The sequence below is a fragment of the Ursus maritimus genome (assembly GCF_017311325.1).
Source record: "Ursus maritimus isolate PB19 chromosome X unlocalized genomic scaffold, ASM1731132v1 scaffold_X1, whole genome shotgun sequence".
Classification (NCBI taxonomy): domain Eukaryota; kingdom Metazoa; phylum Chordata; class Mammalia; order Carnivora; family Ursidae; genus Ursus; species Ursus maritimus.
The window spans coordinates 73,251,282-73,311,952 of NW_024423319.1; the positions used below are offsets into that span (position 1 = coordinate 73,251,282).

Consider the following 60,671-nt stretch of genomic DNA (forward strand, 5'->3'; position numbering starts at 1 on the left):
GAGAGAGAGAGAGAGAGAGAGAGAGAGAGAGAGAGTACACAGAAGGCGTAAGGCAGTGCAGAGACGGAACAGGAAACCCACGGGAAGATGGGAAGATGTGGCTGGGGCTGAGGTCGGGCGGCAGGGATTACTTTAGAAGAGGGGAGTATGGGAGGTAGAAGGAAGGCCAGCAGGGGTCTCAGAGAAGAGGGCTTTGCACCTACCAGCGAGCCCTGCCTGCTTCACTTTGTAAGAGGTGGTACAGCACAGGGAACAGAACAGGCTGGTCTTGCCATTACGATCCACATGTGATAGCATCTCAAAGTTCTTACACAGGGTCTTGCACCAGACACAGGGGTACACACGTGTGTTTTTCTGTGAGGATGGGGAAGGAGAGGCTGAGGCTGGATTTGTCCCTTCACTTTTATTTGTTAAATTTTTTAAAACATGAAAGATTTCAGGCAATACAAAAAAAGTATAGATGATGATATAACAAAGACCTGTGTATCCACCAGCCAGCTTCAAAAATAAAACATAACAGATACAATTGAAACCCCCTTTATTCGTTTTATTCCTCCCAACCCTCGACCCCGTCAGGCACCTTTATTCGTCACCCGGGAACCGCACCCCCTTCCACAGCCCTCTAACGCACTACTCCCTCGGCCCCACCTTCTTGTATGCCCCCAAGCAGGTTGTGTTGCAGAACCGCTTTTGTTGGCCCTCGTGGAAGAGGAGCTCAGGGCCAGGGCTCCCGGTCTTGGTGTAGATGTAAGCCCCGCACTGGTCACAACAGTTGGTTTTCAGTCCCTTGTTGGCCCGGAATTTGGAGAAGCAAGAATCACTGCAGAGCCGGTGCACCACGCTGCCGTTGCTGACCTCGTGCAGGACCTGCCGTGTACGCACACACACACCCTGAGCCAGGGCCTGGGCACCACCACCCACCCCGGAGCAAGGGCAGCCCGCCCCGCCTCACCCTAGACCTTCACAGCGGACAGTGGGCCCAGGGACCCCCCAACCTGCACATCGGGCTGCCGACTTGATGGTGAGGTCCCGGGAGGCAAGGAAGGCCGGCTGCATACATCCTGGAGAAGCTCTATCCTTGAATACGCTCCCTCACGATGGCTGCCTCTCCTCCCCACTCCCCTCTTCCACAGGGCCTGGCCCCTGCAGCCCCAGGAGTGCAGGGGCAGCTCAGGGCTGGCCAGGCTCTGCCAATCTGGCCCCCCTCGAGCTTCCTCACCTCTCCGGTCTTCTGGCATATGCTGCAGCGAGTGGCATCGGCGGGATCCCCGGACTGGGGGATTGGGCGCTGCTGCTGGGCCTCGTACAGGGAGAGACAGACGGATGTGCAGAACTCATGGAAGGAGCCTCCTGAACCAGTCTGGGCCACAACCGAGTCCTTGGTGTTCCAGATCTCCCTGGAGGGGGAGAACGGGTTTGGATATTCACTTGGCACCACCCTCTCCTTTCACCAGCTCCCACCCCTCTTTGGGGACCAATGACCACGCCCCCCCACTACTCTTACTCTCCTCGGGCCCCCTCCCTCACCTGCCTCACTCCCAGTTCTGCTCCGCTAGGTTCTTGCCAACATAGTCTCTGTCTCAGCTCTTGTTCCCAGCCTGCTCCCTGCCCTCCCCGCACCTGGGGACCACGTACTTCTTGCAGAAGGTACAGGTCTTTTTGCCGGAAGGCTTCTTAGAGAAAGTGGTGAGACAGGATGAAGAGCAGAAGAGCTGAGGCAGCCCCTTGCGCTGGTAGGCAGTCTGCCCCTTCTGCAGTGGTGTCCGGCAATGTGCACAGGTCATCTTGGTGCCTACCGCAGAGCGCCCAGCCCTTTGGGCCACGCTTGAGCGTAGGGACATGCGAGGGGACCGCCGGGGCCGGAATGGCACAAAGTCCTCATCGTTGGGGTCATCTACCATGGCATCAGAATCTTCATCTGACACTGGAACTGAGGAAGTGGGGAGGGGGCAGTGAGCAGAGGCTACGGGACTGGGTCTTTAGCCCTCCTCTGAACTGAGAGTTAGCTCAGCTGGACCCCCAGGGGCTCCCCATCCCCCTAGTTCCTGCCTTTCCACCCCCACCCCCATTACACTGGCATCTTAAGCCACTGGTGTCACTCTCCCTTAAGTCACTCCATAATCTCCAAGGGAGGGCGCGGGAGGGCTCCAAGTGAGAAGACTCAGGACAGGGATGGCACAGCTGAAACAGGAAACTCCATTCTCACTGCTGTTGTTTTCAATTTCCCCTACTGCCCCTGGTTCCCATGCCAACCCACAGCACAGACAGGCATTTTGCACTCTGCGGGGCGCAGCGCTCCGGGAGCCAGGAGATCCAAGGTCCCCCACGTCCCACTCGGTCACACTTCCTCAAGCCCTACTCACTGCTCTCAGTGGAGTCCACAACCTCAGGTTTGGGAGGCTCTACTCTTCTAACACGCTCGCTTCTCTTCTGTACCTTGGAAACATGGGAGGGGAGGAAAGCTGACACCAGGGGCAGGCTAAAGGGCCTGCTGCACTAGTGCAGGGTGGGGGGGCATACAGTGATGGGAGGGGGAAGGGAGAATAGGGACCCTCGGCCCAGCCCTTAGGAGGAGAGAAGAAAAGGAGGCTGGACTTTCTCCTTAAGAAGCAGGAGACACAAGAGCTCCCTCCCTCCTCCTAACTCTCCTCACACACACCCTCCACAGAACAACATCTGGGAGGGAAAATGAAGGGTCTGTCCTTCCCAGAGCTATAGGGGGAACCAGACTCCCTCCGATCCCCTCCCCCCCTCACCCTCTCAGGCGGCTTCTCACTCGCCTTCCCAGTCAGGCCATCTCCTGCAAAGGAAGCAGAAAACAGCCTAAATCTTGAGCTTGCCCTCACCGCCCCCTCCCTGGCCCAACCTCCGCCTCCATTCCTGGGGAAGGACTTACTCAAAACTGAAAGGGAAAACTCAAGTGCCTGTGGCTTCTTGGGGCCCCTCTCAGGGTNACCTCGAGCTCTGCTCTAAGGGGGGGCAGCTATTCTCCTTTAAAAAAAAAATCCTGGCCTTCCCACCAGCCTTCTGTCCCAATCACTGGGAGTTCAGGGAACGCAGGTAACACACGCCTTTCATCAGAAGACCTACAGTTCACTAACAAAACCAAATGCAACCACCCAAAGGTAGCAAGGGGAAAAGGAAGCATTAACATGTGGATAGGTTCCCCTGGACTCAGGTGGTTATATAAGCCCCAAGACCCTGGTCACAACCTGGGAGAGGCAGAACAGGGGAGAAAGGAGAGCCTCTCAAGCCCAGGCTGTCCCTCCCCTATCAGAGACACAATTCCAGGCCCTGCGTATCTACCATTCCTCCGAAATCACTATGCTGTTGGTGGCTCCAGGACCCAGTTATCATTCATCAACCCCAGAAACCCCACTCTCTTCTGGAACAAAACAGCTGGAAAGATCTTAGTGCCAAGAAGCCTGGCGTCCTCTCCAAATTCTGAAGGAAGGACCCTGGCACCAAGAGCCCACTGGGGTAAGAAAAAGGGAACCTCTCCCAACAAATCCACTCTTCCCAACCCACCCCCTGAAACCTTACCCTATTCCTCTCCCGCAGCCACTGAGCTGCCTCCCTACCCCTACTTTCCTTCATCTTCGCCACACCCCCCCAACTCCTCCCTTCCAAACTCCCAACTCCTTCTCTATACATCTCCCTACTCTCATCTCTCCACCCTCCTCCTCCTCCCCCCCCCACATCTTCCCCAAACACACAACCACCCCTCCTTACCCCTACCCTCTCGCCATCCTGGATTCTCTAGCTTATTAGGCAACCTACCTGGCAAGGAAGGGTGTGCAGGAGGGCTAGGGCCCCCAGGTTTGGTCTGAGAACTGTTGATTCCATCCCCCAGAGTCTCTCCCACTGAAGGGCTGGGGGGACCATTTGGGCTCTGTGGCTGCCCTTGGGGAAGCTCCTCCTCCTGCCCAGGGGAGCCCCTTCTCCCTGTAGCTATGTTGGTGGTCTCCTCCTCTTCAATATGGGGGGACTGCAGTGTTATCGGTGAATCTGGAGCCAACGGCTCTAGTAGCCCCTCCGGTGAAGAGGGATTTGCCCCAGCCCCTGGCTCAGGAGGTACCACCTCAGGGGTCTGGCCCCCTGGTCCAGGCTCTAGGGTCTGATCGCCTGCATCCCATGCAAGGGTCCCCTCAGGACCATGGTCCACCTCTGGGGGGGAGGGGGCTTTATAGAGCAGCCCCCCCAGCCCCAGCAGCTCAGTGGCTCCATCCAGGACTCCAGGGTCTTTTTCCAGGCCAGCAGGGGTATCAAGCAGGTCCAGGGCTCCTGAGGATGGAGAAGGGCCAGGGGGTGCCCATCCTCGAGTTGGGGCAGTCTGGGATTCCAGTAGGTCCTCTCCAAATTCCATGTCTACTGGAAGGTCTCCAGCCAGGGGCTTCTCTGGCAGGGTCAATGGGTCAAACGGACTGGGGAAATCACTGGGGTCCATGAGGATGACTGGATATGGGCTGTAGATTAGGGGTAGAAGAGGGGGCAGAAGAGGTGGTCTTCGCCAGAATTCCTTCTTATATAGGTTCTGGGACACACCCCATCATCCACTTGGATTTCTCTTGAACAGCCCCCACCACAACCGACAAGCATTTCCACGGGCTTTAGTCCGAATGACCACTCCCCCCCCCAGTACAGCGCCCCCTGTGGGGAGAGGCGTTCCCCGCCCTGGCCCTGTGCCCACACTCGCCAGGCAGTCCGTCGTTCCACCCTCCCGCCTGCCCCCGCCACCCCACTGCAACTCCCAGTTCCCCTCCCCCCTTACCTTTCACTCCCCCCCAACTCGAGCTGAACGCCCCCTTAGAGTCTCCCAGGGCCGTTGCCACCAAGAGCCTTTCCCACCCCCGCGGTCTCAGTTCCTATCCCCTCCCCTCTCTCCTGGAGCCCCCCAGCTCCCCAGTCTTTACCCACCCTGTCTGGCCCCACCCCCCCTCCCCGCGTTGCAAGGTCCTCCCTCAGCCCTTCCTTCGCCCCCACAAACTGCCCTTCCTAACCCCTCCCCCCAGTTACCTTTCAGGGTCGCCCACTTCCTCAGCCCCGTCCCCCCTTCCTATTGCTCCCCTAGTCCTCCTTCTCCTGTTGCCCACCCCCCACCTCAGGCATTTACAGGAAGACATTTTGGAGCTACGATCTCTCCTTAGACCCCCCCCCCCTCCTGGCTACTGCGAGATCCCGCCTGCAGGTTCGGTTCGGCTTGATCAGGCCCGACCCCTACCTGCGGCAGGGTTAGTGTAACGGCTACAAGCCTAGAACTGCAGACAGCGACGGCCCCGCGCTCCTTCTCCACCTCCCTCCCTAGCAGCCGGGACAGGGGTCGCGGCCCCTTTAAATGGCAGCGCCGCTCACAGCGCCCAGCGCTCTGCAGCAGGCGGGCGGGCGGCGCCAGCAACCAACCCCATTGGCTGGCTCGTGGAGGGGGCTCGCGAGACAGCGCCGGCCCCCGGCGCGAGACTCCCAGCCCAGTGGCCGCCTGGAAATTGCGGAGTGGAGCGTAGTCGTTGGAGATGGAGCTTGAGCCCCCGCCCGGGGCCCCGTTAGTTGAGGAGGAAAAGATAGCCTCTGGAGCTTTGAAGCCCGCCCTCGGGAAAGGCGGCACCCCCTCTCCACGGAATGGCCGAGTACACTAACCCACAAAAAATAGATCTACGCACCTGCTTCTCTTACCTGGCTCAAGAGTCTTCTCCCCCTTCCCCCCGCCCCCCGTCACACCCGTGCCCGCCCTACCTCCTGGAGCCCACTCTACCCGTGATCCCCTCCTCTCATTCAAATGGTTCCCGGTCCCCTCCCCCTCCCCGTGTCTCTCTTCGCTTCCCACTCGTGTTCAACCCCCCAGCGTCCGCCCCCCCCTCAACAGTCCCTACCTACGCCATGCAGCAGGCGCCTGCCAAGATTACCCTCCCCCAACCCCACCTCTCCGGGGCCCGCCCCCTGGGCGACTGTTGGGGTAATGAGTGACAGCGGGGGGGGGGGGAGCTGGGACCCAGCCCTCACGTGCCCCTCCTTCCCTTGTCTGCAGCCTTGGGCTCCCCTAACCATTCTGAATGTCATAGTTGTGGGGTGTCTTAAGCTTGGTCTCCAGCCACCCGGGGCGGGTTAAATGGCTCTGGCTCAGTGACAACGCCTATGCAGTAACCGTTACTGCCTGATGACCCCAAAACCAGGCCCTGCAAAGACACTCCCCTACTCCCTCAACGGTCTTAGGGTAAGTTGTGGGATCTTCTCCCTGAGTCTTCCTGCAGGAGCTCCCTGCGTTATCTCTTCAGTAGTTTTCCTCACCAAGGCCGACAGCTCTGTTTCCTCCTTTCTCTCTCTGTGCCTCTCTCTTCCTCCCTCCCTCCCTTTTTCTGTCCTTGTATCTTTCCTTCTTCTCTCTCTCTCTCCCTGGCGCGCACTTTCTCTCTGCCGGTCTCTTTTTGTCTCAGTCTCTGTCTCTGTCTCTGCCTCTCGTACGCACGAGCACGCACGCGCGCGCACACACACGCTTCGCCTCCCCGCCCCCCCGCCCCGATGGTCCTTAGCATGTGGGTGTGGCTGAGGTTGAAGCTTGAGAAGTGGGGTAGGGGGAGGGTGCACCAGCGTTAGGCCTACTAGTTTTAAAAAAATGTATGTGCCAGGATCCTTTCTCAGTCCCCATTATAGTTAGAGCACTTTGCAGTCCCCGCCCCCTACTTTCCTCCTCCAACCCCTAAGGGCTGGAGAGCTTTTAGTATCTGAGATACTGGAGGAGGCTCAGGCCGGAGGGGAGTCCTGCCACAGATTTAAGAACGTGCAGGTTTGGTGTCCAGTGCCTGCTCTAGCTTGCCTCTTTGCTCTGGGCCTCCCTTCCCACACTAAGCCTCTCCTAGCCTCATAGTCCTAGGGAGTTTTATCCTCCCTTGTCTCATTCACTTTCCCAGAAACCTTAATCCTTCCTGGCTCCCCACATGGCCTTGAGATTATTTTTGCTCTCTCCTATATACAGAGATAAAAGCAAGAGTTTTCCCCTTCAGGTTTCCCAAACCCAGCTTCCTTTCGATCTTAACCGGTATTCTGTGTACCTATCTCCCACCTTCTGCTTATTTCTATGTCCCTGTACCTCCCTTTGCATTTTCAATTTGTTCCATCTCAGTTAGTCGACCTCGTTCTTTTGTATTGCCTGCCCTTCTCAGCACATGCTTGGATCCTTGACTGGTCTGGTTGTGGAGAATGCCTGGTTTCAAGTTGAAGGGAGACAGTCTGAGGAGGGATTAATGGCCTAGTACTCATTCAGAGGCAATGTGGTGGCATAGAAGTGTGTGGGCTCTGGAGACAGACCCGGATTCTAATCTCAACTCCGCTCACTTTTAGCCAGTGGACTTTGGACAAGTCACTTGTCAAGTCACCAGGTCTTAGTTTTCTCATCTTTAACACAGAGATAAGAAAGCCATCTAAATGTCCAATAGTAGGGGATTGGTTAAATCAGTTTTGTCTATATTCATAGGATGGATGTACTCATTAAAATGTGGTTACATTAAAAAAAGAACCGATGACCACATAGCACAGACCATTTTCAGGGCAGTGGAAGCATGTCACACATTATCAAACGCATAGAATGTACAACACCGAAAGTGAACTCTTAATGTAAACTATGGGCTTTGAGTGATAACAACGTGTCATCGATTGTTACAAATGTACCATTCTGGTAAGGGATGTTGATCAAGGGAGGCAATACCAGGAGGGTGGCTATGGGGTACGCAGAGACTATATGGGAACTCTCTGTACTTTCAGCTCACTTGTGCTGTAAACCTAAAACTGTTCTTAAAATAGACTTTAGTCTATTAAAAGAACTAATGACACACAAAAATGTTCCTGATATGTTACATTTTTTACTTTTGTTTTTAAGAAATCTCTATACCCAGTGTGGGGCTTGAACTTACAGCCCTGAGATCAAGAGACCCATGCCCTACTGACTGAGCCAGCCAGATGCCCCCATGTTACATTTTCTAAAAAGGAGTGAAAATATGATACTAACTTCGTAGAGAAATTCTATATACAGTTGACCTTTGAACAACATGGGTTTGAACTGTGTGGGTCCACTTATATGTGGATTTTTTCAATACAGTACAGTACTGTAGGCGTATTTTCTTTTCCTTATGATTTTCCTAATAACATTTTCTTTTCTCTAGCTTACCTTATTGTAAGCGTACAGTAGTATACGATATATGTAACATACAGAATATGTGTTAATCAACAATTTATGTTATTGGTAAGGCTTCCTGGTCAATAGTAGTAGTTAAGTTCGGGGGGAGTCAAACTTGGATTTTCAACTCTGCCCCTGTCCCCATGTTGTTCAAGGGTCAACTGTACATGTATACATAGAAAAAGACTGGAAGGAAATACTGGAGATTATACCTCATAGGGTTGCTATTAAGTGAGATGTACACCTGTCTGACATATAGCAGGTGTTGAATAGATACTGCTTCAGAGGTTACTATTATCATTATAAAAGAAATATATCCAACTTCAGTCATGGTCTGGGACTTTGCACCCTGAAACCTTCATGTCCTTAAAATGAATACTTTTTTTGGGGGGGGGGTCTTTGACTAAGCCAAGAGTGCCCACAGTTGATAGGTTTGAATATGTATGTATTACGGATGAAAGGCTGTAATACAGAATAGGGTAGGGGAGTTGGTTAAGAGTGTGGCCGGCAAGTCAACTCTCTCATTTTAAGCCTTGCTGGTTATCACATAGTACTCAATTCTGTTACTTGTTATTCACCATTTATAAAGCACTCAAGTGCTGTAAGCACTATAAGACAGGTAAAAACTCAATCCCTGTCCTCATGAGCACTCTTCATCTTAATTATGTTTTCTGATTACAAAAATATAATAAATGTTCACCGTAAAAATTTTGTAAAAACATAGTCTGAAGAAAAAAGCATTAATCACTTATATCCTACCTATTAAACCTGGAGATGACCACTGCTCTTTTTGATGTATATCTTTCTAGTCCTTTTTTTGCATACATATTTTTTTTACAAAATTGGAATTCTCTTGTACATGTTCTACAACATAATTGTAATGACTGTGTATTATTTCATCATTTGGATGTACCATGCTTTATTTAATTAATTACTGCTGGATGTCAAACTTTTATTTTTGCACCACGGGCAACCCTGCATATGACTTGGTCAAAGAAATGGAGGTACTATTTGGCAATCATTTGATTAGAGTGAGGTTCACTCTTTAGAATCAACTGTGGAAACACATGGATTCTTATTTAATGTCTTATACAATTCTGAAGTACCCTGGAATGAAGAAAAGGAAATGGGTATTTAGGGAGACATTGGGGAAATGCTAGACTGTGAGCTTCTCAACTACAGAGACTGGTTTTTACTCGTCCCTATCTCCAGCATCTAGCATGGTCCTTGATAGATATTCAATAAATGTTTATTGGATGAATTGATGAATGCAGGAATAAAGGACAGAGAGGGGGAAAAAAGCCCCAACGAACTCAAATTATAGCAATACTTCTATGATGTAAGGCTTAACAAGGGCAAAGATAAAAGTGAAACAAGAGAGGAGAAAAGGCAGGAAGGCAAAAATAAGGAATCTTCATCTTTCTCTTTAAAAAGGATGAGTATAAACCTACAACTATATGGTCAATTATTCTTCAATAAAGCAGGAAAGAATATCCAATGAGAAAAGGACAGTAGCTTCAACAAATGGTGTTGGGGAAACTGGACCACTTTCTTAAAGCATACACAAAAATAAATTCAAAATGGATGAAAGACCTAAACATGAGACCTAAAACCATAAAAATCCTGAAGAAGCATGGGCAGCAACCTCTTTGACATAGGCTGAGGCAACTTTTTTCTAGATATGTCTCCTGAGGCAAGGGAAACAAAAGCAAAAATAAACTATTGGAACCACAGCAAAACAAAAAGCTTCTGCACAGCAAAGGAAACAATCAACAAAACTAACGGGCAACCTACAGAATGAGAGAAGATAATTGCAAATGACATATCTGATAAAGGACTAGTATCCAAAATATATAAAGAACTTCTAAAACTCAACACCCAAAAAACATCAATTTAAAAATAGGCAGAAGACATGAGAGGCATTTTTCCAAAGAAGACACTTGAAAAGATGGTCAGGGAAATACAAATCAAAACTACAATGAGATATCACCTCACACCTGTCAGAATGGCTAAAATCAACAACACGAGAAACAACAAGTGTTGACGAGGACATGGAGAAAAAGGAGCCCTCGTGCAGCGTTGGTGGTTTCCCAAACTGGTGCAGCCACCGTGCATAAGCAGTATAGAGGTTCCTTAGGAAGTTAAAAATAGAACTACCCTAGCATGTGACTCTTGATCTTGGGGTTGTGAGTTCAAGCCCCACGTTGGGGGTAGAACTTGCTTAAAAAAATAGAACTACCCTATGATCTGGTAATCTCACTACTGGGTATTTACCCAAAGAATACAAAAACATTAATTCAAAGGGACACACATACCCTCTGTTTATAGCAGCATTACTTACAGTAGCCAAGATATGGAAGCAGCCCAAGTGTCCATCATTGATGAATGGGTAAAGAAGATGTGGTATATATACATACAGTGGAATAGTATTCAGCCATACAAAAGACTGAAATCTTGTCATTTGCCCGGACATGGAAGGAGCTATGTTAAGCAAAATAAGTTAGAGAAAGACAAATACCTTATCATTCCCCTCATATGTGGAATTTAAGAAACAAAACAAATGAGCAAAGGGAAAAAGAGAGAGACAAACCAAGAAACAGACTTTTGGTTATAGAAAACAAACTGGTGATTACCAGAGGGGTCGTGGGTGGGGGTTGGGTGAAATAGGTGATGGGGATTAAGGAGTCATTTGTGCTGATGAGCACCGGATGATGTATGGAGTCATTGAATCACCATACTGTACCCCTGAAACTAATAAAACACTGTATGTTAACTAACTGGAATTAAAAGTTAAAAAAGAGAGGAATTAATGAAATATAGTGAAAAGGCACCTATTCCTCCATATCAGCAAGTCTAATTGTGGCACTCTGACCTACTAGTGTGCTTCTGACTGTACTCTCCTCTTCAACATTCCCTCTGTCCTGTCCAAACATCTCTCCCAGCTTTGGAGGCAACATATCCCAATTTCCTCCACATAAGGTCAACTGACTTTATGAGACACACCCTAGGATCTATGTGGGTCCCAAGGTCCCTACAGACTTTCTGCTATGGCACTATCCCTCGGGAAATCAACTTAGGTTAATAATACTTCTTTGAGTTCCACTTAACACTTTTTTTTTAAATAAGAGCTTTATTGAGGTAGAATTCATACATCATACAATTTGCCCATTTAAAGTGTATAATTCAATGGATTTTAGCATATTCATGGATCTGTGCAACAATTACCACAATTTTACAACATTGTCATCATTTTATTTTTTTTATTATTTTAATTCCAGTGTAATCAACATGAAGTGTTGTATTCGTTTCAGGTATACAGTATAGTGATTCAACAATTCTATACATTATACATTACTCAGTGCTCATCATGATAAGTGCACTCTTTTTTTCATAGAGAGAGGAAGAAAGAGCGAGTGAGTGGGGGAGGGGCAGGAGGAGAGAGAAAAAATATTTTTAAAAGATTTTATTTATATTGAGGGGGGGAGGGGCAGAGGGATAGGGAGAGAGAGAACCCCAAGCAGACGCCATACTGAGTGTAAAGCCTGATGTGGGACTCGATCCCAGGACCCGGAATCATGACCTGAGATGAAGGCAGACGCTTAACCAACTGAGTCATTTTTTGATGGCTGCATAATATTCCATTGTGTGTGTGTGTGTATATACATATACATATATAATATGTGGTAGATACATATACCACATCGTCTTAATCCATTCATCTGTTGATGGACAGCCATTCATCTTCCCATAGTTTGGCTATTGTGGATGTTGCTGCTACAAACATTCGGGTGCAGGTGCCCGTTCAGATCACTACCTTTGTATCTTTGGGGTATATACCCAGTAGTGTGATTACTAGGTCATAGGGTAGTTCTATTTTTAATTTTTGAGGAACCTCCATACTATTTTCCACAGTGGCTGCACTGGTTTGCATTCCCACCCATTTTCATCATTTTAAAAAAAGAAAGTCTGTATTCTTGTTTTTTTAAGATTTTATTTATTTTGAGAGAGAGAGAGAGCATGAGCAGGGAGGGAGGGGCAAAGGCAGAAGTAGACTTGCCGCTGAGCAGGGAGCCCAATGCGGGGCTTGATCCCAGGACCTGGGGATCATGACCTGAGCCGAAGGCAGATGCCCAACCAACTGAGCCACGCAGGCACCCAGGAAAGTCTATATTCTTAAGCTATATTCTCCCATCCCCCCACCTCCTGTAGCTTTATGTAAGCACCATTCTACTTTCTGTCTCCATAGATTCACCTGTTCTGGACATTTCATATAAGTGGAATCATATAATATGTGGACTTTTGTGGCTGGCTTTTTCACTTAGCATAATGTTTTCAAGGTCCATCCATGTACCATGTATCACAATGTATTCCTTTTATGGCTGAATAATATTCCACTGTATGGATAGACCATATTTTGCTTATCTATTTATCAGTTGATGTACCTTTTGGCTATTATGAACAATACTGCTATAAACATTTGTATACAAGAATTGGAGTGATGTGGCAACAAGCCAAGGAATGCTGGCAGCCACCAAGAACTGGAAGAGACAAGACTCAGGCTCTCCTAGAAGAGAGAATCGCAGCCCTGCCCACACTTTGATTTCATCCCAGTGATATTGATTTCAGACTCTGGCTTCCAGAACTGTGAGAGAGTACATTTCTATTATTTTAAGCCATCAACTCTGTAGTAATTTTTTACAACAGCTTCAGGACAGTACTACAGTGATCTTTCTGAAGTTCAAACCTATTATACATAGAAAAAATTTATTCTCTTTGTCTCTCAGTCTCTTTGTCTCTCTTGCTCTCTATAAATACATAAATACACACACAGAGGCACTCACACACGCGTGTCTATCTGTGAAAGTCTGGAAGAAAATATACTAAAATGTTAACAGCAATTTCTCCATAATGGGATTATGATGATTTTTAAATACTTTTGTTTTTGAGTTTTGCCTTCAATAAGCATATATTACTTTTATAACCAGAAAAAAAAACCAACATAGGGACACCTGGGTGGCTCAATTGGTTAAGCATCTGCCTTCGGCTCAGGTCATGATCCCAGGGTCCTGGGATCGAGTCCCACATAGGACTCCTTGCACAGCACGGAGCCTGCTGCTCTCTCTGCTTGTGATCTCTCTCTGACATAAATAAATAAGAATCTTTAAAAAAAAAACAAATTATTGGGGCACCTGGGTGGCTCAGTCAGTAAAGCATCTGCCTACAGCTCAGGTCATGATCTCGGGGTCCTGGGATCGAGCCCCACATCAGGCTCCCTGCTCAGCAGGGAGTCTGCTTCTCCCTCTGCCCTTGACCCCACTCATGTTCTCTCTCAAATAAATAAATAAAATCTTTAAAAAAACCATACATTATTTAAAAAAATTCTTCAATGTCTCCTCATCACTTACAGAGTAAAGTGTAAACTTCTAAGCACAGCACAGGCCCTCAATTATTTGGCCTATGCCTATCTCTCTAGTCTAATTTCCTATCACTTAGCCTCCCCATTTTTCTTCAGCCAGGCCAAATTACCCAAAACATAGGTCATTCTGCCTCTGATCCATTGCAAATTGGTCTGACTACAACCTCTTGGTTAAGACCCAATTAAAAAGTGTTCTTTCTTGTGAAGCCATTCCGGATCCACTCATGCAGAACCCTGCTACCTTTGAGTTACCACTTTACCTCTAATATGGTGCTATTATTTTTTTTAAGATTTTATTTATTTGACAGAGTGAGAGCACAAGCAGGCTCCCCACTGAGCAGAGAGCCCCACCCAGGTGCCCCTGGTGCTATTATTTTATTTGCCTAGAGTATTGCAATTACTTGTTTACATCAACATTTCTCTGTTTATGTTGTGATTGTCTTGAGATACATGCAAGTACAACAATCTTCCTTTTGTTACCAAATATTTTCCAATATAAACAGCTGTTGTGATTTTAAACAAAGTATACATTCATTAAAATGTTACTGAATCCAGGGGCACATCCAGTCCCGCATTGGTCTCCTTGCTCAGCGGGGAGCCTGCTTCTCCCTCTCCCTCTCCCTTTCCCCTTGCTTGTGTGCTCTCTCTGTGTGTGAAATAAATAAAAATCTTTAAAAAAATGTTACTGTAACTCTTCTATAATTTGTATTTTCACTCAAGAGACGCTAAAAACCATCATGTGGGTGTCTATAAAATATTTGATTTTAAAAAGTCCTCATAGATCTTTATGCATTTATATGGAAAGAGAGCGAAAGTATTTTTTAAAGTGAGAAAGTCATGACTCAGAAAAGTATGTATAGCTTACCTTAATCCTATGTGTATAAAACAGTATAAACATTTCTTTTTGACTGGGTGAGTACATAGAAAATAGAAATGCAAGAAAGTGGTTATAATTGTAACCAGAGGGAGAGACTTTTCTCTTTATACTCTTGGGTATTGTTTATTTTTTTTTCCATGAGCAGGGAAAAAATTTTTTTCAGAATAGAGGTAATATTTCTTTTTTTTTTTAAAGATTTTATTTATTTATTTGACAGAGAGACAGCCAGTGAGAGAGGGAACACAAGCAGGGGGAGTGGGAGAGGAAAAAGCAGGCTCCCAGCGGAGGAGCCTGATGTGGGGCTTGATCCCAGAACGCCAGGATCACGCCCTGAGCCGAAGGCAGACGCTTAAGGACTGAGCCACCCAGGCGCCCCCAGAATAGAGATAATATTTCTGTTGTCATAATAGAGGTGTTACTTATTCTCAAAATGTTTGGGAACAATTGGTCTAGAAATGTCCAATATGGTAGCCACTAGCCATACGTGACTATTTAAATTTTAGCTAATTAAAATTAAATAGAATTAACAATTCAGTTCCTCAGTTGCACTAATCGTATTTCAAGCCCTCATCAGCCACATATGTATAGCTAGCAGTTACTGTACTGAACAGAGCAAATAAAGAACATTTTAATCCTTACAGAAGTTCCTACTGGACAGTGCAGGTCTAGATCACCGTGTCCCCACATAATGAGGCGCCAGTTGGGACACCCTGAAACCCCGAGTGTGAATTAATTAGTGGGAACGAACTACAAACGCCTATCAGTTGAGCCTTGTAGCTCTTGATTAACCACAGGACTAATTTGGCATTACTGAAAAATGAAGGCGCCTACCTGATTGGCATCCTACAGAATACAGAATCTGTCTGATCTGGAGGCCTACAATGTATCCATGGCAATAATGACACCTGTTGAATCTCTTTGTGAATCACAGAAACAATAGTGGTGTTTGGACTGCGGGGGTTCCCTGGTTACCATGGAAATAGGTGGTTACAATTGTGTTCAATCACAGAAACTAAGTTATCAATCCCGGTCCTCTCCCCCACCCCTTTCCATAACCATAACCATAGCCATAGTGATTACTGTTTCAGTCGGGCTTCATGAGTAGACCTGGTAGCAGAAGCAACTAGAAATCTAAGTATGGAGTGTCAGAGGGCAAGCCCTAATGAGGAAGTGTGAAAAAAGGAACATGGCGGGGCATTTTTTCAGAAGGAAAAGCTAGAGCTACCACACGGAATACAATGACATTGTTACTCTTGCTTCTCGCACAGGCGCAGTACAGTTCTCAGAGCACGCCTACGCGCACGTTTTCTCCCCTTCTCTTTCCACTTTCCGCGCTATCCTTTTTTGCCCTCTCCTTTGCCTCTCCCATTACTTGGTTTTTCAGTCTTTCCGATAGCCCGCTACTGCCTCTCCTTCCGACCCTCCATCCTCCTCCCTACCTCTTTATCCCCCTCCCCCTTCCTTTTCCGTCTCGAGAGGACCGGCAACTTGCGCATGCGCATTAAGTAGAAAGCCTCGCTCTTTGTCCCCATCTGTCGTTCACACGAACTCAGATCTTTCGCGTTCGGTAGCCAATAGGATCGAAGAAATGGCGGAAAAACGATTCCGCCTCTGGAGATAAACCTTGACTGGCAAGTCAGATAACCAATCAAGATCGCAGTTTGTACCCCTTGGGAGGCACCGAGCTCCGTCGTCTCGTTTCCGGCGGTCGCGCGCTCTTTTCTCGGGACGGTAGAGGCCGTGTAGCGTCGCCGTTACTCTGAGGAGAGAACAGTCGGTAGAGGGTGAGTTTGGGGACGACTTAGTTCTTGTTTGAGAAGGGAGTAGGATTTTTTGCGGCAAGAGGCTAGGGCGAGGCTAGGTTTGGAGGGAGGTTGGCCGTTCGTTCCAGGGCCCTTTGAGGCCTTGTCCCCGCCGCCACACGGCCTCCTCAGCCCACCCGCGGGGGCCCATCGCTCTCAGCTCGCCTTGCTTTCTGCATTAACCTGGCTCCCGTTGCCTTTCCCGCCCCATTTCTTTGTGCGACTCATCTTCGATTCTGATCCGTGTCAGTAAGTTCCCCGGTCCTTTAGCCGCCCTGGGCCTGAGGGTGTGGAGTCTATTATCCGAGAGCCCTGAAGTCGCGGCTGGAGGAGGAGGCGCTTTGTCGGCGCTCCTCCTCTCAGCCTCGCGAGGCCATTAATTCAGAATGAGAAATGCGCCCCCCCCCCCAGCGATGTTTCTTTGTCAAAACTCTAAGCTGAGAAGTTCATCTGCTAGTCCAGACCCCGCGGCTTCCCTAGTAAGGTTCCTGTATGTTTTTTTTTTTTTTTTAAGTCTTGTTGCCTAGTTACTCGACCCATTTACAGCATCACTTTTTAAAATGAAAGTTTATTTTATGGGTTTCCTATTGGGTATTTTTCACTCGGTGAAACTCTTGTTGTCATCTGAAACCTTTCTTTGTGTTCTTAACGGAGAAGTTGAGGTTAGAGACGACTTGGAGGTACTTTGCTATCTTCAACCGAAGTTGAGGTAGGTGTAGGGGGTAGGATTGGCAGGTAAAATACCGGACTCCCCGTTAAATTTGGATCTCACATAGATAGCAAAATTATTTTTAGTTTACGTTGCATGGGACTTAAATACTAAAAGATCATTTTTAAAGTCTGACGTTGTGTATTTTTATTTGATAAATCTGGCAACTCTCGTGGGGGCACTGGCTAGATTTATGCTGTGCCTTTGTCCAGCTTCCTTGTTACTAAATGAAAGGTCTTAAGAAACTCCTGGAAAAGTACCTTACCATATCACTGCATTCTACTACAGCTTTCAGACAGGTCCATATCCATGCAACCATCTGGGTTGGTAGATTTTTACCAGATTTCCCCTCAACGGCTTCCACTTAAGTTGATCTTTTCCTGAAAACTGATTTCAAATATGTGTGATGTAGTGTTTGGTCTTGTACCTAAACCACATTTGTGCAGTCGTGCTGTGTCCAGTAGCCCCAGTCTTTCTAAACCAGCAGTGCATAGTTTCTCTAAAGAAAAGTCCTTCATCAGGGTTAGTCTTTGGGACAGATAAATAGACAAATCCTTGATGCTGATCTTTGTGTTTAGTTCTTAGAGGCCCAGTGGTTAGGAGACAGTGAATTTATTGCTCACAAGAGATTTCTGCATGTATTTCCAAATTCTGTTGGTGGTCATCATCAGAAATAAGTGATAAGAACAGTACTTCCTGAGTACTTGCTACTTTGTGGGCAAGTGATTTATACAATATTATTTAGTCTTCACTTCACCATTGAATACCTTTCTTGGGAAAGAGTAAACTGGAAGGAAGGATTGGAAGGATTAGCATCGTGGAGACATTTATTCAAAAACACAACTGTAGGCAATTTGGTTGTAAAAAATGACTTTTGCTCCAATCTGAAACAGAGGAGGAAGAATGTAATTGATGATATTTGTCTAACTACAGCACCAACTGAATGTAGAAATACGGATAGTGGTTGCCAGCAGGGACAAGTGCTGTGTACACAATCTCTTTTAGTCCTTAAAATAACCAGCCCTGTGAAGTTGCCGTTGTTACCCTCTCCTTACAGGTGAGGAAACTGAGGCTCAGAAGTTAGGTGACATGGCTAGTCAGTTTGTTGGACTCTAAACTTTGAATTCAAGGTGAGTTTGATTACTAAGCTTGTAGCATAGTGATGAGAATGAGCTTTAGAGTTAAATAGATGTGAGTTCCACTCCTTGCTCCCATCACATTTGGGTAACCTTAGATGGGCATCAGTTTTCTTATCCAGGAGAGTAATAGTTTTGAGCTCAAAGTGAGATCATACAGACTTGGCACAGTGCCTGGCATATAATGGTTGGTAAATATCTGATATTATCATCTTAACCACCAAGCTGCACTTTCTAAAACCGAAAATAACCTCCCTTGAAGTTATCTTATATGGTTTAGAACATCCTAGCACTTTTTCTTCAAGGAGGTAGATCATTTCTACTAAGAAGTTGTAAAATGGCCTTTTTGAAAAGGAGTGGTGAAGTTTGGTTAAGATGTAAATACAGAGTTTTTAATATTTCAGTTTTGAATGGATCTCTGTAAGGATTTTTATTAATGTGTAAATATAAATTGTGAATTCCTGAATGGGATGCAAGATACTGAGGCTGGGGCCACTGACTCCCATATTAAAGCCTGGAGAAAAAAAGAGGTTTCTTGGATTCTAGCCAGGGGTGAGAAGGTAAGAAGACCTAGTTGGAGAAATGGCTGTGAAGATAACTCAAGTTTCTGGTATAGGCCAATTTGGAGTTGGGAAGGGAGGTGTTTAATAGCTGGGACTCAAAAAGTTAAAGATCTGATTCTAATGCCAACCTAACCCCATCCCCAACTTGCTGGGGTAGACTTCATAAATTTTGTATGTTATAATAATTTCCTGTTTTTATGTCTCATTTTTAGAAACATGATTTCCTTTTTTTTTAGAGGAAAAAATGCTGCACTCTGGGTAAGAGTAACAAAGATAGATTGAATTATTGTAATTTTAAGAATTTATTATAAGGAAATAGTTTAAAAGAGCTATAAGCAAGAAGATACTTACTGCAGCATTCTAATAGGAAGAAGGTGTAAACAACCTTAATGTCTCATAGTAGGGGGGTAGTTTAGTAAGTTAGTATATATCCACATGGACCTTGTGTACCTGATAAAAATTATAATTATGTTTACATAGAAGTGAAGAAAAACTGAACATACAATGGTGCAGTATAACTGCATTATGTTGAAATGATAATATGTGTTTTGGAAGGTAAATAAGTAAAAATAGAAATTGTGGAAGGTATATTTACTCATGGATGTGCCTAAGATTTAGCTATGAACATTTTTTATAAATAGTGGTGAAAAAACAGGAATAACCCAAATGTCCAACACAATAGGTGCTTGGTTTACAGCTGAATACTTTGTGCATTAAAAATTAATGTAGAAGAAAAAATAATACAGAATATTGACATAGAAGCTCTTCATCATGTAATAAAGTAGAAAAGGCAGGTTGCAAAGTGGTTTTTATATTTCACTTAAAGTACATGCAAATAAATCAGTGACTGGAAGGGTAAATGTTAACTGACTTTTCTGGTGGTGGATTTTTGTTTTAATATTTTTGTTTCTAAGTTTTCTATATTAAAGATACATTTTGCAATAGGTACCTTGTTAATGAGAAACATAAGATTGATGAAATGATACAAATGAGATTCAAGTCTTGGCTAAAGTGTCAACTTTCCAGTGAGGCTTACCTCTGCTCTGTTTAGAATTGCAGTCTTACCAGGCGCCTGGGTGGCTCAGTTGATTAAGCCTCTGCCTTCAGCTCAGGTCATGATCCCAGGAGTCCTGGAGTCCTGCACTGCGTCCTGCATCGGGCTCCCTGCTCAGCCGGGAGTCTGCTTCTCCCTCTACCCCCTTGCTCGAGATCTCTCTCTCTCTCATATTCTCTCTCTCAAATAAATAAAATCTTTTAAAAAATTGCAGTCTTACCCCTTTCACTCCCTATCCACTTTGCCCCATTTTTTTCTTTATTTTCTAGTAGCACTTACCTCTCATTAAGTACTGTGTAATTTAATTATTATGTATATTTTTGTCTTACTAGAAGTTAAGCACAACTGAAGGCAAGAATCTTTGCTTTGTTCATTGATGCATTCCCAAGCACCTATAATAGTGCCTAGCAAATAGTAATAAGCATTCAGTGAATATTTGTTGGGTGAATTAGTAAAAAAATTAAAATTAGTAAATAATGATCAATAACTTATAAACAGGGCAGTTTTCATTTTTGCCTGCCTTCTGGTCCTAGTCTACATTCATACATTTTTTGGGGAAAAAAACCCTTTTCCTCTTTCTTAAAACTTTCCCTTTTAAAACATCAAACATTTTTCTTTTTTTAAAGATTTTATTTATTTGAGAGAGAGAGAGCATGAGTTGGGGGAGGGACAAAGGGGGAAGTAGATGCCTCGCTGAGCGGGGAGCCTGACGCAGGGCTAAGATCCCAGGACTCTGGGATCATGACCTGAGCCAAAGGCAGACGCTTAACTGACTGAGCCACCCAGGTGCCCTAAAACATCAAACATTTTTCACATTTACATGGTCTTCATAATTTTTAATGCTGTGTAACACTCCACTGAATAGATGTATCATAATTTATTAAAAACTATACCTCTAATTTGGGGTATTTTAAGTCATTATTTTGTTACCGTAAAGGTCATCACAGTGACTATTTCATGGATGTGGTTTTTAAAATCACATTCTTTGGGGCGGGGGCAGAGGGAGAGGGAGAGAGAAATCCTAAGGAGGCTCCACGCCTAGCCCAGAGCCTGACACGGGGCTGGATCTCACAACCCTGAGATCATGACCTGAGCCAAAATCAAGAGTCAGATGCTTAACCTACTGAGCTACCCAGGCGCTCCTAAAATTATACTCTTATGGTAAATTTCTAGGAGTAGAATTTCCTGAGTTACAGAATATGAACATTTTGATAGCTCTTGTTATTACTTGTTTTATGAAACAGTTTGGATATAGAATTTGATAATTATGTTGTTTTAGTTTTGGAGGGATATGATAAGAAATGTATTAGGAAAGCTTTTATATACATAAAAGTGTTCTCATGTACCCATCATCCAGAATCAGTAGTTATCAAGTCGTTGTCACATTTTCTTCATCTGAGAATCCAGTTTTCTCTATTTTAGAGGAATCATAAAATGTTAACAATAAGTATTCATAAAAAGGTCCCTCGTTGCATTTTTCCTTCAGCTAAATTCTGACTAGAAGATCTTGTGTTTAGGGGAAAGATTTAGGATTGCTTTGCCCTTTTATTCCTGGAGAACTGTCCTTAAATGAGGAAGAGGGTCCTCAGCTTGTTGACCAGATCAATTAGAAAATTTCCATTTTAAAGCCATCAACTTTTGAGTTCACTCTAGATTATACTAGGAATTTTCATTTTGTTTCTTTTAATCTTATGTTAATTTTTAGATGAGATTTAACATTGTGATTGTATATTCATCTTTTTTATTTGATGCTTTCAATGCTTTGGTAGCCACTTATCTTTATTGTGATTAATAACCATATTTACTGAATGCTTACTGTATTTCAGTACTGAGCTAGTGTTTTCACATATTTATGAATCCTCGTAGCCATCTTGAGAGGTAGGTATTTTTATTATCCCCTTTATAACAGCTTAAGTTTGTGCAGAAGTGATTTATTAAGTAGTACATAGCTAGTAAGTGAGTACCAGGACCATGCTTCAAATCTAAGTATGTCTAACTCCACAGCCCATACTTTTTCTACTGTTCATTCCACAGTATCTACTGTAGGCTAGGACTGCAAAGTGCCAGATAACAAGATTTAGTAGTCCTTGTTCTTGTGATAAGTAGAATCTCTTTCCCTCGTTATGTTTTAATATTATGATAGGGCTAATTTTTAGGCGATAGCTTCTTTGGGGAAAGTAGTTTCCAGTTAATGTACAGAATTAGTGAACTGGAGGTTTCTTCAAACTACTCTCATGCAAGCTGTTCTTGTTTAGTACTTGTCTAGTTTCTGTGTGCAACATAACTGCTAGTGTCTGGTTTTGTTAGGTTTTTGAGTAGTGTACAACTTTGCCATACTTGTTCACAACAACCAGTTGTTTGAATCTGGCTAAAGCCAGGATATCAGAGATGATTAGTGACATATAAATCATCAGGAAGGTGCCTGATTAGCCCTGAATGTATTTGACGGTCCACATTTTCCTTTTAGGGTGCAAAAATGCAGAGCAATAAAACCTTTAACTTGGAGAAGCAAAACCATACTCCAAGGAAGCATCATCAGCATCACCACCAGCAGCACCACCAGCAGCAACAGCAGCAGCCACCACCGCCACCAATACCTGCAAATGGGCAACAAGCCAGCAGCCAAAGTGAGTACATGCTTGTAGGGGGGTAAGAATGGGTTCCCTCTTGGGAAAGGTTTCTTGGTTTTTAGATTAGTCTCTTGGTCTTATAAATGAATAAGCCTTTGTAGCACATCTTTTTCTCTTTTTCCCCCTATTTACCTCTTAATACTTCTTAGGATAGAAAAAGGGTGATTCACTGAAACAAGGAGCAGACATGTTGGGTAGCAGATGAGTACAAGTTGCTGTGCTGTGTTGGCATATTCTGCTAAACAGATGTCTGTGTGTTTTACCTCAGAGCTTGGTTCTTAGAGGTAATCATCAGATGACTGGTAGTTAGAAAATATAGAACAAGTCTTGAAGGGAAAAGAAGTCTAGTACTGAGTGTTATACTTTCAGCCTGGGGTCTGTCCCAACCCGTTTTTAATCAGAGTAAACATTCTTTAAAGGCACATTCCATTCATTCATCAAACTTTGAACATCTATTGTATGCCTCTAAAACTAGAACCAACCTCAACCCTCTTTTATTTCCAGAGATCCCTACAAAGAATACTGTTTCCTAACTTATTTCCTTTCATTCCATTAGCCCAAGCATGAAAGAATGGGAAGTGTTAAGGTTATGAAGATTGGTGAGAGATTGGGAAATGGAGTGATTATGTTTCAGTCTTATTTTTTAAAAGATTTTATTTGTTTGAGAGAGACCGAGTGAGCGAGAGCACATGAGTATGGGGAGGGGCAGAGGGAGAGGGAGAAGGAGACTGCTCACCGAGCAGGGAAGCCCGATGCTGGCCTCAATCCCAAGGACCCTGGGATCATGACCTGAGCCAAAGGCAGCCACTTAACCAACTGAGCCACCCAGGTGCCCCTAGTTTCGTATTTAAAAAACTGATCTCTTCTAACATAAGTCACCTTGACTTTTGACCCCAATAGCTTCTGTATTGTCTTTCTGTCTCTTAGTCCGGGTGGCTTCTGGCCCATAGTAGAGCTATTGAGAAGTATTCCCAGATGTCTGCATACTGCTTTTACATTTTAAGGTGCAATTTACTGATAAGTGGTTAGTGGGTAGATTATATTGGGAAAGGGTGTTTGACTTCTGTACAGCAGTTAAGTTTCCTAATCTGGGAGCATTTATAGTTCTTTGAGAATGTGACTGTAGATCTCTTTGCCCAATCCTTTGAGTGACTGTGTGTATTCTCTCAGATGAAGGCTTGACTATTGACCTGAAGAATTTTAGGAAACCAGGAGAGAAGACCTTCACCCAACGTAGCCGGCTCTTTGTGGGCAATCTTCCTCCTGACATCACTGAGGAGGAGATGAGGAAACTATTTGAGAAATATGGGAAGGCAGGCGAAGTCTTCATTCATAAGGATAAGGGCTTTGGCTTTATCCGCTTGGTGAGCAACCACGGGCTTTTAGAGTATGTGCTCCAAAAGGTGGGGAAGTTGGGGAATGATGGATGTGGAAAATTAGGCAGTGGAAATAATTCTCAGGTGGTCTGTTTGTTAAATGTTTAATAGTTACAGTTGGTAGAACAGGACAGAAAATACAGGTTTTATTTTTATTTTTCCTCATAGGTTTTTGTTTTGTTTCAAGGATAACATAGGTTTATTTGTCTAGGACACTGAGGCTAAAATATGCCCTTTGGAACTTTTGTTTTAATTGGTAAATTTCAAACATACAGAGGTAGACAGAATAGTATAATGAACCTATATATGCTCGATGCCCAGCTTCAATAACTATCAACTCAATTTTATTTTATTTTAGTAATGATTAAAGTTTATAGAATTCATTTCCTAAGTTCTTGCCTATGTATTTTCTCACTTAAGACTTTTAAAACCATTAGGGGACAGTTTTATTCATATCTATTTAAAAAAATTTTTTTTAAAGATTTTATTTATTTATTTATTTGGGGGGGGGGGAGAGCACAGAGGGAGAGGGAGAAGCAGACTCCCCGCTGAGCAAGGAGCCCGATGGGGGTTTGATCCCAGGACCCTGGGATCATGACCTGAGCCGAAGACAGCTGCTTAACCAAGTGAGCCACCCAGGAGCCTCTATTTTTTAAAAATTTTTGAGTTGTGCTAAGATACACATAAAATTTATTATTTAACCATTTTTAAGTGTAGATTTTTTTCGTAAAAACTGATTTGATCAGGAAACATTTAAGTATATGGGGGAGGAACATTTCTGGGCATTACGTATATAAACAAGGAACAGAAATGTGTTAGCAAGTTCACTAGATGTGGTGGTCAGAACTAGTTTTCATTGTAGATCTACCACAACTCAAGATTACATGGGCAAGTTATTTTTTCTGGGGTTCGAGGTTCCTCTTTAGTAGTATGAGAGGCGGTTCCCATTAGGGTCTGTGGTTCTAAAGAGGTCTCATGGAGGGCATACATGATTTCTCATTAAACTTGTATGTAGCTAGCTAAAATTAAAATATTCTGGCCACTGTATTGTAAGGGTAGGTTTAGGCTGGTCATTGTCCCAATGAACTGTTACCACTTGGGAGAATAACTTATGATACTGATGACCATGTAAGTGGTATTAACTTCTAGAATTTCCAGTTGATTTATTGCAAGGCCGTCAGAGCAGTTAGACTATCCAAAAGAGCTACCTGAAACATGTAATTTGTATTCTTTCAGTACTATTAAGATTTCTTTGTGTGTTGTCAGGGATTGGGGGCAGGCAGGCATTTTATATTGGGCTATGCTACTTTAGACTCTTGATGGCTGCACATGTGGTCTTTGTCAAACTTATTCTAACTTTCTTACTGCTTCCTAGGAAACACGAACCCTAGCAGAGATTGCCAAAGTAGAACTGGACAACATGCCACTCCGTGGAAAGCAGCTGCGTGTGCGCTTTGCCTGCCATAGTGCATCCCTTACAGTCCGAAACCTTCCTCAGTATGTTTCCAATGAACTGCTGGAGGAAGCCTTTTCGGTGTTTGGCCAGGTGGAAAGGGCTGTAGTCATTGTTGATGATCGAGGAAGGCCCTCAGGAAAAGGCATTGTTGAATTCTCAGGGAAGCCAGCTGCTCGGAAAGCTCTGGACAGGTGCAGTGAAGGCTCCTTCCTGCTAACCACGTAAGTGAGGGTTGCTTTTAGAAATAGACTTTAGAGTACTACTTCCTTCAGTGGTGTGGGAAGGTAGCCTCTAGGAACCATGTTTTTGTGTTCACTTAAAGACTTTGGTTACTAATTCAGCTTTCTAGTAGGGTTTTCAGTGTAATCTTAAATTAATGGAAATAGTATGAAGATTAAGAAACAAACCTTTCAGTCATCTAGTAGGTTGTCGTTTAATCAGTGTTAAATCTCCCCTTTGTTTTTTTTGTTTTTTTTTTTTAAAGATTTTATTTATTTATTTGACAGAGATAGAGACAGCCAATGAGAAAGGGAACACAAGCAGGGGGAGTGGGAGAGGAAGAAGCAGGCTCATAGCAGAGGAGCCTGATGTGGGGCTCGATCCCGTAACGCCGGGATCACGCCCTGAGCCGAAGGCAGACGCTTAACCGCTGTGCCACCCAGGCGCCCCTAAATCTCCCCTTTGAAGTCTTAGAACTCTGAAAAGTTGTTTTGTGCATGCAGCATCTCTGTGTTTATTTCAAGTCATTGTCTGGAGTTTTATAGGTATTGGATTATTTAAATTGTACTTAGTATCCTATTTACTTACTTTGAACACCTTTAAGGCTGTATTCTGAGATTTAAAGCCTCAGTTCATCCTATCAACCCCAGATTCCACATAATGCCATTGAAAGAACTTGGTTACTGGGGGCTGGGTGTAAAAACTCCTTCAGAAATATGTTTAATTGTACAGTCCTGATCCCTAACTACTTTATTGTGCCAGTGGCAGGTATAGAGAGGAAGCCTGGTGTAGGGTATAGTTTGATTAACACTGAGCTTCTTTCTTTCTCCCAGATTTCCTCGGCCTGTGACCGTGGAGCCCATGGACCAGTTGGATGATGAAGAGGGACTTCCAGAGAAGCTGGTTATAAAGAACCAGCAATTTCACAAGTATGTGGTTCTGACAGATTCCTTGTTAGGTGCTTATCTATTCTTAAACTTATAAAGGGATGTGTCAAAGAGGCAGGATTTTCCTATAGGTATTCACTGGCAGCCATAATCTAGGCCCTCAGTAGGAATGCGGTGCTTAGTTGGGGGAGTGGACAAAGTTTTAATAACCCAGGAACCTTGTCTATAGGGAGCGAGAGCAGCCACCCAGATTTGCACAGCCTGGCTCCTTCGAGTATGAGTATGCCATGCGCTGGAAGGCGCTCATTGAGATGGAGAAGCAGCAGCAGGACCAAGTGGACCGCAACATCAAGGAAGCTCGTGAGAAGCTGGAGATGGAGATGGAGGCTGCTCGCCATGAGCACCAGGTCATGCTAATGAGACAGGGTGAGTGTAGGCCTGTAGGTCTTAAACCTAGAACAAGAACAAAATGACTTTTTTCAGGATTTTTTTGTATCGGTTGGTCTTGGTGGGCAAATGAGCTTGGAGATAGAATACTGGATTCTGTGGAGAAGGAAATGATAGGTTTGACTTCATTTTTGGAATCTAGATAGCTCAGATGGCCACTCAAAGATTATATATCCCCTTTGCTTTCTGGATCTTTATTTATGGAAAATTATTGGGTCTATATGAGGAGAATGAAGACTACTGTGAATCAGTCTATTGTTTTTTTAGATTTGATGAGGCGTCAAGAAGAACTTCGGAGGATGGAAGAGCTGCACAACCAAGAAGTGCAAAAACGAAAGCAACTGGAGCTCAGGTAACTAACTCTCAAACCCTTTTTCTCTGACAACTCCAATAGGTAATGTCTCACTCCGGTTTCCTAGTACCGTGCTACCTCATGCATTTGTAAGTATTTCCTGGATGCTTCTCAAGTTCTCCCTTTGGATGGAAAGTGTTTCAGCTACCCATGATTCTAGGAATTAATCCAGGGCTGCACTAAAGGGAAAGCAGCTGAGTGCTGGTGTCACGAGGCTCCTTTCCAAAAGGAGAACTTTTTTCTCCTGAATGATACGTTTGGGTTGCTTTAGGGCTGGACACATTTAACAGCGAGTTTCTTGGAAGGCTATGGTAGTTTTCAATAGGCTCTTGATCTCCCCTGTGAAGATACCCTGCTCAAGTTCTGGAGTGTCTCTGCTAAATACCTTGGTGACTCTCTGTAGGCAGGAGGAGGAGCGCAGGCGCCGTGAGGAGGAGATGCGGCGGCAACAGGAAGAAATGATGCGGCGACAGCAGGAAGGATTCAAGGGAACATTCCCTGATGCGGTATATCTCCCATGTGCCCATGATGTACCAGGCCAGTCATGATACGACAAACCCACCATGAGTTGTCCACTAGGACTGTAAAACATACCAGGTTATGACCAGTTTTTGTATTCTGTGAAACTCCTTTTAGAAAGAAGAATTCATAGGAAGGAAAGGTAAGGTTTGAAGGGGAGTTCTTGCTTCACAGGCAATTTAGGATGAAGAACTAGGGCCAGTGTTAACACAGTTCAGACTCAGTGACTGCATGATGGGGTATATCCAGTCCCATAGCAGCCTTAAATAGTTCTCTGATGTCCTTAGAGTTGTTGCACAGATTGAGGTTCTAGAAGAAGTCAGCTACGTCACCCCTTGCCATTTACCTCTTCTGTCCTAATAGCAGACTCTGACTTGTGTCCTTGTAGTTCTAATCTTGAACTCAACTGCACAACTAGCAAGGAGATGTTTGTTTTCCTCAGCTTGGCCTCAGTGTACTTGGAATGTGTTGTCTTCCCTTGGTGTGTGGTCCTCAATGTATTGTGAATGGTAGAATGCAGTGCTGTCTTGGACTGTCTTGAGTATTTCTTATTTTTCAGAGGGAACAGGAGATACGGATGGGCCAGATGGCTATGGGAGGTAAGGACTTGGGAGGTTAATGGCTCTGATTCCCTTTTTTGTATAATTTCTGGTGAACTATGTGGCTTCTCAGACATAGTACAGATTTAAGGGGCTGACATTTCTGTGAGCATCGTTGTTTTGCAGGGGAGGGGGGTAACATGTCCTCAGCTCAGAGGTCTTGTTGAATTGTTTTCTCTTGCACAGAAAGAGACTGACAGTTTCTGTCTCCTGTACTGATCACACTACTCTGCTTTAGGTGCTATGGGCATAAACAACAGAGGCGCCATGCCCCCTGCTCCAGTGCCAGCTGGTACTCCAGCTCCTCCAGGACCTGCCACTATGATGCCAGATGGAACCTTGGGATTGGTAATAAACTGTAGAGCCTTACAGTAATTCTAAGTTGTGATAGGAGAAAGGACTTTGCTTTCAGTTCCTGTGCCTGCCACAATTTGGCTACAGATAATCGGGTTTTAGGGCCACTTTTCATTAATGTAACCTCAAGGTCTTGATTTTTGAATCTTGAACAAACCCAGTCTCAAAATATGCTTTGTTTAGGAGTTAAGTAAATGTCTTTGGCCAGTCTGACTGTTCAGTTGCTACCCTGGGTTAACGGGCTAACAGGTGTTTTGTTTGTTTTTTGGAGGGAAGGCAATGAAAGTTAGGTATTATCACATAAAATAGTAGATAGAAATCCAAAAGGCTTTATGGCTCATACAATCCTGAGTTATAGTGTCAAAATTTTAAAACTAGGTGGATTTAAGGTTGCTGAAGAGTGCTTGTCCTTGTCCATATACTTAGTTCAGGAAAAAGGATTTAAGTAGAACTTAGTCTGGGAATTTACTATGTAATATTGGTTATTCACTAGGAATTGGGATAAAAAGGTAAGGTAGGATAGTTGGGTGGGTCTGTAATTCAGACAGCCGCCTTTTCAGGGATAGCCACTAGAGTTTTAAACAGGCTTAGTCGCCCCTAGAACATCAAGAGCTTTGAATAGTCGGTGGAAATGGCCTCCAGGGGAGGGATTACAAATGGGCGGGAAGCTTGGGACATAGGTTCTATTGTAACATTGCTCTTTTTTTCTCTTTAAGACCCCACCAACAACTGAACGCTTTGGCCAGGCTGCTACAATGGAAGGAATTGGGGCAATTGGTGGAACCCCTCCTGCATTCAACCGTGCAGCTCCTGGAGCTGAATTTGCTCCAAACAAACGTCGTCGATACTAATAAAAATTTCAATGTCTAGTTTCCCAAAAACCCTTAAAAGAAGGACCCTTTTTGGACTAGCCAGAATTCTGCCCTGGAAAAGTGTTAGGGATTCCTCCCAATAGTTAGGTCTTCCTTGCCTGTACTATTCTGAGGGAGTTTGCTGGAGGTTGAGGGCAAGGGAGGGGCGATATTTAACAAATCAGTTCTGTGTGGTATATCGTTTAACCAATTGATTCTGTGTGGTGCATTCCTGAAGTCTCATGTGATTGTTGAGGGCCTGGGGGGTGGGAACCATGGCAAAAATGGATCCAGTTAGAGCCCCCATTAATCTTGATCATTCCATTCTTTGTACATCCTGTTCTATTTGCTTTCTCATTATACCCTCCAACCCCAGAGACACTGCCACATACACCACAAAAACAAACATCCCCCAATGACCTTAGCCCCATTGTTCCATTCACTCGCAGGTGGGAATTCAGGCAAATGTCCACAGAGGTCACAGACAACATACATACGGTTCTGTTATATCCCATATATTACCCCTTCATGTCCTAAGGAAGACATTTTCTCTTAGAAATTTTCATTTTAGTGTATCTTTAAAAAATCTTGTGTTAAGTTGCCTCCATCTTTTTTCTTGGGTTGGGATAACCCAGGAACAGCCCTTTTGTGTCTATGATGTTGCTGTTCACAGCTTTTCTTGATAGGCCTAGTACAATCTTGGGAACAGGGTTGCTGTATGCTGAAGGTCGGACAGTAGCTCTTAGCCTTGCCTATCTTAGGTAGTTATGCTGTGCATTTTTTTTATTGGTGTACCATGTTTGATTTGTCCCTGATATCTTTGGAGTTTTTCTGAGAAATGGAGCAGTAATACAGCATCAACTTATTAAAATACGTTTTAAGCCTTTTAATTTTCTGTGCTATTTTTGAAAGGGAATGGAGGGAGGGGAGTTCTGTCTCAAGAGATTAAGCATAGGTTCTATAGGGATAATCCTTTATTATTATCTTTTGCTCAAAAGTATGAATCACCCATTTAGGCAAACTTGGGGAGGTTAGATGCATACTGTGGCTTACGTGGTTGACAAAAATTGGTGCTATTGGTGGTACACAGAAGCAATGAGAATGAGAGGAAAGCTGCTGCTTTGAAAGAGGAAATCGAGCTGGAGGAACTGGGGTACCTTCGTTGAGCTGGGAGGGGTCTCAAAATTGGGATTCATTTCTGAGCAGCTGCTGGTATGTCAGAGGCTTGGAATTGGCCTGGTAAATCTAAAACTGTCTCAGCAGTGGTTAGCTGACCTCACCCAAGTTCCAAGCCCTACTCTGCCTGATCCTTTTTTCTTGAGCCCCAGAGCTAAAATGCTCCTGAGCTCTCTCCTATTGGTTGAGAAGACCAACTGAAGTTCCCTTGCCCATGTTAGGAGGTGTACGCCTCCTGAACTAAAGATAGAAACAGCTGGCCCTTGTAGGCAGCTAAAAGCCTCCAGACTTAAGAGGTGTTCCCCACTCGGCAGCCAGACTCCTTGAAATACCCTTTCAGTAATTCTACCAATGTCCTCCATGTCTCTACTCTGCCATAACAAAGGCTGTGGGCAGCACTTTGACCCCAATGCCAACCTTCCTGGTGAGTAATTCTGATTTTGCCAGGGGGCTTTGTGAGTGCTGGGGGAGTGGTCAGCTGTGGGCAGTCTTAGAGGAGCAGAGAAATGTAATGTATCTGCCCTAGTTTAATTGGTCTGGGTGGTCTTCAATCTTATTTTTATATTCTAAAGAAAAACCATGAGCATATAAATCTGGGGAAGAAGTAAGAGAAGTGGTATCTGGTATAGTTACCTTGATCGTTGTGCTGGTATCCACAGATTCCTGTTGCCATCACCCTGGGGTCCCAATCTTCCATGATGCACTTAAGGTGAGGAGTAGGCAGGAGGGGACAGCAAGAGCATTTCCCAAAGGAAGTAAATACACCCAGGACTCTTAAGCTAAGCTGGGTCTTTTGTTACCAGGGTTGGTCCTGCTGCCGGAAGCGAACTGTAGATTTCTCTGAGTTCTTAAACATCAAGGTAAATTATCTACTTGCTTGGATTCTGTCCCTAGCAGAAGGATTCTATCCCTAATCCTTCTTTCCTTATCTGTACTAGGGCTGTACTGTGGGACCACACTGTGCTGAGAAGCTCCCTGAGGCCCCTCAACCTGAGGTGCCTGCCACAAGCAGTTCACTTCAGGAGCAAAAACCTCTGAATACGATTCCAAAGTCAGCAGAGACTTTGCGTCGGGAGAGGCCCAAGTAAAGAGGAGGAAGTCCCTGGGTTTTTTCCTACATTCATGGAGCTTCCTAGAAGTGATTAATGGGTCACTGGTGTTTGGGGACTAGGGATATGAGGAGGGCCAAGTGTCAGGGTTTTGTGTATATTTTATACCGTAGGGGAAATGTGTATCCAGAAATAATGTCTTTGCTTTAAGGTTGGTGTGGGGGTGATGGGATAGGTATTTAGAGTCAATAGAGTAGATAGCCCCTCATACATACATACGCAGTTATAATACAAGAAAGATTGTTGATAATGACTTGATTTTTTTTCTTTTTGGAAAAAAGCTTTAAAGTGAGTTTTACATCAAGAAAAAGATGCAGTATTGGCAGCCAAGAGGCTGTAGAGAATAAATTAATTTTGTGAAAATGGCATGAGCAACAGCAGAAAGTCACATTAGGTCCACAATTAGAAGAGGATAAGGATATGATGCAGTTCTGCAGAGAAATGTTAGATTGAGAGCAACTGAGTAGATAGGCAAAAAAGCCCCAGGGATTCCCCCGGGTTTCACGGACTTGGGATGTCCATAAAGAAGATAATTGGCAATGGAGTTGCTACCCAACTTTTCCAACCCTGCCCCCACTTTCACCAGATTTCTTTGACACCATTATCACTGGTAGGAGTGTTGGAGCTGTTGATCATTGTTAATGGATCAGAACTAAATTACCCCACCTGTATCCCCTAGGTCAGAGTTGCCTCCAAAGCCGCTTCCACTAAATATATCCCAAGCCCTGGAAATGGCATTGGAACAGAAGGAATTGCACCAGGAACCTGGAGCAGGTAAGTGGGTCCTTAGTAGGACAGGCTTTGCAGACTGGAATTTAGTGAACGTGGCAATTAGGTGGAGGGAATAGATAGGTTCCTGACTTTGTTTCCTTTGCCCAGGACTTGACAGTAGTCTGATCCGGACTGGTTCCAGCTGCCAGAATCCAGGATGTGATGCTGTGAGTGAGAGTTTATAGAGGGTGCAAGCATATGGCTGAGAAATGCTATACCTGGGATGACAGTATAGCTATGAGGCTGTGTGGGGGTATACTTCAGAATGACCTGATTCTTCTGATTCTCCTTTACCCATCTTAGGTTTACCAAGGCCCTGAGAGTGATGCTACTCCTTGTACCTACCACCCAGGAGCACCTCGATTCCATGAGGGGTGAGAGAGGGGACGGGGTAGGGTCTATAAGACCAGTTTCTCCCACTGTTGATCATAAGGTGGGAGTGGGGGCTCATGGGGAGGGGAAGGGAGATTCAGTTGAATTATCCTCCTACCTCAGGATGAAGTCTTGGAGCTGTTGTGGCATCCAGACCCTGGATTTTGGGGCATTCCTGGCACAGCCAGGATGCAGAGTTGGTAGGCATGACTGGGGGAAGCAGGTAAGCCCCAACTTTCCCGAACTTTTGATTAGAACCCAATTCCAGAAATAATTTCCCCTCCTTGTACCTCATGGCCAAGCTCTCTATCTCCTCCCTTTTGTACAGACCAAATAGGATTCCGCTCCTTATCCTCAACAGCCCGGAGGCTTTGCAATATGAAGTAGTATTAATCTTTCTGAGATTCTATGTCTCTTCTCTCGACACACCTGAGAACTTCCCTTGGGTTAAGAGTTCATTCTTACCACACATATTTCACATCTTCTCTTTAGCTGCCAGCGTCTTGCCGTCATGATTGGCACCAGACAGATTCCTTAGTGGTGGTGACTGTATATGGCCAGATTCCACTTCCTGCATTCAACTGGGTGAAGGCCAGTCAAACTGAGGTGAGGAATGTCTGATGCTGGATGGGAGGCTGATGAATTGGGTGACAATACAATTTTACAGGCAGAGTTGCTGTATGCAGCAAACATTTGGGCTTCATAGTCCCCTGAGAGGAAAGTAGAGCTAGGAGGTCAGGGCTATCAGGCTGACCTGTGGATGTAGGGCTCACACCTCTGGCCTGGTTCTCTGTTGCAGTAACTTGTTCTGACCTTCTGGGATTGTTACTACCCCTGTAATTCTTTTCTCTCAGCTTCATGTCCACATTGTCTTTGATGGTAACCATGTGTTCCAGGCACAGATGAAGCTCTGGGGGGTAAGTGAAGATTAAGGGGCACAGGAGGGGGAGGAAGATGGGGTGAAAAGAAGGACCAGACTGGAATGAATAGAGGGTGTCTTGAGGGAAGGAATTATAGTGGGAAAGTGGAGGTTTTCTCTTCATTTGCTTTGATATTCTTTCTCCCCCTTTCTCTCCCTTTTTTCTCTCCCCATCTCCTTCTCCTCCTCCTTTCCTCTTTCTTTCTTACTGTATTGTTTTATTTCTCCCCTATCTTGTTGACCCACCTTACATTTGTTTATTTTTCTTTGTCATTCATTACCACCCCACCCTGACCCCAATCCGTTTGATTTCCTCATTTTCTTCTTCTTCTGTGTTCCTCTATCTTTTCCTCCTCCTCAGGTCATAAACGTGGAGCAGAGCTCTGTCTCCTTGACGCCATCTCGGGTTGAAATCTCCTTGGTCAAGGCTGGCCCAGGACCCTGGGCCCAGCTGGAGCACCCTGATGCACTAGCTGAGAAGGCTAAGGCAGGGGTTGGGCTAGAGATGGAGGAGGAAGAGTCTGAGGACTCAGATGATGATCTGAGCTGGACAGAGGAGGAGGAAGAGGAGGAAGTAATGGGGGAGTAGTGACACCAGTCAAGTATCTAGATAGGACCTCAGTGGTTCCCTTAGAATCTCAGAGACCAGGATATGGTTGGCCATGTGGTGTCATTGAGCAGAAGCAGGCTGAAGGAGGGGAGAACAAAAGTGTCCAAACCGTGCTGTTTTTTCCCTTAAATAAATCTTGTATTCTGCAGTTTCACATAGTGTCGTTCTCTCACCTCACTATCTAAGATTGTATTCATTCCCCCCAACCTCTGTGTGTCTTTAACACACATGTGTGAAAACAAGCACATGTACATTCAATCTGTTCTTTACAATCACCAGGTAATCTACTGAGTACTTATTGTGTGCCCAGTTGTGTGTTAGGTGGTTTAGAGCTGTCTTTTTTTTTTTAATATTCAGTAAGAGCCGTAACATTTAAATTTTTTTTTTTTACTTTTCATTTTTATTTATTTTTATTTTTTTTCCAGTGATTCATCTGTCAGTTTAGAGCTATCTGAGAAACAGAAGACTGATTTATTCCTTTCAGGAAAATTATAGTCTGGCTGACAGACCAATCTACATGAAATAATAATAAACATTATCAGGTAGTTTAACTGAGTGTTAAATTGTGCACTATAAAGAGCTATAGGAGTTGAGAGAGAGTGGAGCGATTAATGTGGACTCTAGTAGAAAGGGAAAGCTCCATGAAAGAACATTTTGAACAGCTTTGTTGGGATAAAATTCACATACCATACAATTCACCGGCTTAAAGTGTAAAATTCAGCGTTTTTTTTTTTAAAGTATACTCAGAGTTGTGCAACCACAATCAATTTTCATCACTCCAAAAAGAAACCCTGTACCCATTAGCAGTCACTACCAGTGTCCCCCCCCCCCCCAAACTCATAGCTGTGGGCAACCACTAATCTACTTTCTGCCTCTATGGATTTACCTGTTCTGGATATTTCATATGACTGGAATCGTATAATATGTGGTCTTTTGTAAGAGGCTTCTTTCACTTAGCATAATGTTTTCAAGGTTCCTCCATGTTTGTAACATGTATCAGTACTTATTCCTTTTATGGCTGAATAGTATTCCATTATGTGGATATACCACATTATGTTTATTTTGTCAATTGAGGTACATTTGGGTTGTTTCCATTATTCTAAATAGTGCTCCTATGAACATTTGTATACAAGTTTTTATGTGGACTTACGTTTTCACTTCTCTTGGATATATACCTAGGAGTATGATTTCTGGGTCAAATGGTAACTTTAACCTTTTAAGAAACTGCCAGACTGTTTTCCAAAGAGGCTGTACCATTTTACATTCCCATCAGCATTGTAAGGGTTCCAGTTTCTCCACATCCTCAATAACGCTTGTTATTTGTCCTTTTTTTATGGGTATGAAGATGGAATTTCATTATGGTTTTAACTGCATTTCCCCAATGCTAATGATGTTGAACATCTTTTCATGTGCTTATTGGCCATTTGTGTTCTTATTTGGAGAAATGTCTCTTCAAATCCTTTGCCCATTTGTTAGGTTGTCTTTTTATTGAGTTGTAAGAGGTTTTTTTTTTTAAGATTTTATTTATTTATTTGACAGAGATAGAGACAGCCAGTGAGAGAGGGAACACAAGCAGGGGGAGTGGGAGAGGAAGAAGCAGGCTCATAGCAGAGGAGCCTGATGTGGGGCTCGATCCCACAACCCCGGGATCACGCCCCGAGCCGAAGGCAGACGCTTAACCGCTGTGCCACCCAGGCACCCCTGTAAGAGTTTTATTTTAATATATTCTGGAGACAAGGCTCTTGTCAGATATATGACTTCGAAATATTTTCTCCCAGTCTTTGTTTTGTCTTTCTACTTCCTTGATGGTGTCCTTTAGTACACAAAAGTTTTTAACTTCTATGAAGTCTAATTTATCTTTTCTTTTGTTGCTTATATTTTTGATGTCATAGCCAAAAAAACCACTGCTTAATTCAGGGTCATGAAGAAGATTCGCTTCTTTATTTTCTAAGGGTTTTATAGTTTTACATTTAGGTCTTTGATCCATTTTGAGTTATTTTTTGTATGTGGCATGAGGTAAGGGTCCAACTTTATGTTTTTGCATATGGATATCTAGTTGTCCCAGCACCATTTGTTGAGCAAGGCTATTCTGTCCCCATTGGATTGTGTTGGCACCCTGGCTGAAAATCAATTGACCAAAAATGTAAGGGTTAAGAAACACGTTTTGAATGGAAATTTGTAGGAATGAGAAATTTGCATGGGTATGGAAGAGTGGGGAGAGCCAAGCTGAGGCTGGAAGGTGTTTTGTTTTACTTTTTGTATTTTATTTTAAATTCCAGGAGTAGTACATTGTCACTGTAAAATACTCAGTGCAGAAGTATGTAGAGTAAAAAGTAAATGTTCCTTTTTAGACTCTTTCCAAGCTTAGTCCCTTTGCTGTTTGTAACAACTGCTAACGTATCTGACAGAGGACATGTTTAAGGGAGGGAACAAAAAAGTTAGTTGAGTGTAGCTAGATGGGGAGGAGGCGAAAATTCTAGATGAAGGATTTTGAACATGATTTAAAAGAGAGAATTAAACTCTATCTCTGAAACTCATAGCACACTATATTGAATTTAAATAAAATAAAATTTAGAAAACGAGAAAGGCAATATAGGCCTTTTTAAAATGTAGACTCTTTTTTAAAGATTTTTTATTCATTTGAGAAAGAGAGAGCATGAGCAATAGCACAATCAGGGATAGGGACAGAGAGAGAGGGAGAAGCAGACTCCCTGCTGAGCAGGGAACCCAATGCAGGGCTCGATCCCAGGACCCTGGGGTCATGACCCGAGCCAAAGGCAGATGCTTAAATGAGCCACCCAGGTGCCCCTAAAATGTAGATTCTTAATCAGAGGAGTGATAATCTCTTTCTTGAGTCTCCCTTACTCTCTCAACATGGTAGCCAAGAATCTGGGAGATTCAAACTCTAAAAAACTTCACACCAGGAAGCTTCATCAAGCCTCAAAATGATCTCAAATTCTTTTCATAGCACCCTTTTCTCTCAGTTCAGATTCAAGGAACATAAGGTCTCATTAGGAGCTAGAAGTAAGATGGAGGTGGGGGAACGGACATGGGCAGCAGAGGTAAGGGGTCACAGGACAGCATGGCTGAGGATTTGGAGATTGAGGCAAGATTAGGGGATACTGGAGAATGCATCCAGGGAATGCATCTCTGCCTCACAGAGAAGTTTGATCAGAGTTAAAGGGGCTTCCTGGACTTCCAGGATATTCAGCATTTCTGGCTCATTTCTCTGCTCTCATGCTACGGATTCGAAGTGCAAATAAAGTTTCCCCCTTGACCTGAACCTTTCAGGTCCTTTCAAACCCTGGCAACAGTTTACTTTTAATGTCATTTTTCTGTAGGTGAGTTGACATCAATAAGGGCTTTGATGGACATTAAAAAAAATTAGAGGAGTAGAATGCATATAGAAAAGTGCAGAAAGTGCACTAATCTTAAACATACAAATTTTTTCTATCTTATCAAAATCAGGGGACCAGCAACTACACAGAATTCCTGGAGAGGATGAAGGTGAGGAATCAAAAAGTTCAAGTAACCCTTGTATATAAACTTGATCTATAAAATTTCAAGTTTACAGAATTAATAAAGTAGTGTACTTATTTTACATAGTCCAAAGCCTGAAATGTGAGAAAGTTTCAAGCAGGTGCATAACATTAATAATAATAACAACAACAATAACCATAGCTACCGTTTCTCATATAAACTAACCTGCCAGGCACTATGCTAAGTGCTTTGCATGCATTATCTCATTTACTTCCCTACTTCCACCATCAGATGTACATATCTGTTCACATTAGCACAAATCCTCTCCTTACCTCCTTTACACTTCTCATTTTTTCCCATTGTGCTTTGTATCCTGTTGCCTCACACCTTCCCAGAAATTTTACACTGTTGATTATCCTTTCTCTCTCCTGTTTATTCAACCTTTCCCTCTCATTGGATATTTTCATTGACATTTAAACATGCTCAAGTCTCCGATTTTACAAAAACAATTTCCCTTGACTACATAACCCTTTCCAACTGCTACTTAACTCCTTTCTCTTCTTTATAAGTGAACTTCTTGAAATAACTATTCATTTTCTATTTCCACCTTCCTACTCCCTTCAAAACACACTTCAATCTGACTCCCAGCCCACTCAGTCTGTGGTGATAAGGTCACTTTGGGCCATCAAGTCACTAAATCCAATGGATACTTTTTAGTCCTTGTCTTACTTGATCTCACAAGCAAAAATTGACACTCATGATGGTTTCTTCCTTGAAATACACTCAGTACATTGGCTTCTATGACCCACGGCTCCTTTTCGTTGTCCTCCTACTTCTCTGGCCGTTCCTTTCAGTCTCCTTTGCAGGCTCTTCGTTTTCTACCTGGCCATCGAATGATGAAGTTCCTCAGGACTTAGCCCTAGTTTTGCTCTCTTATATATAACTCTTCTAGACATTCTCAGTTATGCCCATGACTTCAAATACCACCCACGTGCAGATGACTCACACATTTTTATCTCTAGGTCATATCTTTCCTTTGAGGTCCATATTTGTATTTTACAGTAATAATAGCTAACACGTATTTAGAACAGTGTTTGGCATATATAGTAAGTACTATATAAGGGTTTGCTATTATTAGTACTACTATTACTCCCTTTACTCTTCACCAAAAGCTTTCACTTCAGACTATTAGGAAAGTTGGGGTGTTTTTTTTCTCTTGGAGAGGACGGACACTTCAATATCCAATTTTATAATATTTCAGTAAGAAAATAGGAGTTTCTTGACAGTCAGGTTTTGCTAGTCCACAAAGTGATAACATATTTAACATACCATTGTCTCAGCTCTAGGATTAAGGGAGATTGTATTCACCTGCTGAAGGAATAAAGCATCATGTATAGAATGCCACTGCGCTAACCACTTCTACCCACATTATTTTACTTAATCCTCACACCTGCTCTGTGAGGTAGGTATTATTATCCCAAATGTTTGTAGATGAGGAAACCAAGACTCAGGGCAGGAAATAGCTTTTAACATAGCTACTGATTAAAACTGATTAAAACCCAGTCATTGCTTAGAGCTGTCCTAGAGCTATTTGAGAATATCCAAAACCTAAGGACCCAACTGGGGTCTTAGAAGATGGGTCTTAGGAGAGAAGCATATACCAGGCCACTCTAGCCTAGCAGAGTCCCTTTGACAAGCCTGTCTAGGAACCAGTGAAGCACTTAGTGGATCGGTGGTATCTCACACTGATATAACACCTTTCCAAACAACTCTTACACCAGATTCAGAGTTACTATTTCCGGGATCCTTGCCTCCACTGTCCCCTTCTCCCTTTCTACTCCCCAAATCCCAGAACACTGCTGCAGGGAGAACCGAGCAGACCAATATAAATTCATGCTGTCCAATTTCAACTTGGCCCTTGCAGCTGCTCAGCAACACTTTTATTTGTCTCATACGTTCCCTGGCACTCTCCCCACAGAGGCTCTTGACAGACCTTCCTCTTCTCAAATTCCAACTCCTCCTGTTCCACTCCTTCAGACTAATACACACACTTTCATGAGATACTTGACAATTCAATAACATTGTTTTAAAGCTTCTTTTGTAGAGAATTTAAAACATGTACAAAAGTAGACAGAATAGTATAATGAATCCCCATTTACCAAACACTCAGCTTCAACTAGTATCAAGTCTCACACACTCATATCATCTATTTCCTTCTTTCCATATTATTTTGGAACATATCCCAGACATGATATCATTCCATACTTAAATATTTCAGTATGTATCTTTAAGAAGTAAGGATCCTTTTTTTAAAAAAATCATAGTTGTAATACCATTAACACACATAAACAAGCAATAATATTCCCTTTAGTATCATTAAATGCCAATCAGTATTTAAATTTCCAATAGTTTCATAAATGTCAAAAGAATTTTTTTACAGCTTTTTTGTTTGAATCAATATCCAAATAAAGCCTACACACCGTGACTGGTGGATATGTGTTGTATGTCACTTTTATCTGTTTTTTTAAGTAAGCTCTACACCCACTGTGGGGCTTAAACTCATGACCCAGAGATCAAGTTGTACGTTCCCGCACACAGTCTGGGTTTTGCTGATTGCATCTCTGCTGTAGAGTTTAAAATGTTTCCTTGACCTCTGTTGTATATATTGGTAAAATCAGTGTTTGTACAATGCATCTTCTATATTCATTGTCCTGTTTTCAGTGGGGTGGGGAAATAGTCCATGTGACCAAAGAAGTGGAAGGTGTCTGGCTTGGCAAGTGACTCAGGAAAGAGCTAGGACTCTTTAGCAGTACTGAAACAGATGGTTGGGGTCAGAGCTCAATAAATAGTAACGGAGGTCCAGTCAAGATGGGATGGGTGAGGGGCCGTGCAGTGTCAGATTTCCACTCTTCTGGTATGTAGAGCGAGACAGGCAAGGAAGTGGTGATCAGGCTGAAGTCAGAACTGGAAAAGGAGATGTAGTACTTGAGGCAGCAGTTGGGATTATTTCTCAGGGGATTACTCTACTTGCTATACCCTGTTTTCTAAATATATCTTATCCATTCATCCTCACCTCTGTGCCTTTGCCCTGGATGTTTCCTCTGCTTGGAATACCATCTCCTTTGTCCCCACATATCCAAATCCTATTTATCTTTAATGACCAGTGCAAGTTCTTTGTTTTCCATATTTTTGCTTGTAGAATCATAAAATATCTCTAAAAGGATAAATAAGGGATCAAGAATATTGATTGCCTGGGGCGCCTGGGTGGCTCAGTCAGTTAGGCATCTGACCCTTGGTTTCGGCTCAGGTCGTGATCTCAGGGTTGTAGGGATTGAGCCCTTCATCAGGTTTTGCCCTCAGCACACAGTCTGCTTGAGAGTCTTTCTCTAAATAAATAAATAAAACCTTAAAAAAAGAATACTGATTGCTTTTCCGGGAAGGGAATTGGATGGCTAGAGGACAGGGCTTGAAGGGAGAAAGATATTATTGATCTGTTGCAGGAGGGACAGTTAATCTGATGAAAGTGTCTACTATGAATTCCGTAGAAGTAGAAGCAGGGAGATTGAGTAGAATGAGGAGGGTCTGGAACAGCCTCTGTGGGGAGAGTGCCAGGGAACGTATGAGACAAATAAAGGAGTTGCTGAGCAGCTGCAAGGGCCAAGTTGAAATTGGACAGCATGAATTTAAATTGGTCTGCTTGGTTCTCCCTGTAGCGGTGTTCTGGGATTTGGGGAGCAGAAAGGAAGAAAGGGGACAGTGGAAGTCAGGATCTTAAAGACAATAACTCTGAATCTGGTGTAACTGGGAGATAATAACTGATCTAGTTGAAGTGAGAGGTAAAGTACGTGGGGGTTCCACTGAGGTTAGAGTTGAAGAGATCAGAGACATAAAAGTTGTTTGGAGAAGTGTTACATCAATGTGAGATATGAGTGATTAACCAAAGGCCTCATTGGTTCCCAGATAGGCTTGTCAGAGGGACCCTTCTAGGACTCCACTGGGGTCCTTAGGTTTTGGATATTCTCAAATGGCTCTAGAACAGCTCTTAGCAATGACTGGGTTTTAAGGTGGAATTCATCACTGAAATTGGAGCTTCTGCAAGAGGTGTGGTGGGAGGAGTAGCAAAAAATTAAACTACTCTTTATTGAGCCTTTACTGTGATCTAAGCACTGTAATAAATCTGTCTGTTCTGTTACCTTTTTTCTGTCTCTATATAATATATACATGTATCTCAAATGAGAATATATATTTAATTCTCACAACACTATATTAAAAGCATTATTATAATTTTTAAAAGATTTTATTTATTTATTTGAGAGAGAGACAGAGAGAGAGCACAAGCTGGGAGGAGAGGGAGAAGCAGGCTCCAACTCGGGCAGGGCTCGCAGGCGGGACTCCATCCCAGGATGCTGGGATCATGACCTGAGCAAGGGCAAACGCTTAACTAACTGAGCCACCTGGGCGCCCTTATTATCATTTTTATAAAACATGAGGAAATTGAGCTTCGGGGGGGGTGACATAATTTTCCCTAGGTCACGCAACTATCCAGTGTCAGAGCCTGAGACACAAATCTAGGTCTTGACTACAAAGCCCGTGTTCTTTGGTGTTCCAGCAATACTTTCTAGCAAACACCTCCCTCCAATAAATGAATCCTATTTTGCCAGTGACATCTGTAATAAAATTATAGATGCATTATCAACAAAAATAGTTATATACTGAATTGAAAACTTTTGGTGAGTGAGGAGTTAATTGAGTAGGATGGAAGAGATACTTGGAGGCAGTGAAAATAATTGAAGATAATTGGCAGTGGTCCATGGGAGAAAGCTAAGACCCCAGACTAAGTAGTAAGAACGGAGGAGAGAGTCATAGATGTAAGAGCTATGTCTTCGTTCCAGCTGCTATGGCAAAGTGTCATAGACTGGGTAGTTTATAAACAACAGAAATTTATTTCTCATAGTTCTGGAGGCTGGAAGTCTGAGATCAGGGTGCCAACACAGTTGAGTTGTGATGAGGGCCCTCTACCAGGTGGAGAGCAGAGAGAGGAAGCAAGCTCTCTCATGACTCTTATAAGGGAACTAATCTTATTTATGACCTCATCTAATCCTAATTACCTCCCAAAACCATCATATTGGGGGATGGGATTTCAATATATGAATTGCAAGGGGACATAATCAGTCTGTAACAAGGTAGTTCCACAAGTAAGAATGAAAGTAATGTGGCCTTGCTGTTCTGTGTTTCTTGAACTTACGCAACTCACTCCTTCCTCAGTGCCTCTAATATCTTGATCCCCCTGCCTGGAATAGTCTCCTTCCAGGTTTTTGAATAGCTGGCTCCTTCTTGTCATTCATGTCTCAGCTCATGATAGGTAACCAATTCATTATCTTGCAAAATAATCAATAAAGGGAGAGAATCAAGCATTTATCCTGCCTTTCCTATCTGAATTGGGTAACAAAATAGATGGGGTGATATGTCTGTTTACAAAACTATTCCAGTGAATGAAAAAAAAATCAGAACATCACTTTTTGGCAATCCTTGTAAGCATCAACAGCTTCTAAGATTATAAAGAGACATCGGACATTGTGTCCATCCTATAGTCACACCAAAGAGATGGAACCCGAGTTTGATTTAGTCTTTGGATCCAGCTGCCAATTTGTAGGAAATAGAGGAACTGCACAATGCCTGTGTAATCAGCAAAACCCACAGGGAGAAGCTTTACAGGTCAAACTGCTCAAATTCTGTCACAAAGAAAAAAAAAATCACCTCTCAGAGAGGCCTTTCTTGACCATCCCCTCTAAATTAGCACCTACTGTCCACGTTACCATCACATGACCCCATTTGATTTTTCCCATAGCCTTTATCATCAACTAACATTTTTTTTAAAGATTTTATTCATTTATTTGACAGAGAGAGACAGCGAGAGAGGGAACACAAGCAAGGGGAGTGTGAGAGGGAGAAGCAGGCTTCCCGCCGAGCAGGGAGCCTGATGAGGGGCTCGATCCCAGGACCCTGGGATCATGACCTGAGCCAAAGGCAGACACTTAACGGCTGAGCCACCCAGGTGGCCCACAACTGACGTTACTTTAAATGAGAAACAGTATAGCATTAACAGTTAAGAAGACAAACTATAGCATCAGGCTGCCTGGGTTCAAATCTGGACTCCTCCGCTTACTAGCTGTATGACCTTAGACTATTTAAGAGCTGTGTGCCTCAGTTTCCCCAACCGTAAAATGGGATTAATAACAGTGCCTAGATCCTATGGTCATTAGTAGTATTAAATGAGTTAACATTTCTAAAGAGCTTACTACAGTGTCTGGTATAGGGTTAGCATTATAAAAATGTTAACACTATTAATGCATAATCGTTTTTTTATTTGTACATTATTTCTTTCACTAGAATATACGTCTGTATTTATGCACTATTCCCAGAACCTAAACCTGCCTAGCACATATATAATACATGCTCAATAAATATTTGTTGAATGAAGGGCCTGAATCAGAGTGGCAGAGAATAGACAGGAAAGAGATACGTAAGATATTATTTAAAAGAAGAAACAAACCTTGGACTTAGTGATTTTTTTTTTCTGCTATGGGATGGAATGGTATAAGATGACTGCTCCAAGGCTTCAAGTTTAAGTAACAAGTAGAAGGCTAGTGCTTTTAACAAAAATGGGAGAAGCAGGAACTAGAACTAATATTTGAATATTCTGATAATTTTATTTTAGTTGTGAGTTTGAAATTATGGCAAAATATGAGTAGAAATTCTAGCAGGAAGTTAATTGTAAATGCAAAATTGGAATTCATGAGAAATTCAATACTGAAAATAGATTTGAGTATCATCTTCATTAATGTGACACTTAAATATTCAACTTTCATCTTCAAAAAAACAAAAACTGCAAAAGTGAATAATATGGAAAATAAAATATTTGAACCCTTAAATTTATCCTTCAGAGGAAGTCACTGTTACTTTGATGTGTATCCATCCCTTCCAACATTTTCTATGCATTTCAAACATACTGGTATATAACATATAGGGACATAGTAAAAGTCTAAGTGGCTATCTATACACATATAGAGGAATTTGTTTTTTCTTTTTGGCCAATTTGAAATCATTCTATAATATTTTTCCATTGCTTGCTTCGTCATTAAATATGTCACTTTATAGTCCTTGAAGATATTTCCATGTCAATATGTATAGATCTGACATTCTTTTTTGTGCTGCATAGTACTTGATTATACATATATGCCATAATTTATCTGTTCCCCCACTGATGGACACTTAGGTTGTTTCCAGTTTTTTGTTATAACAAATTATGCAGCAATGAAAATCTTTTTACATGTATCTTTGATTATTTGTGCTAATATTTCTTAAAGATAGATTCCTAGAAGTGGTATTGCTGGAAAGAAGACACATACATTTTTATATATCTAAAATGTTAATAGAGGGGTGCCTGGCTGGCTCAGTCAGAAGAGCATGTGATTCTTGATCTCAGGGTCATGAGTTTGAGCCCCATATTGGCATAGAGATTACTTAAAAATAAATTTTAAAAATGCTAATAGGTGCTGTTCGATTTCCCTCCACAAAAACTATTCCAATTTACATGGCCATCCAGCAATGTATGAGGTACCAGTTTCCCCAGTGCCCTCATCAATACTTTGTTATCAATTAAAAAATATTTACCAACCAGATGTGCAAATGATGGTATCTCATTTTTATTTTGCATTTCCTCTAATTACAAGAAACGGTGAGGGGTGGCTGGGTGGCTCAGTTGGTTAAGCGTCTGAATCTTAGCTCAGGTCATGATCTCAGGGTCCTGGGATCAAGCCCCAAAGTGGGGCTCCACACTCAGCAGGGAATCTACTTGAGATTCTCTCTCCCTCTCCCCATCCCCCACTTGCACTCTGTCTCAAATAAATAAAATCTTTTAAAAAAACAAAGGGTGAGCATTTTTTTTCTACTGAATATTCATATACAGACTTTCAATTAAACTTAGTTTTCAGGGGCACCTGGGTGGCTCAGTCAGTTAAGTTTCTGCCTTTGGCTTGGGTCATGATCCCAGGGTCCTGGGATTGAGTTCCATACTGGGGTCCCTGCTCGGCGGGGAGCCTGCTTCTCATAATAATAATAATAATAATAATAATAATAATAATAATAATAATCATCAACTAACTAACTTAGTTTTCAGCCCCATGGGTCATACTCATACTCTTTTGTCTTGGATCCTAGAGCCTTTCCATAGTTTTACTGGTAAAATTGCCCCTTCTCATCTGTATCCTTTTTTTTTTTTTTCAGTTTTTTTTTTTTAAGTAGGCTCCATGGAGCCCAACATGGGGCTTGAACTCACAACCCTGAGATCAAGACCTGAGCTGAGAGTGAGAGTTGGACACTTAACTGACTGAGCCACGCAGGCACCCCTGGGTGGCTCCGTATCCTTTGCACTAGACCAGAATTTCTTCCTAGCTACTATTTCAGGTACTGTTTCTCAAATGGCTTTCCTGCTTCTAGAGAACACCTGGAACTTTTTGTCCTTTGGGTTTGTACATATTTTATATATTAGTATACTTTCAGTGGTGTCTCAGAAGGGTTCTGAAATGCTGTATTTGTCATACTAAATTCCCACATAAGGGGCGCCTGGCTGGTTCAGTCAGTGGAGCATGGAACTCCGTCTTGGGGTTGTAAGTTTGAGCCCCATCTTGGGTGTAGAGATTACTTAAAAAAATAAATAAATTCCCACATGTAACTGCCTCTCTATTCAGTTCCACTTATATGTTTGTCTATTCTTTTTTATTTTTTAAATTTTTTTAAGTAATCTGTACACCCAATGTGGGGCTCCAATTCACAACCCTGAGATCAAGAGTCACATGCTCTACCAAGTGAGCCAGCCAGGCACTCCTGTTTGTCTATTGTTGAAGCATAGCACACCTTTTATGGTAATTTTATATCTGGTAGGCAAGTCTTTTTTCTATCTTTTTTCTATCTTTTAAAAGTGTCTTGGCTTTTTCTGTATATTCTTTCAGATAAACTTCAGAACCAACTTGTCTGGTATTCCCACCCTACCTCCCCAAATCCCAGTGAGATTGTTATGGAAATTGATAGTTATTTGAAATTTTTTTCGATTATGAAACCTCTCATTCAGGAATATTGTACATCTATTTTTTTCAGATCTTCATACATATAGCCTTCAGCAATATTTTGTAGTTTTATTCATGTAAATGTTTTGTACATATCTTTTTTGTGTGATTTTATTTTTGAGTGATCTTTAAATCCAACATGGGGCTTGAACTTAAAACCCTAAGATAAGAGTCATATGCTTTACTGACTGAGCCAGACAGGCACCCCTTTTTGTACATTCCTTGTTGGATTTATTTCTCATTTTTTTCCACCACTATGAATGGGATCTTTTCCCCCATTTTATTTTCTAATCGGATATTTTTATATAGAGAAGTTTTTGTATAGAGAAGTTATTGATTTCAAACAAATTCTTTTCCTGTTTAATTTTAATTATTTCTCAGTTGATTATATATCCTATGTAAACAGGGACACTTTATGACTCTTCCTTTACAATATTTATAACTTTTATCTTCTTTTGTCTTAATGTTTTCACTAGAACCTACAGAGCAATGTTGAGTAGTGATATTTATAAAAACAGGTGAATATTCTTGATTTGTTCTGACTTTAAGGTGAATGTCACTAATATCTCACTATTGAGTATGATGATTGTAGTTGTTATCTATACTCTTTATCAAGTTATAAATTCTCCTGTTCCTAGCTTACTGAGAAAATACTTTTAAGGTACTACAAACACAAGCTAAAAGATTCAAATAGTGCAGAAGGGTATGTGAAGAGTTGCCCATCTCTATTCCCCAGTTTCCCAGTTCCCTTACTGAGAAGCAATTCCCATTAACAATTTTTATGTGAACTACCAGAAATAAATCGATGCAGATATAAGAATATATGTGAAAAAGTATGTATGTGACTATGTTATTTTTTATACAAAGAGTGTCGTACTATGAACACCTTCTAGACCCTGTGGAGTTTTTGTTGTTGATAAATCAACTGTCAGTCATTTCTTTGTAGGTAATCTATCTTGTCTTTTTAGCTCTTTTTTTTCCTACTTTCATTTGGGTAAAGTTCAAACATAGAAGAGTAAAGAGAATAGTATACAGAATCCCCATGTTCCTGTCACCCAGCTTCAGTGATTATTAACTCATGGCCAATCTTGTTTCATCTATATTCTCCTAACCCCTGTTCTGCCACCTGCACAGCAAGGTTATTCTGAAGCAAATATCAGACATTGTATTACTTCATTTTATCCATAAACATTTTCATATGTATCTCTAAAATATAAGGACTTTTATTAAACATTGCAATAAAACCAACACAATTCTGTAATTATCATCAAATATTACAGTCACTGTTTACATTTTCCTGATTGTCTCATAAACATTTATGTGCTTATTTTGAGTTTGTTGTCAAGGATTGTCAGGCTCCAAATGAGGACTATACATTGCAATTGGTTGGTAAGTTTCTTAAATCTCTCAATCCATAGGTGCCCCTTCCTTCTCCCCCTCCTTTTTTTCTCCCATGGGATTTATTTGTTGAAGAAAATGGCTGGTTCATCCTGTAGTGCTTCCTATAGAATGGATTTTAGTGAATCCATCCCTGTGGTGTTCCCCTGTTCTTTTTATTTCCTGAATATTGATTAGATCTAAGGCTTGATTAGATTTAGATTCAGGGGTTTTTTTTTTCTTCTTTTGGGGGCAAGAATATGTCTTAGGTAGTGTTGTATACTTTTATAAGTAGGTAACAAGTCTTTTGCTCCTCTTAGGATATTCTCTTTGATACTCTGAAGTTTCACTACAATGTATCTGGGTGGGGATTTCTTTCATTGTTTCTTTTTCCTGTTTAGGATTCCTGAATCTTGGGTGGCTCAGTTGCTTAAGCATCTGACTCTTGGTTTTGGCTCAGGTCATGATCTCATAGTGGTAGGATCGATCCCGAGCCTGAGCCCGCATCGGGCTCTGCACTCAGTGCAGGGTCGTGGGGGGAGTCTGCTTCAGATTCTCTGTCCGTCACCCTCCCGCTGACTCTCTCTGTCTCTCTCAAATAAGTAAATAAATCTTTATAAACAAATAAACAGACTTAAGCTGTAGGCCACCAGAGATCAGATGACTTCAGAGCAAAAGTTGGCTCCAGCACTTACCCAGCAGAGTTGTGGTTATTCATTTCTTCCTCTACTTTACTCTCAGTGTACTATATATACGTGTATGGATGGAGATATATATATATATATAGAGAGAGAGAGAGAGATATCTATATATCACTATACAGACTTAAAAATATGTCTTGAAATTCATTCCATATTGCTGTATAATCTACCTTATTCTTTTTTTTTCATGTTTTGAGGTATAACTTACATTTTAGTAAAATGCATGTATCTTAAGTGTATACTTTTATGTGTATACATAAAACATGTAACCTCCCCCCAGGTCTAAATACAGAACATTTCCAGCACCACAGAAGGCTGGCTCCTTGTGCTCCCTCTTTGTCATTACCCACTCCCAAGATTAACTACATTCTGACTTCTATGGTCATAGATTAGTTTTACCTATATTTGAATTTCATATAAATGGTGTACTCTTTTGCCTCTAACTTCTTTCATTCAGCATTTTCTGTGAGCTTCATCTCTGTTGTTGAATATAACAGTAATTCTTTTTCATTTCTGTGTAGAATGCTACCTTCTTAAAGTTAACTTCCATTTTATGGATATGTCATAATTTAGTTAACCAATCCTCTTGATGGACATTTGTTATTTTTGTCAGTCTTATGTTACTACAAACACTGCATGTTTATTCATGCATCTTTGCCAATATGTGTAAGTATATCAGTAGGGTAAAATCTTAGATGTGTTGTGAGTGCTAGGTGAAAGATTATGTGCATTATTAGGTTTTTTTAAAGATTTTGTTTGTTTGTTTGTTTGTTTGTTTGTTTGTTTAAGAGAGAGACCATGTACAAGCAGGGGGAGGAGCAGAGGGAGAGGGACAAGCAGACTGTGCACAAGCGTGGAGGCTTGATCCCACAACCCTGGGATCATGACCTGAGCTGAAATCAAGAGTCGGGCCCTTAACTGACTGAGCCACCCAGGTGCCCCATGCATTATTAGTTTTAATAAATAATGCCAAATTGCCTTCAAAGAGGATGTATTAATATATTAAATAACAATATATATGAGGGCCTGTTTCCCAACATCTTTCCTAACTATTAAAAAATATTTTTATCTTTGCCAATCTGACAGGTAACACATAGAAACAGGTAGTTAATACATATTTTTTAACTAAAAATACATGCACATAGTAAGAAAATTCAAGCAATATAAAAGGATATACAATGAAAGTTATATATTACCCCTACTCCTAGTCTCTAGTTCGCCTGGTTCCCTTTCCAGAGACTACCACTATTGTTGGTTTCTTGTGACTCTTCCAGATACATTCTGTGCAAATCATGCATATGCAAATATAAATGGGTGTATGTGTGTGCATATGTGTTTGGATATCTCTGTTTATCTGGTAGATATTTTGATGTAAACAAGTTTACTTTCCCCCTTCCCCTTAAAAATCTATCTATATATCTATATCCATTTCTTCTCCCTTTTTTTCCCCCGCAAATGGCAGCAAGCTATTCACTCTACTTTTTTCATTTAACATATCTTTGAGATTGTGTCATAATAATACATTTACAGGTGCCTTTTCTTTTTTATCCTTATAGCATTTATTTGACCAGTGCCAGGCATTTTCGTTGTTTTCAATATCCTGTTATTACAGTCTCTTTGAACACACTTATTTGTATACATCTGCCAGTATATTTATAGGATAAATTTCCTAGAAGTATGGTTCCTGGATCAAAGTGGTTAGTGGCTGGTGTGATTCCCTGCCCAATATCCATTCTGCATCTTCCCCATTGTTTAGTGGTCATAAAGTTTGAAGGGGTGGAATTGATCTCAGCCCCAGCTTCTGGCTGGGGTGCACCACCCCTGTAACCCAATCAGGGTAATCCTATCGCCCATGCCTTAGTGATTGGTTCTGACTACCCAGACCATAGCAAAATCAATGCAAACCATTGTCCTGTCAGGGGATTGTTCAGGAATAGGCCATTGACCCAGTTCAAGTTAATGAAATGTTAGAGGATGTTTGTTGAAGTATTTGGGAGAAGGTTTTTGGTTTTGGTTTTGTTCTTTGCTCTTCTGAGATAGATAACAGAAGCCAACTTTGTCTCTTCTTTTGGACAGTGTGGTGTGGCTGATGTGAAGCCTTCAGATGCTACAGCCCTTTTGCTACCAAGAAGGAAGTCAAATTTATGATGAAGCTCACACTTTGGAAGACAGATCTGACAGAAAGAAATTAGGTCCTTGGTGATATTGTTGATCCATGGAATCAACTCAACGGCAAAATTCTCTCATCCCCTGGAATTTGCATTTGTGTGAACCAATAAATCACTGTTTAGGCCTACTGGAGTTGGGTTTTCTGTTACCAATAAAAAGGCATATGTAATTTAAAAGTTTTCGGTAAGTTGCCTTCCAAAAGTTATACCAGCTTACAATGCCAACAACAAAATACGAGAGTGTCTGTTTTGCCCCACCCTTGCCAAAACAATGTATTGTCAAACTTTCTGATATCGACATTTTTACTAGAAAAGAGTGTTATCTCATTGTATTTTTAACATGATCTTTTTATCATGAGTAAGGTTAAGCTTTTTTCTAATATGCTTCAAAGTCACATGTATTTCCTTTGTGTGTGTGAATATATGTGTATATTGCTCATGTTCTCTGCCTAGTTTTCTATTTTTCTTATTGTCTCATAGAAGCTTTTTGTATACTAAGAAAATCAGGCCTTTGTCAAATGGGTTGTAATATATTTTCTGAGTTTCTCCTTTGGCTTTTGACTTTATTTTTATTTCATATTTTTTAAAATTTTTATTTGCATTTATTCTATGTAGAATTTTACTCCCAGGCCATAGTTTTTGTTTCTTCAGTTTCTTCTGTGATACCTTTTTCTTCTCTGCAACCTCCTCTCCTGGTTTAGGAACAATGTGCTCTTTTTCAGTAAGGATTGTCTCGATGTGGCAGTGAGAGCTAATGTATGGGTTAATCCTCCCATGAGCCCTGTAAGTTCTACGCTACATCTTGGGGGATTTGTTCCCCTGGATGTGCTCAATGACCAGAGAATCTACATCTAAACCCTTAAGTTCAGCATTACTCTCTCATTTTTAAACATGTGCAGTAAAAATTCAGCACTCTTCTTGGGCCACCGATTCTGTGTGCAGCCCACTGTTTGATCTGGGCACACCTACCAACTCCACCATGGTAGCGACGGAATGGTACACACTGCTTCTGCAAAATGACGTCTTTCAGGTACTTGGTGGCTTTTCAGATATGCATACCCTTGATGGCCTGGGCAGTTTCACGTGTGTTTTTAAAGTGAACACGAAGATTTGAACCTCTTGATTTGTGTGATTTCGTAGGGTTTTCTGGGTCAAGCGAATAGCGAGCTGTTTTCAGAGGTCACCTCAGGCCGCTTAGGGGAAGCGGAAAAGCAGTGGCTCCTGGGAGAATTCATGAGAACTTGATCTCCTATTTTCATATTTTTTAACGGCCAAATATGTATAACATGAAATTTACCATTTTATTTTTTAATTTTTTTAAAAGATTTTATTTATTCATTTGAGAGAGAGAGCACAAACGGGCAGGGGAGAGGCAGAGGCAGAGGGTAAGGGAGAAGCAGACTCCCTGCTCAACAGGGAGCCCGATGCAGGACTCCATGCCAGGACTCCGGGATCATGACCTGAGCCTGCGGCAGACGCTTAACCAACTGACCCACCCAGGTGCCCCATGACTGTGATTTTTTATTCTTTATTATGTTAACATGGTGTATCACATTGATTGATTTGCATATGTCGAACCACCCTTGCATCCCAGGGGTAAATCCCACTTGAATGTGGTATATGATCCTTCTAATACGCTGTTGAAGTAAGTTTGCTAGTATTTTGTTGAGGATTTTTACATCCATGTTCATCAGGGATATTGGCCTGTAGTTTTCTTTTCTTGTCATTGTCTGGATTTGGTATCAGAGTGATGCTGGCCTCATGAATGAATTAGGAAGTATTTCCTCCTCTTCAATTTTTTGGAAGACTCAGAGAAGGACTAGTGTTAATTCTTCTTTAAATATTTGGTTGAATTCACCAGTGAAGCCATCTGGTCCTGAGCTTTTCTTTGTCGGGAAGTCTTTACTGTTTCAAGTCCTTACTACTCGCGGGTCTTTACAGATTTTCTATTTTTTCATGGGTTGGTTTTCGCAGGTTGTGTGTGAAAAGGACATATTTGTTTCCTCTACCAATTGAATACTTCTGTATTCCAAATGTGTGGGTGTTTTTCCCACATCAAGCAGTTATCCAGGTTTCAGCAGATACCAACTGGGTGTTCTATAATTTAACTCAATTCTGACACTGTCTCCTGGAGATAGCATCATATCCCACAAGTTAAGGGCTCAGTCCCACAAGTCTGGCCCCACTTCAGATGCCAGTTGCAAGTCCAGGTTGTCATTTGTGCTCCTGACTGACTAGCTACGTACTGGGGGTCCCCATAACCCCCTTCTTATTTTTGATAATTTGCTGGAGCAGCTCACAAAACTCAGGAAAACAGTTCACTTACTAGATTACCAGTTTGTTACAAAGGGATTGAAACTCAGGAAAGGAACAGCCAGATGGAAAAGGTACAGAAATGTGTAGGAGAAGGAGTATGGAGCTTACATGCTTTCTTTGGGTATGCCCCACTCTCAGCACCTCCACACGTTCACCAGCCTGGGAGCTCTCTGAACCTCTTCAATTTGGATTTTTATGGAGGCTTCATTACATAGACATGATTGATTACATCACTGGCCATTGGTAAGTCTCCAGCCCCTCTCCCTTCCCTATTCTCTATACACATGGTTGGTTCTCCTGGCTACCATACCCCATCCTGAGGCTATCCAGAAGCCCCCAGCTACCGGTCTTCTGGTTTATGGTCTTGTTCAAGTTTTCTGTTTCTGCAATGATCAGTCTGGTTGTACTATCCATTATTGAAAATGGAGTATTGAAGTCTCGAACTTATTATAGAACTATTTCTCCTTCAGCTTTGTTAATATTTGCTTTATATAGAGGCGCCTGGGTGGCTCAGTCGTTAAGCGTCTGCCTTTGGCTCAGGGTGTGATCCCAGGGTCCCAGGATCGAGCCCCGCATCAGGCTCTCTGCTCTGCTGGGAGCCTGCTTCTTCCTCTCCCACTCCCCCTGCTTGTGTTTCCTCTCTCGCTGGCTGTCTCTCTCTCGGTCAAATAAATAAATAAAATCTTAAAAAAAAAAAGAGGGTGGAATAAACCTTGCCCACTGAATACATTTAAAAAAAATATTTGCTTTATATATTTTAGGGCTCTGTTCTTATGTTTACAATTGTTATATATTCTTGCTGGATCAAATATTTTATCAATATATAATGTCATTTTTTTTCTTTTATAACCATTTTATATTTAAAGCCTAATTGTCTGACAGTAATATAGTCACCCCTGTGCTGTTTTGGTTACTATTTTCATGCAACATATTTTTCAGTCCTTTTAGTTTCAACCTCCTTGTGTTCTTATATTTAAAGTGAGTTTCTTATAGGGGTGCCTGGGTGGCTCAGCCATTAAGTGTCCGCCTTTGGCTCAGGTCATGATCCCAGGGTCCTGGGATCGAGCCCCTCATTGGGTTCCCTGCTTGGCAGGAAGCCTGCTTCTCCCCCTCCCACTCCCCTTGCTTGTGTTCCCTCTCTCCCTCTCTCGCTGTCTCTTTCTGTCAAATAAATAAATAAAATCTTTTAAAAAAATAAAGTGACAGCACATAGACAGCATATAGATTCTGATCCTCTTTTTAAAATCCAATCTGCCAAGCTCTGCGTTTTACCAGGAGAGTTTAAACCATCTACATTTAATGTGAGTACTGATAAAGAGAAACTTACTTCTGCCATTTATCTATTTGTTTTCTTTCCCCCCCCCACCCCCCCACCTCCCCTCTGGTAACTGTCAGTTTGTTCTCTATAGTTAAGAGTCTGTTTTTTGGTTTGTCTCTCTCCTTTTTTTTCCCTTTGCTACTTTGGTTCATTTCTTAAATTCCACATATGAGTGAAATCATATGGTATTTGTCTTTCTCTGACTTATTTCACTTAGCCTTATATTCTCTAGCTCCGTCCATGTTGTTACAAATGGCAAGATTTCATTCTTTTTTATGGCTGAATAATATTCCACTGTAAATAAAAGGAGGGAAGCTAAAAAAAAAAAAAGGAGGGAAGCTGGCAGAAGAATAGGGGGCCCACATTTCTTCTGGTCCCTTGGATTCAGTTAGTTATCTATCAAATCATTCTGAACACCTGTGGATTCAACCCGAGATCTAAAAAAGAATTGCTGCAATTCTACAAATAGAAAAGTGACCACTTTTTGCAAGAGCGATGAGAAGAGCCTTCCGGGAGCAAAGGCCACAAAGAGCAACCCGAAGCAGCTTACACTGAACCTGGCCCCCTGGCAAGGGGTGGTGCAACTCAACCCAGGCAAAAACAGCTGAGAATCAGTGCAACAGACCCCTCCCCCAGAAGACCAGCAGGAGCATCAGTCAAATACCAAGTGTATGGATCACTCAGAACTGAAAAACTCCTGTGCTAGGGGAAAATAGTATATAGAATTTGAGTTTTTTTTCTCATGAGTCTTTAGTCTTTCAGTTCAAAATTTTCTTTTTCTCTTTCTGGTTTTTTTTTTTCCTTTTCAACTAGTTTTTCATTTTATCAACTCTTTGTTTTTAAGTCTTTTTAATTTTAATTTTTACATTTACATTTTATAGATATATTCTTCATTTTTGGCCTCCTTTCACTATATATATGTATTTTTTCTTTCTTTACAATTTTGAGATTTAGTGTCTTCTAACAAACAGACCAAAATACATCCAGGATCAAGTGGATCACCCTGTTTTGCCCACTTGTGAGATTACAGTCTCTCTTTTTCCCTTTTTTCCCCTTTTCTTTTTTTGGTTTCTGACCTCTCCAGATTTGTCTACTGTGTATTTCACTAGGATTGTGGTTGATATTTTTTATTTTGTTCTTTCGTTCATCTATTCGTCTCTGGACAAAATGACTAGAAGGAGAAATTCACAGCAAAAGAAAGAACCAGAGGTAATAATCTCTGCCATAGATCTAATCAATATGGATATAAGTGAAATGTCAGAAATTGAATTCAGGGGCGCCTGGGTGGCACAGCGGTTAAGCGTCTGCCTTCGGCTCAGGGCGTGATCCTGGCGTTATGGGATCGAGCCCCACATCAGGCTCTTCCGCTATGAGCCTGCTTCTTCCTCTCCCACTCCCCCTGCTTGTGTTCCCTCTCTCGCTGGCTGTCTCTATCTCTGTCAAATAAATAAATAAAATCTTAAAAAAAAAAAAAAGAAATTGAATTCAGAATAACAATTATAATGTTACTAGCTGGGCTTGAAAAAAACATAAAAGACTAGAGAATCTCTTAGTGCAGAAATAAAATCTAATCAGTCCGAAATTAAAAATGCCTTAACTGAGATGCAGTCTAAAATGGATGCTCTAACAGCTAGAATAAGTGAAACAGAAGAGAGAGTCAGTGACATAGAAGACAAAATGATGGAAAAGAAGGAAGCTAAGGAAAAGAGAGAAAAACAACTAATGGATCGTGAGGGGAGGCATTGAGAAATCAGCAATACCATAAAGTGAAACAATATTAGAATTATTGGGCTCCCAGGGGTACCTTGGTGGCTCGGTTGGGTGTCTGCCTTCAGCTTGGGTGATGGTCCTGGGGTCTTGGGATCGGGCCCCACGTCCAGCTCCCTATTCAGCAGGGAGTCTGCCTCTCCCTCTCTCTCTCTCTCGCTCTCTCTCTCGTTCCCTCTCTCTCAAATAAATAAAATCCTTAAAAATTAAAAAAAAAAAAGAATTATTGGGATCCCAGAGGAAGAAGAAAGAGAGAGAGGGACAGAAGGTATATTTGAGCAAATCATAGCTGAGACCTTCCTTAATCTGGGGAGGGAAACAGACATTCAGGTCCAGGAGGTACAGAGAACCCCCCTAAAAATCAATAAAAATAGATCAGCATGCCAACGTATAATAGTGAAGCTTGCAAATTTCAGAGATAAAGAGAAAATCCTGAAAGGAGCTCGAGACAAGAGGTCCTTAATGTATAAGAGTAGGAACATTAGACTGGCAACAGACCTATCCACAGAGACCTGGCAGGCTAGAAAGAGCTGGCATGATATATTCAGGGTACTAAATGAGAAAAACATGCAGCCAAGAATACTTCATCCAGCAAGGCTGTCATTTGAAGGAGAGATAAAGAGCTTCCAGGACAAACAGAAACTAAAATAATTTGTGATCACTAAACCAGCCCTACAAGAAATATTAAAGGGGATCCTGTAAATGAAGAGAGACCCCAAAAGTAACATAGACCAGAAAGAAGCAGAGACGATGTACAGAAATACAATGGCACTAAATTCATATCTTTCAATAGTTACTCTGAATGTAAATGGGCTACATGCTCCAATCAAAAGACACAGGGTATCAGATTGGATAAAAAAAAAAGCAAGACCCAATTCGTATGCTGGTTACAAGAGACTAATTTGAGACCTAAAGACACCTCCAGATTGAAAGTGAGGGGGTGGAGGGGCGCCTGTGTGGTGCAGTCGTTAAGCGTCTGCCTTCGGCTCAGGGCATGATCCCAGCGTTCTGAGGTTGAGGCCCACATCAGGCTCCTCCGTTAGGAGCCTGCTTCTTCCTCTCACACTCCCCCTGCTTGTGTTCCCTCTCTCACTGGCTGTCTATCTCTGTCAAATAAATAAATAAAATCTTTTAAAAAGAAATGAAAGTGAGGGGGTGGAGAATCATTTATCATGCCAATGGACATCAAAAGAAAGCTGGGGTGGCAATCCTTATATCAGATAAATTATATTTTAAACAAAAGACTGTAGTAAGTGATGAAGAGAGACATTATATCATACTTAAAGGAACTATCCAACAAGAAGATCTAACAATTATAAATATTTATGCTCCTAACTTGGGAGCAGCCAATTATATAAACCAGTTAGTAACAAAATTAAAGAAACACATTGATAATAATACAGTAATAGCAGGACTTCAACACCCCAGTCACGGCAATGAGCAGATCATTTAAGCAGAAGATCAGCAAGGAAACAAGGGCTTTGAATGACACACTGGACCAGATGGAATTCACAAATATATACAGAGCATTCCAACCTGTAGCAACAGAATACACATTCTTCTCGAGTGCACATGGAACGTTCTCCAGATGAGATCACATACTGGGTCAGGTCTCAACTATTACCAAAAGACTGGGATTATTCCCTGAATATTTTCAGACCACAATGCTTTGAAACTTGAACTCAATCACAAGAGGAAATTTGGAAGGAAATCAAATACTTGGAGGTTAAAGACTGTCCTACTAAAGAATGAATGGGTTAACCAGGAAATTAAAGAAGAATTTAAAAATATCATAGAAACAAATGAAAATGAAAACACAACAGTTCAAACCCTCTGGGATGCAGCAAGGCGGCCCTAAGAGGGATGTACATAGCAGTACAAGCCTTTCTCAAAAAATTTGAAAAGTCTCAAATACACAACCTAACCTTACACCCAAAGGAGCTGGAGAAAGAAGAGAAGTGGAAGAGAAATAATAAAGATTAAAGCAGAAATCGATGAAATAGAAACCAAAAGAACAGTAGGACAGATCAATGAAATTAGAAGCTGGTTCTTTGAAAGAATTAATAAGATCTATAAACCCCTAGCCAGACTTATCAAAAAGAAAAGAGGAATGACCTGAATTAATAAAATCATGAATGGAAGAGGAGAGATAATGACCAGCACCAAGGAAATATGAACAATTTAAAGAACATATTATGAGCAACTATATGCCAACATTAGGCAATCTGGAAGAAATGGATGCATTCCTAGAAACTTGTAAACTACCAAAACTGAAACAAGAATAAATAGAAAACTTGAACAGATCCATAAGCAGCAAGGAAATTGAAGCGGTAATCAAAAATCTCCCAAGAAACAGGAGACTAGGGACAGATGGCCTCCCAGGGGAATTCTACCAAACATTTAAAGAACTAATACCTATTCTTCTGAAGCTGTTTCAAAAAATAGAAATGGAAGGAAAACTTCCAAACTCGTTCTATGAGGCCAGCATTACCTTGATCCCAAAACCAGACAAAGACCCCACCAAAAAGGAGAATTACAAGCCAATATCCCTGATAAACATGGATGCAAAAATTCTCAACATGGTATTAGCAAATAGGAGCCAACAGTATGTTAAAAGGCTTATTCACCATGACAAAGTGGGATTTATTCCTGGGCTGCAAGGGTGGTTCAACATTCCCGAATCAATCAATGTGATACAACACATTAACAAAAGAAAGGACAAGAACCATATGATCCTCTCAACAGATGCAGGAAAAGCATTTGACAAAATACAGTATCATTTCTTGATTAAAACTCTCCACAGTGTAGGGATAGAGGGAACATACCTCAGTATCATAAAAGCCATCTACAAAAAGCCCACAGCGAATATCATTTTCAGTGGGGAAAACTGAGAACTTTTCCCCTAAGGTCAGGAACACAACAGGGATGCCCACTCTCACCATTGTTGTTCAACATAGTGCTAGAAGTCCTAGTCTCAGCAATCAGACAACAAAAAGAAATAAAAGGCATTCAAATTGGCAAAGAAGAAGTCAAACTCTCACTCTCCACAGATGACATGATACTTTATGTGGAAAACCCAAAAGACTCCACCACAAAATTGCTAGAACTCATACAGGAATTCAGCAACATGGTAGGATATAAAATCAATGCACAGACATCAGTTGCATTTCTGTACACCAACAATGAGACAGAAGAAAGAGAAATTAAGGAAGCAATCCCATTTAAAATAACACCAAAACCCCTAAGATACCCAGGAATAAACCTAGCCAAAGAGGTAAAGGATCTGTACTCTAGAAACTACAGAACACTTATGAAAGAAATTGAGGAAGACACAAAGAAATGGAAAAACATTCCACGCTCATGGATTGGAAGAATAAATATTGTTAAAATATCTATGTTGCCCAGAGCAATCTACACATTCAATGCAATCCCTATCAAAATACCATTGATATGTTTCACAGAGCTGGAACAAACAATCCTCAAATTTGTATTGAACCAGAAAAGACCCCAAATAGCCAGAGGAATGTTGAAAAAGAAAACCAAAGCTAGTGGCATCACGTTGCCAGACTTCAAGCTCTATTACAGAGCTGTGATCATTAAGACAGAATGGTACTGGCACAAAAACAGACACATAGACCAATGGAACAGAATAGAGAACCCAGAAATGGACCCTCAACTCTATGGTCAACTAATCTTCGACAAAGCTGGAAAGAATATCCAATGGAAAAAGAATAGTCTCTTCAACAAATGATGCTGGGAAAATTGTACAGCCACATGTAGAATAAAGAAAATGGACCATTTCTTACACCATACACAAAGATAAACTCAAAATGGATGAAAGACCTCAGTGTGAGACAGGACTCCATCAAAATCCTAGAGGAGAACAGAGGCAGCATCCCTGTGACCTCAGCCACAGCAACTTTTTGCTAGACATGTCTCCAAAGGCAAGAGAAATAAGAACAAAAATGAACTATTGGGACTTCATCAAGATAAAAAGCTTCTGCACAGCAAAGGAAACAGTCAACAAAACTAAAAGGCAACCTACAGAATG

General features: G+C 42.1%; 3 protein-coding genes and 1 pseudogene across 7 annotated transcripts in view; 2 read left to right on the forward strand and 2 right to left on the reverse strand.

Annotated features, from left to right (window-relative positions):
* Positions 1-5,513, reverse strand: part of ZMYM3 (zinc finger MYM-type containing 3) — a 15,958-nt gene extending 10,445 nt beyond the window's left edge. Inside the window, exons 1-8 of the mRNA XM_040630837.1 lie at positions 5,222-5,513; positions 3,781-4,466; positions 2,757-2,800; positions 2,364-2,430; positions 1,636-1,930; positions 1,220-1,397; positions 649-867; positions 204-354 (exon numbers count right to left, since the gene is read on the reverse strand). Of these exons, the coding sequence (XP_040486771.1) occupies positions 204-354; positions 649-867; positions 1,220-1,397; positions 1,636-1,930; positions 2,364-2,430; positions 2,757-2,800; positions 3,781-4,447 (1,621 nt within the window). The 5' untranslated portion in view covers positions 4,448-4,466; positions 5,222-5,513. The remainder of the gene's footprint in view (positions 1-203; positions 355-648; positions 868-1,219; positions 1,398-1,635; positions 1,931-2,363; positions 2,431-2,756; positions 2,801-3,780; positions 4,467-5,221) is intronic.
* Positions 5,514-16,090: 10,577 nt separating this feature from the next.
* On the forward strand, positions 16,091-30,301 carry NONO (non-POU domain containing octamer binding). 3 transcript variants are annotated; one of them, XM_008712250.2, is made up of 11 exons: positions 16,091-16,241; positions 22,189-22,348; positions 23,522-23,715; positions 25,103-25,404; positions 26,236-26,331; positions 26,519-26,715; positions 27,004-27,088; positions 27,492-27,594; positions 28,167-28,206; positions 28,445-28,554; positions 29,277-30,301. In XM_008712250.2, the coding sequence occupies exons 2-11, from the start codon at positions 22,198-22,200 to the stop codon at positions 29,409-29,411; spliced, it is 1,413 nt and encodes a 470-aa protein (XP_008710472.1). In that variant the 5' UTR covers positions 16,091-16,241; positions 22,189-22,197; the 3' UTR covers positions 29,412-30,301. The 3 variants fall into 3 exon arrangements, with proteins under 3 accessions (XP_008710472.1, XP_008710473.1, XP_040486782.1); XM_008712251.2 differs by lacking the exon at positions 16,091-16,241 and adding an exon at positions 21,548-21,599; XM_040630848.1 differs by lacking the exons at positions 16,091-16,241; positions 23,522-23,715 and adding an exon at positions 21,548-21,599.
* A 108-nt stretch (positions 30,302-30,409) lies between these two features.
* On the forward strand, positions 30,410-51,347 carry ITGB1BP2 (integrin subunit beta 1 binding protein 2). 3 transcript variants are annotated; one of them, XM_040630861.1, is made up of 11 exons: positions 30,410-31,011; positions 31,247-31,296; positions 31,391-31,447; positions 31,526-31,671; positions 32,376-32,470; positions 32,576-32,634; positions 32,771-32,841; positions 32,963-33,062; positions 33,332-33,445; positions 33,694-33,756; positions 51,128-51,347. In XM_040630861.1, exons 1-11 carry the CDS (start codon positions 30,939-30,941, stop codon positions 51,197-51,199), a joined length of 900 nt encoding a protein of 299 aa, XP_040486795.1. In that variant the 5' UTR covers positions 30,410-30,938; the 3' UTR covers positions 51,200-51,347. The 3 variants fall into 3 exon arrangements, with proteins under 3 accessions (XP_040486795.1, XP_008710470.2, XP_040486802.1); XM_008712248.2 differs by lacking the exon at positions 51,128-51,347 and adding an exon at positions 34,120-35,110; XM_040630868.1 differs by lacking the exon at positions 51,128-51,347 and adding an exon at positions 34,120-35,110 and having other exon boundaries at positions 30,410-31,296; positions 31,391-31,725.
* Positions 51,348-51,494: 147 nt separating this feature from the next.
* Positions 51,495-52,380, reverse strand: LOC121102887 (annotated as a pseudogene).
* Positions 52,381-60,671: the final 8,291 nt, after the last annotated feature.

What these genes read in the sequence shown, in the direction of transcription:
- NONO (XM_008712250.2), top strand. Translation starts at nt 22,198, where the DNA reads ATGCAGAGCAATAAAACCTTTAACTTGGAGAAGCAAAACCATACTCCA. An exon ending in GCTTTGGCTTTATCCGCTTG is followed by an intron (nt 23,716 to 25,102) that starts GTGAGCAACCAC and finishes ACTGCTTCCTAG; the next exon opens with GAAACACGAACCCTAGCAGA. An exon ending in CAGATGGAACCTTGGGATTG is followed by an intron (nt 28,555 to 29,276) that starts GTAATAAACTGT and finishes TTTCTCTTTAAG; the next exon opens with ACCCCACCAACAACTGAACG.
- ITGB1BP2 (XM_008712248.2), top strand. Translation starts at nt 30,939, where the DNA reads ATGTCCTCCATGTCTCTACTCTGCCATAACAAAGGCTGTGGGCAGCAC. An exon ending in CTGAGTTCTTAAACATCAAG is followed by an intron (nt 31,448 to 31,525) that starts GTAAATTATCTA and finishes TATCTGTACTAG; the next exon opens with GGCTGTACTGTGGGACCACA. An exon ending in GGCATGACTGGGGGAAGCAG is followed by an intron (nt 33,063 to 33,331) that starts GTAAGCCCCAAC and finishes TCTTCTCTTTAG; the next exon opens with CTGCCAGCGTCTTGCCGTCA.